The following is a 70,937-nucleotide window of genomic DNA, read 5'->3' on the forward strand; positions in this document are numbered from 1 at the left end:
GTTCAAAACAACTATATTTGGAGAGGTCTACTGACGCAAAAAAAAAAAAAAAAAAAAATCCTGTTTCAGGATGAAACGTCTCCCTTTCCACAGCTCACTATCAATTATCTCAATCTCAGCTATTGCCCAATTCTTTGTTTTCCCCACAAGGTCGGATTTGAATGATACTGCTGCTAATTATCAAAGAAGTTATTTTTAAAACTTGTAGTTCAAAATCAGCTGTCTTTTATAGTATACTTGTGTGTTTGGTTTTTTTTTTCAAATGACAAGAGCTAAGTTTTCCCAAAACTTGCTTTTAACAGTGGAAAAAAAAAAAAAAAACGGGGGGAAAACTCTAAATGTTCAAAGAGGTTAAATAAATAAATTATGTACCTTCATTTACTAAAATATTTGCAGCCACTATGATGATGTGAAATTTTATTTACTAATACAGAAAAGTGTTCATAGGCATTATTAGATGGAAAAAAGGAAGTTTCAAAGCACTATGTACAGTGTGATTCCATTTTTGTTTGTTTTAAAAAATCTTTTATATATTTTAATATACAAATATATAAATATAAATATATATATATAAATTCTAGAATGATATGCAGCAAAATGTTGACAATAGTTATCTCTGGAATTTTAGGTCATTTTTGTATTCTTTCCTTTGTATTGGTAATCATGAGCTTTCTTTCCTTTATATTCAGGGAGAACAATAATACTATTGTCATTTTGTGGAAAACATTAAAATTAAATGAAAGCACATTTCCCTCTAAGAACACAGCTCTGAAATTACGTGAATCAAATAGAAATGAGCTAGAACTAGACCTAATAAGACTTTGCCAGTCCTGTCTGTTCCCAAGCTCTCCCTTGGCCCCCAGAGCTCTCCATGCTCACTTGTCAGCCTGTGCCCATCCCAACCCCCCATAGTCCCAAGCTCTGATGCTCAGCAACCACCAGCCTGGCCTGACCCCTCTCCCTGGGCTGGGGCTGCACGGGGCAGGAAATATGTAGCAGCCCAAGTCCCAGCTGCTGCAAAGCCTGGGGTAGTGTTGCTGTTGATAAACCACTGACCATCAAGCAGGGGTGAGCCTTGGGCATCTGTGTAAGCTCTGGGTACAGGAGTCCCTCCCTCCTGCCCTCCTTCCTTCCTTCTTCCCTCCCTCCTGCCCTCCTCCCTTCCTTCTTCCCTCCCTCTCTCTTCCTTCCTCTCTCCCTCTTCAGTTCCTTTATCCTTCCCTTCCTCTCATCCTCCTTCCTTTTCTCTTTCCCTCCATTCCTTCCTCCTTCCTTCTCTCATTTCTCTACATCTCCAAGCACCTGCCAAGCACAAGGGACACAATGATGAATCACCCTCTGTCCCCCCTCAAGAGACCTACAGTCTGTAGAAGGAAGTAGCCAAGTCCCAGAGTTCACTGCTGTGAACTCAGAGTCCTAGGGGATGGCTTCCTGGAGGAGGTGGTACCTGTGGTGGATCCTGATAAATGAGGAAGAGTTGGTCAGGAAAGAAAATGGGCAAGAGCTCAACCCTCATGGGCAAGAAAGTTGTAGCTTCAGGTTCCTGACTGGCCCTCCTGCTCCACAGAACCAGCCTTGCCCAGAAACCCTCTTTGGCCAGGGCAGGCTCCCTGGCCATCTCATGCCACTGCCTCCCTGGCAACCCAGCCAACCTGGCCCTACAATGGCAGCAGCCCTGACTACAGGGCTTGGCTTAGCTTCACTCCATAAATGCAACTGAATCAGCACTTGTCTTTGTGGCCAGGACTTCCTGGAAGAAGTTGGCCCAACTGCTCCTGACGGGTCATGCCCAGGTTCTGAAGTTCTCACCATCAGTTTGGCAGTTCTTTTCTTATTTTAAGCCCAGATCCTTTCTGCTGCATTTAATCCAGTGTTCTTTTTATTATAAGCAAAGATTTAAAAACTGGTCTCTCAGCTCTAGATCCAGACCTTCTAGAAAGATGTGATTAGGTTTGTCTCTCCATCATTGTTAAGCACTTGGAGCCACTTTAAGCAAAAGTGTGGGAGAGCAGGAATGTGTTTGGGGATCTTTCTCACTACTTTCACCTCTGCCAAGGACCCCTCCTGGGTGTCCTGATCCACTTGCCATGTTTGGACCATAATTTGATAAAAGACCCATTCAGGGGTGATTAGTCCATGTGGATAAAGCCACTACCCTCTCCAAATTTTCCTAGTTTTAAAAGGTGTTCCAAGCGAACATAGACCTTGAAGAGATCAGTGTCAGTATGAGTCACCGTGGAAGCTCAGACATGGAAGCTGGAGACCAGGATGAGAGGTTTGGAACAAGGGCAAAGAGAGAGACCCACTGAAACTATTTAAAGAAAGGAGAACAAGTAAACATGCATGGCTGTATGATTTAAATTTTTTTTGCCAATAAATTATATTCAAAAAACGAGAGAGAGATGGATTGGAGGGAAACTGCTGGAGTCAATGAGAAAGGAGCATCCACCATGGAGGCTAATTCAGAAAAGATGGAATAAGGTTGGAAGGGGCTTTCATCAGACGGGGCAGGATGGAGCAGAATCTACAGCTGCTGCCTGCGGAGACCTTCCACCAGGGCCAGCAGGGAAAGAGGGACCCTGGGCTGAAGGAGCAGGGCCCACGGAGTGTGGTCTAAGGTAGGGGGATAAGAAGGATGTTGGGGTCAGTGTAGCTACAGATGTCTCTATTTCTCTCCTTCCTTTATTCTGTTATCACTGACGGTCCATCTCAAAGTCCTTAGAGCACATCCTGAATGCTCTCCAGTTTCAGAGCCCAGCCTACCTTCCCTTAAAGGGAATTGGAGGAAAAAATGTACCCAGATCGTCAAACCACCCTAATCCCAGGCACAGCCTCACTCCACCAGGTCCCTGATCCCCAAGGCCAGAAATCCACTGGGGAAGATAGACAAGTAAATGTAACCTTGCAAGACTTACATGATGGTGTAATAAGACCAATCCTAAGTTCATTCATTCGTTCAGTGCTTACTGTGTGCTGCCATGTGTCAGGCTCTCTTCTAATCTCTGAGGATAGAGTTGAGCAAAACAGACAAAAATTCCTGAAATTTTGGAGCTAACATTTTATTCTTTTATATTGAAGAATAATTTACATATAGTGGAATGCATTAATCACAGGTGTAAAGATTGATAAATTTTTATAAATATATACGTCTGGGTATCCGCCATCCCCAGTCAATAACTGCCACCCCCTCCCCAAGGTAACCACTATTCCTGACTTCTTTCACCATCAGTTAATTTTGCCTGTCCTTGAACTTTATAGAAATGGAGTCTTTTGTGCCTGGCTTCTTTCGTTTATGTTTGTGAGAGACATCTGTATGGTTGCATGTATACGTAGTTAGTTCTTTTTTAATTTCTATGTAGTATTCCATTGTGCGAATAATCCACAATTTATTTATCCATTCTCTAAGTGATGGACATTTGAGTTATTTACAGTTTGAGGTTTTTATGAGCAAAGCTGCTATGACATACTGTATAATACATATCTTTTGGTGGACACACTCATTCATTTTTCTTTAGTATATCCCGTGGCATACCTAGAATATTGGACCCTTGGAATGGATATTTTTAATGCTTCCAGTTCTCTATACAACAAAATTATTTTTAGCAATAATAATGAAATTGATAATAATAATAATGATGACAAGAAAAACAACACAGAAAATGACATTTTAATTTTATTGCACTTCATGTATATGTCATCACACCAGTTAAAAAATTAAGAATAAAATAAATATTACCATAACCCCCCAAAAAGGATTAATATTTTTAAAGTATGTTAACTTTTTTTTAAAGGAGACAAAAAACATATACCAGTTTATACTGTTTTACTGTATTAAATTTTAAACACAGAAATGCCAATAGGGAATTCACTGGCAGTCCAGTGGTTAAGACTTGGCACTTTCATTCACAGGGCCTGGGTTTGATCCCTGGTTGGGGAACTAAGATCCCACAAGCTGCTCGGCCCGGCCAAAAGAAAAAAAAAAAAACCAATAATCACATAAAATGATAGAATTAAATTAACTTAGGTTCTGCTTCTTTGTCTTTAAAATCATTGTGCTACCATTATTTATTTCAAATATATGGTTAGGTGCAGGAATATGTAATACCACGGGGACTGGAGAGAGGAACTGTGACTTGAAAAAGCTTGAATGATTCTGAATCTTTAGGAAATTACTCTCAAACTAAATACAGGTACAATGGAACATTATACAGCCATAAAAAGGAATGAAGTTCTCATAAATGTGACAACATGGATGAACCTTGAAAACATTATGCTAAGTGAAATAAGCCAGACATAAAAGGACAAATACTATATGATTCCACTTACATAAGGTACCTAGAATAGGCAAATTCATAGAGACAGAAAGTATATTAGAGGTTACCAAGAGATAGGGGAAGGTTGTAACGGAGAATTAATGTTTAATAGAGTTTCAGTTTGGGAAGATGAAAAAGTTCTGCAGATGGGTGGTGGTGATGGTTGCACAAAATCGTGTATGTAATTAATGTCACTGGATTGTACATTTAAACATGGTTAAAATGGCAAATTTTAGGGACTTCCCTGGTGGCACAGTGGTTAAGGCTCCGCACTCCCAATGTAGGGGGCCCGGGTTCGATCCCTGGTCAGGGAACTAGATCCCACATGCATACTGCAACTAAGAGTTCACATGCCACAACTTAGAAGCCCATGTGCTGCAACTAAGGAGCCGGCAAGCCACAACTAAGGAGCCTGCCTGCCGCAAATAAGACCCAGTGCAACCAAATAAATAAATAAATAATTTTTTTAAAAAATGGTAAATTTTAGAGTATTTATATTTTACCACAATAAAAACCTCGCTAAATAAAAAAATACACAGAATTCATGTGTGTTGAGGGCCAAGTGTATATCTGGACATTCTCAAAATTAACTTCCATGTACAATGCAATGCTTATTAAAGGATAAACTATAGGGACTTCCCTGTTGGCGCAGTTGTTAAGAATCCACCTGCCACTGCAGGGGACACGGGTTCAATCCCTGGTCCGGGAAGATCCCACATGCCACAGAGCAACTAAGACCATGCGCCACAACTACTGAGCCTGTGCTCTAGAGCCCGTGAGCCACAGCTACTGAAGCCCACATGCCTAGAGCCCGTGCTCCGCAACAAGAGAAGCCACCGCAATGAGAAGCCCACGCACCCCAACGAAGAGTAGCCCCCGCTCACTGCAACTAGAGAAAGCCTGGGCTCAGCAACGAAGACCCAACACAGTCAAAAAGAAGAAAGGATAAGTACTATAAATGTGCTAATTTGAAGCATATATGTGTATATATATATGTGTGTGTGTGTATATATATATATGTGTGTGTGTGTGTATATATATATATATATATATATATATATATATATATATATATACACACACATATATATTTAACTCAGTGGTAATTGCAGCAATTGTTTAGAACTTAGACCAAGAAAAGATGTTCTAGGGGGAAGGATATTCTATAACTGACACTGTTTAGAATTTCTGGTCCTGGTGCATGGTGACAATAAAGCAGATTGACTTTTAGTCGTTTTTATCACTGTCCTAAATTTTCTACAACATCATACCCCTTATTGCCTGCACGCTGATTGAACTGCAGCTACTATCTCACCTTGGATATATGGCTAGGAGTGGAATTTCTGGGACATAGGGTAGGGGTATATATGGTTTTTACCAATTTATTCTCCCACTAGCAATGTATGAGAGCTCCAGCTGCTCCATATCCTTGACAACTCTTTGCGCTGCTGGTCTTTTTAATTTTAACCATTCTGATGAGAGTATCACAGAATCTAATTGAGGTTTTATTTCGCATTTCCCTAATGACTAATGGTGTTGAGTGTCTTTTCATATGTTTACTGGCCCTTTCAATAGCCTCTTTTTCAAGTCTTTTGCCCAAATTTTTGTTGGTTTGGCTGTCCTTTTCTTATTGATTTGAAGAGATCTTTATATATTCAGGACATGAGTCCTTTGTCAGAGATATGTATTGTGAAAATCTTCTCTTGCCCTCTCACTCTCTTAATGACATCTTTTCATAAACAGAGGTTTTTATTTTAATGAAGTTCAATTTACCAATTAGAAAAAATTCTAGTAAGTGCCTTTTATGTCCTACTTAAAAGATCTTTGCCTGATCGTGAAGATCTCCTCCCATGTTTTCTTCCAGGGGATTTATTAGTTTAGTTTCACATTTAGGTTATGATCCACGTTGAGTTAATGTGTATGGTGTGAGGAAGGGGTCGCAGCTAATTTTTTTCCCTTATGAGTATGCAGAGAAAAAAGCATTGGTTCCTCCCCAGAATTGCATAGGTGCCTTTATTGTAAATCAAGTTACCATATGTATGGATCTATCATGAACAACTTCAGAGGTATTAACTTCCAGATCCTCAACTTCTCTCTGTCCTCTTTTTCTAAAATGGATCTATTTGCTTCTGCAGTCAAACATCAAGCCAGTTGTCCTTTCCCACTTCACTTACCTTTCCAGGTAAGGCTTACCTTTCACTTAATCTCGGTTGGACAATGGTCCATCATTTAGACAAGTGCAGACCACTATGGACCCAAACAAAGGAGCAATTAGAGAGTGCACACTTCTGAGGGAGAGATCCCCCTCAACAAAGCACAGAGAGCATTGGCTATAAATATTGAAGGGGCAGCATCTTATTCCATCTAAGGGACAAATTCTAGGTGACAAGGCTCTGTGCACTATTTAGCTTAGAACTAGAATATGAAAGTGAGATGGTTGTCACGAGGCTATGTATTAACACATTTATTTGAATTGAGAAATGAATCCAGATTTTCTTTTGACAGATAATAAGTCTGATTGGGCTGACTGGCTTGACAATGAATTCTGGCTTTGCCAATTAGCTTATATGGCAGACATCTCCCATAAATTAAATAAACCAAATCTGCAACCCTGAGGTTCTGGAGACAATATATACAACATGCAGGAAATTATATTTTTACAGCTATTAAAATTGTGATAAAAAATTAAGATGTCAACTTAAAAATATGAAAGTATGTAGTTTTCCAAAATTGTTTTAGGGGATACACAGCATGAAAATTTAAAGAACACTGATCTAGGGCAGTGGTTCTCAACTCTGGTTGCAATTGGAATCACTTGGGGAGTTTAAAAGAAGATGGTGACTGGGCTTCACTCCAGGCCCATTAAATCAAAGGAGCTGGGAGTGAGTGCTTTTCAAAAGCTCCCAGATTCAGCCAGGCTAAGAACCACTTGCTCCTTCCTCCACCCTGCCTTGTCTCTGTAAACACAAAATCTAAACCTCTCTCCCTTCCTCACCCCCAGCACCCAAGGCTGTCTCCCTAACCCACACCCATATCTAACTCCAAGCCTAGACATTACCTCTTGGACATTCACAGGCCCTTCAAACACAACATGTCTCAAGCCAGCCTTGGCAACAGTTTTGATCATGCATCAGTAGAAAATGTGGGAGGGGTGTGCCTCAAAATACATATATTAAAAAATAAACCAGGAGGGTTCCCTGGTGTCTTAGTGGTTAAGATTCCTGGCTTTCACTGCTGTGGCCCAGGTTCAATCCCTGGTTTGGGGAACTGAGATCCCACAAGCCTTGCAGCACAGCCAAAAACAACAACAACAACAAAACAACAACAAAAACCATATATGTATCACTATGTTAATATGTCTATAAAATAGAAAATAAAAAAGCATGAGACTAGAAATTAATATAAATACAAGTTCTAACATTTTCTCTCCACATCCTATGGATGACCTCTGCTTTTGCACATGCTGGTCCTTCTTCCGGGAATTCCCTTCCCCCTTTGTCCTTCACGACGATCTTCCACTTATGCTTCAAGACCCAGTCCTCTGAGACTCCTCCACAGGTAGACCTTTCCTACCTCCGTGGTGCCCCCAGGGGACTCTGTACAGGCCTCTACCTTTACAACTGCTGTGCTACATTAATCATTGATGTTTGGATGTCTCTTTAGTCCCTACGGGCCCAGGAACACGTTGAGGGCAGCACCTAGCATAGGACCTGGCTCATGGTTGGTTTGCAATAAATGTTGAATGATGGAGGGAGTGAAGAGGAAATAGCCAAAATATCTAACGGCCGGTATAGCAGTTGCGGGTGGCGGATGGGAGGTGGGGAGGAGGTTCCTGGAGGTTCTTCATTAGGAGAGTGTTAACCCTTTTTTTTTTTTTTTAATTTTTAATTTTATTCAACATTGGTATAGAAGTGCTAACATTTCCATAAAATAATTTCTGTGATACAGAAAGGAATATACTTTGCAAGAAATGTAGTTCATCTTAAGTTTCCAAATACTTTTAAAGGCTAATGCAGCAGCTGGCAAAATAACACACAGTACACAGTGGCTGGCTTGGGGGAAGCCAGGGCGTCCAGGTCAGCTGGGGTGGAGGGGCACTCTAGTTTGGCCATACCACTGCTTACTGACTGTACTTTATTTGTTAATGGTGAATTACTAGAGACCTGACTGTCCAACGTCTCAGGGACTTTTTAAGTCTGAAGGACAGCATTTCCATCTGGGCTGCAGAGAGGACTCTGCCCTGTGCGGGTGTGGAGGGGACGATCCCTGTGCAAGAGCCCTCCCTTTGTCACTCACTGTCTGGAATTCAGGCCTGGCCAGGAACCTTGAGGCCACAGCAGTGATCCATTGGGATTCCTCAAGGCAATTGTGTTTGTCTCCGCATTACAAGTGGGGACACTGAGGCACTGGAAGGGGTGACCTTCCTAGGCCCTGCAAGTGATGATCAGGGCCTGGCCTGTCTCTGGTCACTCTCAGCTGGCCCAGGGGGCTGCCACTCACTGGACTCTCCAAGGAGAGCAGTCAAGGCAGAAATGGAGGCGAGGACAGCGTGGGAGGAGAAGCCGGGTGCAGCCGCAGACATAGTGCAGAGTTCACGCCAGGGTTTGTCTGCCTGCCCACCTCAGGAGGGAGCAGGCACAGCCCTCCAGCCAGGAGAAGAGCTAGGCCAAGAGCTGCCCTTCAGCTTAGGGCAGGATGCAGATGCTTTACCCCAGTGGCTCTCAGCTGCAGGGATCTTGCCCCCAGACAAACGTCTGCCAATGTCTGGAGACATTTTTAGTTGTTTCAACAAGGGGTGGAGGGTCCTACTGGCTACTGGCATCCAGTGGGTAGAGGCCAGGGATGCTGCTACACATCCTGCAGTGCTCAGGACAGACACACAACAGAGATTTATCTGGCCCCAAATGTCACTAGTGCTAAAGCCGAGAAACCCTGCCCACACTTTCCTCCCTCCACATCTTCACTCAAGCAGTTCCTTCAAGCAACAAACTAAATCAGTTTGGGGGGACTTCCCTGGCGCTCCAGTTGTTAAGACTCCATACTTCTACTGCAGGAGGCATGGGTTCGATCCCTGGTTGGGGAACTAAGATCCCACATGCTGCACGGTGCAGCAAAAAACAAAAACAAAAACAAAACTAAGTCAGTTTGTCAAACCTCTTCATGACTGAGATCACGTCACCTCCTTTTCCAGATCTGCCATCCTCTAGCTGTGTGACTTTAGACAAGTGATGTGACCTCTCTGAGCCAGAGTTTCCACCTTGTTAAAAAAAAAAAATCCCTCCTGCATGGTCAGCCATTGTGAAGAGGAGACACAGTGTTGTCCAGAGAAGGCCCAGCTCTGTGCTTGGCTCCTAGAAACGCCCAGTTCACAGAGGCTGCTGCTGTTGCTAATCTCTGCTTCTGTCTTCCCTGAGACCCCTGCATTTTGGTTTGTGTGTTTTTGGACTCCTGTACCCAGAACATACTCTGCAGTGGCATGAGCTGACCCCTCCATGAACTGTGCACACTGAAAGAGCAGGGGCTTGATGTCTTGGTGCCTAGTACAGGGCCTGACGTGGGGTAGGTCCTGAGTAAGTGCTGAGTCCCTGGTACATGCTGATCCCTGTGCTGTACGGAACACAGGGAGCCCAGTGGGTCATGCAAAGTTTGAACCATAATTGGGCAGAGTGTGTGGGTAGGACTCTCCTTGAGCTTATAACTCTGTGGTTTCTGCCCCAGGCCTTGGGGAAGCTGATTTTTCCTAGCAGATATCGGAGGCTCCCAGTGACAGCTCCACAAGGGATTTTCTCCAAACTTTTTGTTTACGAATTTTCAAACCTACAGAAGAGTTGCAAGAATGGTGCAATGAACATGCAGGTACCCCTCACCTGGATTCACCACTTTTGCTTCATCACACACACACACACATTTTTTTCAGAACCATTTGAGAGTTGACATCATGACATTTCACCTCAAAATGCTTCACCAGGCATACTCTCAGAACAAGGACACTGTCCTATACAACCACACTACAATGATCATACTCAAAACACTTGACGCCGATAAATCCCTTATCTAACTGTGGTTCTTGTTTAGATTTCCCCAGTTGTCCCAATAGTGGTTTTTTACAGGGTTCTTTTTGTTTGTTTTGATCCGGGAGCCAATCAAGGATCAATCAAAGCACCATATGCAGCTGTCACGTCTTTTTAACCTAGTTCTCTTTTTTTTTTGTTGGTCATCTGGGACACCTACATTTTTTTTAAGGAATGCAGGCCAGTTGTTTTGCAGAATGTCCCTCAGTTTGGGATTGTCTGCTGCTTCCACATGATTAAATTCAGCGTGTATGTTTTTGGTAGGAATAGCACAGATAGAATGTTGTGACCCTCTCAGAGCAGCCCACCAGGGAGCACACGATGTCCCATGTCCCACTATCTGTGACCTCATTTTTGATCCCACAAGTTGTCATAGGGGAGAGAATTTTGCAGAAGCCTGCATCCTCTCCCCTTGCCCCGCAGGCCAGCCACATTGGAGACTGCCCCATGAGCGTGGGGAGGTGGCACTCTCTGTGGCTCTGAGGAGATGAAGGGAACGGGGTGTGGCCAGAACTGCTTCCCAGGGCAGTTCAGAATCACCTTTGCCCCCAAACCACAACCCCCCTCCTGCCTGCCCACGTGGCTGCCATGCCCTGCCTCTCTTTGGCTGGGAGGACACCATCCTGTCCCGGCAATCCCCACTCATCCTCCCTACTTGTCACGTTTTAGGAGGAAGTGGCTGGCTGCTGTGGTAAACCCCTGCCTGGCCCAACAAACCTGAGCAGCCGGTTTCTTGAACCCTCGTCTCAGAGGAGAAGCCTAGAATCCCAGCCTGCTGGTGGCAAAAGGAAATATTGGGCCAGGACAAGGAGGTGGCCTGGAGTCAACTGGTGGGGCGTGGGTGAGTCAAGGGAAGCCAGAGGGCAGAGGGGAAAGGTCTACCTCTTAACTGCTCTACAAATCCCAGATCAGTTCACCTCTTCCATGAAGCCCACCTTGATCACCTTGGTGCCCACCAAGCTCTTCTCAACTGCATAGGAAAGTGCTTAATTCTGCTTTAACCACTGGGGCAAATTACTTGTGCCTCCTCTTGTCCTAAACTAGGGGGGTGGGGCGGGGGGGGTCCATCTTTGTGCAGCTATTTGGGCCTAATCCTGCATTGTGTATGCAGTAGGTGCTCAGTACATGTTTTGATTAGCTAAATAAAATGAGAGTTCATCTATTCATGCATTCATTCACTCGAAAAATCATTAATGAGCAGCTACCTTGAGCTAGAATCTCTTCTAGGGGCCCTTGCCCTTGGGGACTGAATGTAGGGGGACAGACCACAGACAGATAAATAAGCAGATGATGTGAGGCCAGCGCTACAAAGAAAGAGTGAGTGAATGACTGACTGAATGAATGAATGAATTGTAGATTGTCGAGGAGAGGAGAAAGTGGATGAATGGCCTGGGGAGGGAGCTCCCATCCTCCTGCCATCACCCTGGGAGGACAGGTGCTCTGCAGAGAGTCTGGCCCTTGCCTGAGATGGGGCAGCCTGCTGGCCTGGCCTTATGTTAGCTGGAGAGAAGGTATTCTGGGAGGAGGTATTTTCCCTAGGCTTTTGGAGCAGCGGCCATTTCCCACCAGGGGCACCAGAAATGAAACTGCTAGCCACTCAAGGGAAAAACAGAGCTCAGTTCACCACTAAGACCAAGGGCAGCCAGTGAAGAGGACAGCTGCCCTGGGACATTCAGTAAAGTGCAATAACATCAAAATGCTACTGAGGAGGTCATGTTCCCCAAGTTCAGGGGCGAGCTGGGACTAAAGGCAGCAGAAGAATCTTCTTCCTTCCTTCCTTCATTCCTTCCTTCCTTCCTTCCTCCCTCCCTCCCTCCCACTCCCTCCCTCCCTTCCTTTCTTTCTTTCTTTTTAACTGATGAATTCATAAAAGTGCTAACAAAAGATCAAGATGAAAAAAAAATTAATTACATGGGACTGAGTGAACTGATGAGGATGATTATAATTTTTGTGACTTTCTGTTTGAATAAAAAAAAAAAATCCCACATGGACTCAGAGGCAAAAAATATACAAATCAATTTTCACTGCAAAGTAAAGGAGCTGTTACAGTGGAGGATTACTGGACTGAATGTCAATATTATGACATAGTATGAGTGTGTTTCGTGTTTGGTAATTGCAACCATTGTTGCTTTTGTTGTGGTCATCCATTTACAATGCTTGGTGTCAGTTTATTTATCTCTTGTAAAAATAAAATACAGTGTGTGTGTGTGAAAAAAAAGAAAGGGAAAGCAATATTAAAAAAAAAAGAAAAATTAGAAAATCAAATTTATTTTGACAAAATACGGACTAAGCAAAGATTTAACTTAAGTTCCAAGGTTAAATTCTATCTTGACTCATATCAAGATCACTTACAGTAACCAATAGATAATTCCTGATCATAGCTAAATGAACTTGTGAAAAGCTCTTAAACTGTTCCTACAGTCTTTTTTATATATATTTTCCTTAATGGCCTTTTCTTTGGGAATAATGTTAATTTACAGAAAATTTGCAAAGATAGTACAGAGAGTTCCCCTGTACCCCTCACCCAGTCCCTCCTAACTTGCATAACCAGGGTACGCTTGTCGCAACTAAGAAACCAACGTAGGTACAACACTAGTAACTAAACTTCAGACTTTATTTGGGTTTCTCCAGTTTTCCCATTAACATCCTCTTTCTGTTCCAGGATACAATCCTGGGTACCACATCACAGTGATTTGTCATGTCTCTTCAGGCTTCCCTGGTCTATGACAGTTTCTTGAACTTTCCTAGTTTTTCATGTACCCTGTGTGAATTTTGTAATCAGGAAAAGAAAGGCACGACGATGAAGAAGATGAAGATGAAGATGATGATGATGATGATTTATGTCCGGGAATGCCTTCGTTTTTATCTCGGTGGGAGGCAAATGATCGGCTTTTTCTTTCTCTGTTCACCGGAACAGAAGAGGAAAGGCAGTGCTGCCCGGTATCTATGGGATCCACAGAGGCTGGGCGCCTTAATCCCTGCCCTCTGCCCTCTCGGTCCCTGCTCCCGCCACCGTCACTGCCACCCCAGCGCGGGGGCCCTTCGGCGGAGGGCGAGCCGCGGGCCGCGGGTCCCCTCGCCGGTTGGGCGAGCGCGCGGGCGGCACCCGGATCAGCTGTTCCGCAACCGGACGCGGCCGCCCCGCCCCTGCCCAAGTCTTAAAAGCCTCTCCCGCCTCCGAGCGTCCGAACTGCCTGCTGCCCGTCCCGGCCAGGCGCCCCCTGCAGCATGGCCTGGAACACCAATCTCCGCTGGCGGCTGCCGGTCATCTGCCTGCTCCTGCAGGTGGCCCTGGTGGTCCTCTTCGGCGTGTTCGTGCGCTACGACCTGGATGCCGACCCCCACTGGATCGAGAAGAAGATGTCCGGGAACGTTTCCAGCGACTTGGACAACGAATTCTACTATCGCTACCCGAGTAAGTCCCACCACCTTGCAGGCCCACCTGCGGCATATCCGAGCTGTCTCCACCGGGCTGAGGGCCCTGCCTGGCCTCACCTCCGCAGCCTCCTGCTCAGGAACATCGGGCAGGCGGGAGCCGGAGGAGGAAATGCTGCCCACAGCCCCCTGGCCCGCCCCTCTTAGGCTCCCCACCAGGGGGACTTCCCAGTGTCTGAAGATCAAGCTTGGGAAGTGGCCCGATGTGCACAAATTCCTTTCACCCCCTGAAAGCTCACCGGGGAGAGCTCACTCCTTCCAGGTGCCGCCAGAGACCTCCAACCTCCCTGTCAGAGAGCCGTTCTTGATGTCTTCCAAAGACCTGAGTCTCATCTTGGTCACCAACCAGTGGGTGACCCTGGTTCCCTGTCCAGCTGTGCCCATGGTCTCCACGTTAAGGGGGTACTTCCAGTGTCGAGGGCTGCAGGGGTGGCTCATTGGCCTACCAGCCCTGCTGCTGGGAGAGGTGTGGGGGACCACGGCACCTACCATCTTTTGGCTTGGAGAGGGAGAAAGAGCACCCCTGAATTCTCTCGCATCTGTGGTGCTGTGGTTAAGAGCATGGCCTTGGAATCACCAGACCTCACCTCTATCATGGCTCTGCCATTAACCAGGTGGGTGGCCTTAGGCAAATGTCATCAATGCAGAAACTCAATTTCCTCCTCTGTCCAGTGAGGATAATAATAGATTCTACCTCCCAGGAGTGGGTTGAGACCTTGCACATAAAGTTCTGGCGTGGTTCTGGACATGGAATCCTCGCTTCGTAATGGAACAATTACTAGAAGAGCACTAAACACAAAGGCCCTAGGATTCAGGAGTTAGAAGAACTGGCCCAAGGTCACTCGGGTCGGCCCAACTTCCAGACTCCCAGCCCAGGACTCTTTTCATGCCCTTGTCCTTTCTAGTTTTCCACACCATCTACCAGAAGCCAAAGACAATCTTTCTAACTGTTGGTGCTCACATAGTCATGGACTGTTGGTTTTGGAACAGTCACCTATACAAACTGGTCTTCCCTCCATGGCTGTACACCCTCAGTAATGGGATTCTACCCATTGTACTCAGATCCAGTTAAATAAGTACACACATTCAGGATGGCAGCCTGCATGAAAAGAAGTAGAGGTGGAGGAGGCTGTAGGCCCCGTGGGAGCCAGCCACATTAAGTGCCTCCCAAAAAGCCAGCAAAATCACAGGCTTCGTTAACAGAAATATGGTGCCTAAAAGAAGGGAGGTGAGAGACGAGGGTGCCCAGCGTTGGTGACAACACAGCCTCTACTGGGCTCCACTCAGGGCCATGTTTTAAGCGATCTTGACAGCTGTAGCCTTGGAATTTAGACTCCAAATCCACCTTTCACATTGCCCACTTTTATGCTTCTTGGTGGGGGACTGACCCAGCAAATGGTGAGGCAGGCAAGCTTGAGCCCCTCCTTTGCCTGTTTCACTGCTTCCCTCCAGCTCTTGCTTCTCTGTTGGCCACAGAGCCAGCCCCTTGGTAAAGCATCAGGGTCAAGGCCTCCCATGGACGTTTATAGGTCCTCCATGTGTCTGCGCAGTGGAAGGTCTCAAGACCCTCTAATAGGAGCTACAGAACCATGCCAGTAGGGGGTACAATCCTCACATCTCCCCAACTCCTATCCCCACTCTCTCCACACCCACCCACTTCCTTGCATGCTCTACCTTTATTCACTCAGTGATCGCTTATCTATAGGGTGGCCGTATAATTTATCAACCAAATGACACTTTGGAGAGTGAAGAGGTAGGAAATTTGTGCTAGTAGTAATTTGCCAGGACACAGGCATAAACCATGACTGTCTCAGCAAACCAGGGCTTATGGCCACTCTGGTCAGAGAGGTACACCCCGACACCCCAGGCCTCAGTGAGGGGGTCAAGTGCTCTGTGCAGAAGAGATCTGTGACAGCTTCCTGGAGAGCAGTGGGATGGTGAGGAGGGGAAAGCAGGGCAGTTAAGGGGTCCATGGAAAGGGCATACGGGGATGTGGGCTGAGTGGCTCAAGTTTGTGAAAAGACTGGGAGGGAGGTCGCTAAGCAGGATGAGATAGCCCCAGCCATCAATGAGGGCCTTGAGTTTCTCCTGCCATGGCCTCTGTGAGGGCCGGGGCGCTCTTTGTCATCTGAGCAGGAAGTGATAGAGAGGAGAGGAGTATAGGGAGAGAATCTCGGCCTCAGGATTCCTTGGCAAGGGCAGGAAGTAGTGGCAGCAACTCAAACGGAATATGCAGTCTCTCCATACGTCATCACCACCACTGGATGAGGAAGGCAATGTTATGACTCCCATTTTACAGGTGAGGAGACTAAGGCCAGAGAGGGGAAGTATCTTGCAAAAGTCACTCAACTAGGAAACTAGTGAGCCAGAGTAGGAGCTCCGGGGACCTGAGCCCACCCTCCTGGACTGCTCTCCTTCGCCTAGTCTCACCTTTCCCGTCTCTTCCTGCTCCACTTGCTCACAGTGGCCGGTGGCCATGGTTAGGAGTTGGAGCCCAGGTAGTGCCCCATGCCTGGATTCCTGGGCCTCAAGGCAATTCCCAGGGGCAGGGAGTGAGGGCAGCCCTTGTGGTACTTTCAGGATTCTTGGCTCCAGGCTGTCAACACCTGTGTGGGCCTCATTCCTGCCCAAGGGATTAGTGGAGTCCACTGGGCATCTCGGTTTCCAGAGGAGTACCGCTCCAGCTGGCTCAGGCTGGGGCCCGGGAGTGCCTGAGGACAACTCCCCAAATGTGGGCCCCTGGCGGCAGGCACAGGACCAGCTGAGGACCTGCCCTGGCAGTGGCCTCAAAGGCCCTGCTGCAGGCACCGGCTGCTGAACACGAACTTTCTCCTGGGCTGGTGCTCTGGGGCCTGAGGGTCTCCAGGCAGTGTCTGGGGGAGGTTGGCCTGAGGAGGAGCCATCAGAGCCTCAGCTCTTGAAGCCTCCTGGGAGAACTAAGGAAGAAGGGAGATCACCCAAGGTAGAGGATGCCACAGTTTCAAACCTGAAGGACTGTTTCATGAAACCGAGGCAACAAGGCTTGACCTGTGCTCCTGGGAACCTGAACCTCAGATTCAACTCCATTTAATAAAAGACCAATGTTCCCACAAGCAGAGGGCAGTGTAACCTGGTGGTTGACTTTGGAATTAAACAGATCTGGGTCCATCACTAAATGGAGTAAGCCATCTCCTTAACCATGCTGAGCCTCAATATGCTCATCTGTGAAGTGGGAATGTTATTTAATGCATAGGCTCTCCTGGAAGATTGAAGATGACGGGTGGCTGGGAGGGTACGTCTCATGGCATGAAACCAGAGGACAGTAAATGGGTATCGAGCTTACTCAGAAGGGAGTGAGTGCTCTGTTGCTGAAGGTGTTTAAGTGCAGGCTCAGCATCCCTTTAGAGATGTGGCCGAGGAGTGTCTCTTCGAATATTAGTTTGAACAATTATAGCATTTAAATTCCTTTGTGCTCTCCCCACTTACAAGTGCTTTTTGCATGCTCTGTCAGGCAGGGAGTGTATTTGTTTCTGTTTTATGGTGCCAGTGATGGAGGTTAGAGACTTGCCCAGCTGGTGAGTGGCACAGGCAGGGGCGAGGCCAAGCCCTCCCACTGCACAGCCAACCAGCTTCCCCCAGTCTCTGCCGCATTGCTACTCCCCGACCACCTCCCCAGGAGATTTTGCAGTGATGGGGTGGTTCTGTGGTTGGCTCTGAGGCATGGGAGAGGTGGGCACAGAGCCTTGGGGAATTGAGGGACTGGCCAGTAGGCTTCAAAGGCAACAGGTTAGGCTGGGCTGGCCTACAGAGCATGGGAAAGGCTGGTACCCAGGCTGCTGCAGGGCACCACTCCTTCTGTGCTGAGGCAACAGAGGAAGGAGAGCTGCCATAGCCTGTCAGCATGGGAAGCTTTGTCCTCAGGCTTCAGAGATTTTTGAGATTTGGCCAGCTTCAGACCAGCTTCATTAGGGACCCATCCTGGGAGGGAAGAGTGAGCAAGGAAGCGGGTGCAGAACAGCTGTGTACTGGTGCCCCCTTGTGGCAGCTCTCAGAGCTGGACGCCAGGTGCCAGGCTCGCCCTATCAGGGACCTCCCAGTGGAGAGCAGGTTCTGGGCTGGGCTGCTTGAGTCACTCCAGGCTGGGGAAGGAGGGGGAAGAGGGGAGGTGTCTTATCAACTTACACTGTCCTCCAGCAAGTCGCCAACCCAATGCAAAGCACCTGGTCAGTCTTGAAAGAGAAAAAGAGAAGTATTACAGTAGCTAATACGATTGCACAACGGCTAAAGGGCCAGACCTATGCCCAGGGCTTTGGTTGGATGACCAATTAAATGTGTACCACACACCTCTGAGCTCTGTTACTATCCCCCATTTTACAGAAAAAGAAACTGCAGATCAGAGAGGTATGTCCCTGCTGAAGTTCATGCACTCGGACCTTCACACTATTATTTTTCTTTTTTAAGATTTTTTTTTTTTGATGTGGACCATTTTAAAAGTCTTTATTGAATTTGTTACAATATTGCTTCCATTTTATGTTTTGGTTTTTTGGCCACAAGGCATGTGGGATCTTAGCTCCCCAACCAGGGATCGAACCCACACCCCCTGCCTTGGAAGGTGAAGTCTTAACCACTGGACCGCCAGGGAAGTCCCCAGACCATTATTATTAAAAGCATTTTCAGTAGCACCAAACTTTATGAAATATAAGTTAATAAAGTGGTACTTCTAATGAGGACTTTGGGAGATAAAGAGAGATGAGCAAGAGAACGAATAGGGAAGGTGCCCAAGGAGAGAGAAGCTGGCATCTGTGTGCCTGAGGTGGGGGGAGGAGAAAGAGACACCTGCAGAGAGGGTCAGAGAGAGAGGTCAGGACAGCCAGGGAGTCACAGAGAAGGACAGAGAACTGGCCACGTGGGGCAGTTAGGGAGAAGCCCTGGGAAGCTGAGGCCTGTCTTCTCCGGCTCCACAGGGAGAACGAAGGCAGCCCTGAAACTGCACATCACCCCCAGGAAGGCCGCCTCCAGTGCTCTTCAGCCCTGCCCCTGCCCGCATGCTTCCTCTGCCACCAAACAGCTGACACCCCGCTCCTTGAATGGCCCCCACCTTCTGTGATGCTACCTTTTTCCAGGGGTTCCCCCCACCTCCTTGCCAGCAGCTTCCCTGTCTGGTCTGCTGGCTTCAAGGCAAGCTAGCAGATCCTCGGCTTCTGGCTCCCGCTCACCATTCCCACGTTCCAGCTGCCAGCTCTGTCTGCAGGTCTGCCTGATCTCAGACCCCAGCTCCAAGCCCCATGGCCAGGATCCATTCCTCCCACACTACCCTGCCCAACACTCACCACCACCCGCCACCCCCAGGGTCATCTCAAACTCCCACAACCAGCACTAGTCCCAGCACCTCCCTCCCACCCCGGCAACCTCCTCCTCCTTCCCTGTGTTTACCCACAGCTCTGCCCTCCTGCCATGTCCCCTCCCTGCTTTTGTAATTGTGGTCTGAACGTGTCTTCTCCCTCTCTTTCCAGTCTGTCACCCATCAGTTCTTCCCAAGAGTAACCATAACACCGTGTATGGTGCTTCACATACATTAGCTCAGTTTCCTCCACAACAGTTAGAAACGTGATAAACCATGAAACATGATAATACATGAAATCAGCTGCACACATTGTGAACCTAAGCTGAGCTGCTGTTTGTTTGTGTAGGTCTGCGCAAGAAGCGCAAAGCTCAGAGCACCATACTGGGGCGACACCCACAGCTCTCTTGCATCAAATGCTATGCCCTCAACCCTTACCCAGCAATGTGCCAGGGCCTCGTCTCTCAGCCTCGTCCAGGTGGCTGCTAGCCAAGGGGTCTATGGCTGTGGTCTGGGCCTCAGGGAAGCTTGAAGGGGAGACAGATGAGGGCAAATGGGGGCTGGCAAGCATAAGCATTGCCAGGCTGCTGTGGGCACCAGGGCCTATCCGCCCAGTGGGTAGGAGACTTTGGACGGTAGAAGGCCTGCAGCCTCCCCTGATGGTGAAATCCCACCTGGACCCTAGGCTGGCATATCTGGGTGCTGCTGAGATCATGACAGTAACCATTCATTCATTCATTCATTCCTGGATATTTACGGGGCATCTACCTGGGCACTCTCATAGACAATGGAGACTACCAGAGTGAACAAAACAGGCTTGGCCTTGCCTTCTTGGAGCTTTATAGTCTGGTGGGCTAGACAAACAAACCTAACTACAAATTGTAATAAGAACTAGAAAAGAAAGAAGAGGGTGCTGTGAAGGAAAGAACCAAGTTTAAACTCAGGGATCAGGAAGGCCTCTGTGATGAGGTGACATTTTGCCAAGATCTGCAGGAAGAGAAGTTGCTGGCCATTCTGTGGGAGCAGCATCCCAGGTGGAGGGACCACCACGGGCAAAGACCGGAGTGGGACCGAGCACAAGGGAGGCCAGTGACGCCGGGGCACAGGAGGGAGGGGAGGACTGAGGAAAGGAAGAAGGAGGAGGCAGGCGGGTGGGCCAGGTCTGGTGGGCCCTGCAGTTCACTTTTATTCAAAAAATGTTTTAATTTGGAAATCATTCCAAATTTACAAAAAGTTGCTAAGACAAAAATAGTACAAAGAACACTGTATACTCCTTAACTCCGATTAAGCTATCTGCTCTTCTCTCTCTCTCCCTCTCTCTTTTCCCACATAAACACAAGCACATACACACACTTACTTTTTCCCTGAACTATTTGAGAGTCAGTTATACACATCATGGTCTTGTAGCCTTAATTACTCCACAATGCTTCCTAAGAATAGAGGTATTCTCTTCCATAACCACAGTAATCAATTTCATAAATTTACATTGCACAGTACTTTAATATACTGTCCCTATATAATTTTGTCAGCTGGCGCAGTAACAACCTTTGTAGCACTCCCCTGCACCCGCGCCCACCCCCCACCCCAGCCAAGTCCAGGATCCAGTCTAGTGTTAGGTGTTGAATTTATTTGACCTGTCTCTTTAGCCTCTTTTTTTTTTTTTTTAACATCTTTATTGGAGTATAATTGCTTTACAATGTTGTGTTAGTTTCTGCTGTATAACAAAGTGAATCAGCTATATGTATACATATATCCCCATATCCCCTCCCTCTTGCGTCTCCCTCCCACTCTCCCTATCCCACCGCTCTAGGTGGTCTCAAAACCCCGAGCTGATCTCCCTGTGCTATGCAGCTGCTTCCCACTAGCTAGCTATTTTACATTTGGTAGTGTATATATGGCAATGCTACTCTCTCACTTCGTCCCAGCTTACCCTTCCCTCTCCCTCTTTAGCCTCTTTAATCTGGACCATTCCTGTGCAGGTAAAGCACCTAGCACAGGGTCTGTCCCATAATAGATGCTCAAAATGGGCAGCCTTTCTTTATCTTTTACGATATTGATTTTTTTCAGGAACACAGCCTCACCCCTTTCTAATAGCATGTTCCTCATTTTTTGTCTGATGTTTCCTCATGGGTAGATTGGGATTATGCATTCTCAGCCAGAGCACCGCATAGTTGATGTGTCCTTTTCAGAGTATCTTCCTGAAGGTGCACATTGTCCATCTGTCCCTCACTGGTGATGTTCATTTTGATCACCCAGTCAAGATGTTGCCCAATTTCTCTGCCATATAATTGCTGAGTGCTTTCCCCACTCCCTTGCAACTCATAAGCAGTCTATAGGGAGACTCTTTTAAGACAAGGCAAATGTCCAGCTCTTCATAAAAATTTGTCCCTGGATTTCAGCATCCACTGATGGAATCTTTGCTGTGAAAATTATGATTTTCCAACTTCAGCGCTCATTCCACATTTAACTGTCAGGCTGTCAGCATTCTGTTGTAAGCAAGAGCCCTCCCTGCTATCTCATTTATTTATTTACCTATTCTGAGTTCCTATTTTTTTATGGTTTTAATTTGTTATGGTAACCTAATTATTTCGGTGCTCAAATTGTCCCAGAATTGGCCAGTGAGAGCCCTTCCCTCTGGCCCCTGTGTCCTGTGACACCTGTGGTAGTTCCTTTTAGTGCCTTATACTTTCATAGCTGTCTTTGCTTCTCAAAGCTCTTTGCCTTCTGTTATTTCCTGGGAATCTAGAACCATGCAATGTTAGCCCTAGGAGGACACTTGAGATCATTCTAATCCATCCCTTTAGTTTTATCATTGAGAAAAGTGAGGCTCTGAGAGGGGAAGTGGCTTGTCTTTTCTTCCTTTCTCCCTTCCTTTCTTTCTCCCTTTCTTTCTTTCTCCCTTCCTTTATTCCTTCCTTCCTTCCTTCCTTCCATCCTTCCTTTCTTTCTTTTTTGCCGCACTATGCGGGATCTTAGTTCCCTGACCAGGGATCGAACCCATGCCCCCTGCAGTGGAAGCGCAAAGTCTTAACCACTGGACTGCCAGGGGAGTCCTGGAAGTAGCTTGTCGAGGCCACACTGTGAATTGGTCGAAGGGTTGGGTCAGAACTGAGAATTAGACTATACCTAAGTAACAATAAATAATAATCAAGTAGCAATAAATAATGACATGCCCATTTGGAGCATCTATTATGGGATAGACACTGTGCTAGGTACTTTACGTACATGTCTGCATTTAATCTCTGCAACATCTGTGAGTAAGCATTGCAGAAGGTGCTGAGAACCAAGTATGTTAAGTGACTTTCCAGAGACATCTAATTCAGGTCTCAGTGATGCTGGAAGGTGTGCTTGCTGGGAGTGGGGGTGGGATGTGGCGATGTTTCTGGGGGTGATCAACCGATGTGCATGGCCAGTCAAGGGACTCCTAGGCTAGATGAGACTAACTTCTCCATAGTAAAAGAATGGAGTTGAGGAGGCAAGGCCCTAGACCCTGGGTGTAATCCACAGCCTGGCCCCAGTTTCAAATGCCTAGCTGCCCACGCCCACCCTTGGTGAGAGTGGTGAGGGGGACCTGTCATCTTCTGAGGCAGTGCTCAGGCATTTCTTGGCCTTAAAGCCCAGTGGTCTAAGTGCTCTAAAGTGGGGGGCCCACCTCCGTTCCCCCAGCCCAGTCCACTCCAGAAGGTCTTCTTTTTTTTTAATTGAAGTATAGTCGATTTACAATGTTATGTTAGTTTCTGGTGTACAGCAAAGTGATTCAGTTATACATATATATAAATATATTTTTTCTTTTTTTTTAATAAATTTTTTAAAATTAATTAATTAATTTACTTATGGCTGCGTTGGGTCTTCGTTGCTGCGCTCAGGCTTTCTCTAGTTGTGTAGAGCAGGGGCTACTCTTCGTTGCGGTGCGCGGGCTTCTCATTGTGGGGGTGCAGAGCATGGGCTCTAGGCACTGCAGGCTTCAGTAGTTGCACCACGTGGGCTCAATAGTTGTGGCTCACAGGCTCAGTACTTGTGGCTCACAGGCTTAGTTGCCACAAGCATGTGGGATCTTCCTGGATCAGGGACTGAACCCATGTCCCCTGCATTAGGCAGGCGGATTCTTAACCACTGCACCACCAGAGAAGTCCATTCTTTTTCATATTCTTTTCTTTACGGTTTATTACAGGCTATTGAATATAGTTCCCTTTGCTATACAGTAGGACCTTGTTTATCTGTTTTATACATAGTAGTTTGTATCTTATGACTTGATGGGGGTAGTAGTGGCTCCTCTACTTGCGGTAGAGCCATTCATTACCGTGCCTAGCCTCAGGATCCAGATGCGGGCATGGCGGGACCCAGCTTGGGGGGCGGCCTGGCCCGGCCAGTGGCAGGGAAGACACAGGCTCTGTGTCGGGCGGAGCTGGCCCAGACCCAGGGCTATGGTGGGTCTTCGCCAGGCCGCCAAGACCCTCGGCTGCGCTTTCCCCGCAGGCTTCCAGGACGTGCACGTGATGATCTTCGTGGGCTTCGGCTTCCTCATGACTTTCCTGCAGCGCTACGGCTACAGTGCCGTGGGCTTCAACTTCCTGCTGGCGGCCTTCGGCATCCAGTGGGCGCTGCTCATGCAGGGTTGGTTCCACTCCTTTGACGGACGCTACATTCTCTTGGGCGTGGAGAAGTAAGCGCGGCGCGGCCGGGGGGGTGGGGGTGGGGCGAGCACAGTGGGCGGGGCCCCGGGTGAGGGGAGGGTCCAGGGGCGGAGCCCGGGGCTTGGGGCTGTGAGCTGGGTCCTCACCGTCGAACCAGGGTACCCGGGCCCTGCGACATACACCACACTCACTCACTCACTCACTCACTTCCTGATCAGCGAGTCCCCAGGGTGGGAGTTCTAATGGTGTCCAAGTGCTGTTGGAGGGTTTCCCTCCTCCTATGACACAGGCTTCAGGGACACAAGGCCAGGCTTCTTCTCTCCAGGGGCCAGAGCCAGACCCTCCCCTTTGACACATCAAACATCAGAATTGCCCTGAGAGACCTCAGCCCATGGAACCCATGGAGGGGGCGGTGTTGCGGGTGGCAGAGGAGGGGAAGGAGTGTGGGCCTGCCTGAACCAGCCTCCTAAGATTCATTGTGGACGGAATGGAGTGCTTCTCCCTGCCTTGCCCTCTCCCTGACTAGCCCGTATCCCCACCCACGGAACAGGCATAGGAAAGAGCTGTGAGGCAGGTGTGGAGACCTAGGACTGAAGCCCCTCCCTGCCTCAGCCTCCAGGGGGCACCTCATCCCCATCTCTTCTCACCTCTATCCTCATCACTTTTCTCTGTGATAATCTCTTGGTCTGGTGAATACCACCACCCCCTCGCATCAGGTAACTCAGCCCCTCCCTCTGTCTGAGGAGACCTCCTAGGAGCCTCAGTGTGTCCGTCCCCCCAACACCACCACCAGGTTATACAATAAATTTGCCAACTTGCTAAAAAACCAAGTTGCCAAGCAGTCAACTCACTGAATGGCTCATTTATCAAACTCTCTAGGCCATGGCAACTTATGGAACCTATAGCAATTTGTGTTGCATGGGACAAAATCAGAAAACCAAGTCCACAGAAAGGGTTTAGAGGCAAATTGGTATAAACCACGTTTAAAGTGCAAATCCCTGCTGTCACATATAGGGCACCAACCAGGTATCATAAGCCAGGTGCCTGAAATTTTAAACATATGCCAAATATTTGCAAAATATTAATTCACTAAGCCAGTTAGTGACTCCATGACTTAAGAGAAACAGGAAAAATAGTCGACTAGATAGAAAATGTTTCAGAACCAAGAAGTCTTTTTGTATATAAAATCCGTGACATGCATATCAATCTACTGTTTAAGATACACAAGAAATTCTCATTCCCAAAGCCATAGACCCAAAGTATAAAAATATCTGTAATATATTTAATTGGCCACCACAGCAAAATAGCTATGGCTAAATGCAAAACAAAAGTATACAGCTTTTTAAAATGTTCAAAGGGAATTATTGTAAACTTTTGTGAGTTAAGTTTTTTGAACCAGTTATTTAACAAGTTAGTCACTTGACACCTTGAGTTTTGGCAAATTCGTTTTCAGGGAAATGATTTTCACCAACTGAGCCAGAGCTGATCTCTGGTGCCCAGGGCTGAGATGAGCATGTCGCCCTCAGACCTGACACGTGGACCCTTCTGGCTTCTGTCCTGTCCCTGCTGCAGAGTCCTCCAGATCCTACCTGCCACTCCAGCGTAGTTCCCCTCTGCAGGCCCTGCCCGAGAGGTGAAATCCAGATCGCCATCTTCCGGAAGCTGATGGCCCAGGTGTGGGCTTTTGTACTCTCCCTCTCACTCCTTCCTAGTGGTCACCTCTGTCAGATGGTCTTCTGGCTGCAGTTATGGGAATTGGGGCAAATAACTCGGCCTCTCTAAGCCTCCATTTCCCATCATTGGTTCGGGTGTGGTACAGGAGGGCCTGAGCAGTACTGAGCAGGCATTTTAGTGCCTGGCACTTAGCAACTGTCATCCTTCATGCAGCCAGGCCCTGGGGACTCAGCAGTGAACAAGGCTCATAGTGAAGCATACATTCCAGTGAACATCCTTTGTCTGGGGAGGGACCCTGAGGGAACAGTGCCCTGCCCCCACTCCACGCACTGACCCTACAATCAGCTGGCTTCTTACTTCTCACCTCCTGATTCACACACACACACACACACACACACACACACACACACACACCTGAACGTGGGGGAGGGGCACTCCCCTGGATGTGACTGCCTTAAGGAAGTAGTAGCCCCTGCTGTCCTTACACGAACCCCAATTAACAACGCTCATGACTCGGAGAGCCACGCTGAGAGTCTGCCTTGGAATCCAGGACAGCGTTGCTGCTGGCAGGGCCTATGGAGGCCTGGGTTAGGCAAAGCGGACACACGGATGGAAACAGGATCTCCTCTGACCACATGATGTCCGCCTCTGCTGGCTGGCTGGGCTTTCAGGGTCCAGACTTAAGGAGCGCCTATGTGCTCCTCTGCCTCCATTCTCTCTGTTGGTCTTTCTGCCCCCTCCGTCCACCCAGCCTCCGGCTCCCTACTGCCTGCAGGAAGGCCCCTCTCTCTTCCCTGGACACATATCCTCTCTCCCAAGCAAGGTGAAGAGGAGGTCGCGATAACTCAAACCCAAGCAAGGCCCTGGTAGCCAGCAGGAGAGGTGTGTGCAGAGTGAGAGATAAAGATTTGGAGGCAGAGACCACATCTGGTTAGAGGAATCGGGGAAGGCTTCCTGAAGAGGAGGCAGGTGAGAAGAGGTTCTGGAAGGGCAGATTGAAGATGGAGGGCAGGGCAAGGCCCCAAATATGGGCCACATTCAGCAACAGCAGCCAGACCACTTGGGTGCCTGAAGCGCAAGCTGCCTGCAAGGAGCGGTGGGGGCCTGAAATGGGGCCACAAAGGAAGGGTGTGGCATCTAGTATGTGCCACTGCTGTGCTGGATACTTCACATGCTATTTCTTTCAATTCTTAGAGTAGCTCTAAGATGCTATGTGCCCATTACCACAGATGATGAAACTGAGGCTCAGAAAGTTTAGACCGCAAGCCCAAACCCACAAGTGACCAAAGTCTAGGTTCAACCCCAGGGCTTGGAGTGCCACTTCTTGCTGTGGCCTCAGCCCCTCCCCTGACCTATCTCCCCACAGCCTCATCAATGCGGACTTCTGCGTGGGATCTGTCTGTGTCGCCTTTGGGGCAGTTCTGGGCAAAGTCAGCCCTGTCCAGCTCCTCATCATGACTCTCTTCCAAGTGACCCTCTTCTCAGTGAATGAGTTCATTCTCCTCAGCCTGCTAGAGGTGAGCAGGGCTCAGAACAGGGATGGGGGTGGAAGGGACACTTGGGGGAGGGGAAGGAGGGGGACAGAGAAAGAGAGGGCTGGGGAGACATGACAACTGGATTCAATTCAAGCTTGGCAAGTCACTTAACCTTCTGAATCTCAGTTTCCTCATCTGTAAAGCGGGAGTAATGACATTTATTGGGCAGGAATGATAGTCTACCTGGTACATCAGTCCACCAGCTAGGCAGAGCAGTGGTTCCTCACATGTTGATTTTCTCTCTTCTTTCTCTTTCCTGTATATCAGATGGAAAGAATGGGATGTTCCTGCACATCCTCTTCCACACACATATTCCCAGATTGCTCTGCCAAGAAAAAGACGCAGTATATTGAAGGGGCACATCAGTAAGAAAAGTTCTCAGGGGAGTGGCCAAGGTGGATATGTATAGCTTCACAGGTTGCACAACTCCAGAGGTGCCATTCACATGGACTTCTATGGCAGGAATGGTGCCCCCTGGGGTTGACCAATTCACTGGCCCAGGTAAGGGGCACCTTAGGCTGCTGACTCTTGCTCAGACACCTCTTTGGTATATTTGCAGGTGTAGGGATTATTCAGGGACCCCATCCATTTCTTAGCCCCCAGCTCCTCTATATTTGGACTCTGCCTGAAAACCCCCAGGATTTTTTGGGTTTTTTTGTTTTGTTTTTTTTTAATACAAAAGTTTATTTCTCAGAAGCAGGGAGATCAGGGCTTGTATAGTGGTTCCTCAGTATCATCTGGGATCCAGGACCCTAATCTTTTTTGTTCCACTATTGTGAGCACATGATTTTCATTCTTTTTCTTTTCTTTTTTTTTTGGCCGTGCTGTGCACACAGGATTTTAGTTCCCCAACCAGGGATCGAACCCGCGCCCCCTGCAGTGGAAGCGTGGAGTCTTAACTGCTGGGCCACCAGGGAAGTTCCACTCCCAGGGTTTTTGTTTTCAGGCCACCCTACATTCAATCATTCATTTTGTCATTTTTTTTCAGCCACCAGACTAGTCCAAGCCACCATAACCCTTCCTCTTGACTCATCTCCCTGTCTTCATCCTTTTTTTTTTGTTTTTTTTCTTGGCCGCGCCAGGCGGCATGTGGGACCTTAGTTCCCCTACCAGGGATTGAATGAACCCGCGCCCCCTGCAGTGGAAGTGCAGAGTTTTAACCACTGGACAGCCAGGGAAGTAAGTCCCTCCCTGTCTTCATCCTTGCCCCACCCACCACCTCAGGCTAATCTCCACCAGCAGCCATGGTGACCTGTTAATAATGCATATAAGACCATTCCCCAGATTAAAACCCTGGTTTTTAAAATTTCACTTCAAATAAAATCCAAACTTGTTATAAGGCCCTACACGTTCTGGTCCCAGCCTTTTCTCCAAGCTTATCATCTACTCTCTCCTCATCTTTCTGTGCTCTGGCCATACCCTGCTGTCTGCTCTTCAAACACACCAAGCTTGGTCCCACCTCAGGGCCTTTGTACTTGCTGTTCCCTTTACCTGGAATGCTCATCCCCCCCAGTCCTTTTTTTGTGGTCTAAACTGGAATCTCACCTATTCAGAGAGGCCCTCCCAGATTCTCCTACCCAGTGTTGCCCTCTACCTTACCTCTTCCCAGTCACTCTCTCTCATTGCCTTAATTTATCTTCTTCATAGCATGTATCCTTACCTGATAAGCATGGGAAACCTTATCTTATCTGGACCGTCTCTATTCCTGGCACCTGGCCCAATGCCTAATAAGTTCTCAAGAAATATTTGTCAAGGGAATGAATTTTGGAGTCTAACTGCATGTCAGGCAATGCTCCAGGCACTGGGATACAGAGGTGAGCAGGACTCTTGTTTCGATCCCAAGGAGCTCACAGTCTAGTGAGGGGGCCAGGAAGCAAATAGACAGTGACCGTACAGTGAGACAAGGATTGAGCTCCAGGGCTAGGTGGCCTGGAGGGAGGGGAGGAAGACCTGAACCAGCACATGGCAGGTCAGGGAGGCTTCCTGGAGGAAGAGATATCAAAGCTAGAAGTCAAGTAGGAGATAACCAGGCAAAGGAATGAGCAAGGGCATTTGAGGCAAAGGAAACGGGGTAGGGAGAGGAACATGGCTCTTCAGACTTTCAGAGGCTGTGTTAAAGAGTCTCAACTTTATTTTTTTGTTTGTTTGTTTTTGCCTGCACCATGCAGCATGTGGGATCTTAGTTCCCCAACCAGGTATCGAACCCAAGTCCCCTGCATTGGAAGCGTGGAGTCTTAAACACTGGACCACCAGGGAAGGCCCAAAGAGTCTCCACTTTATCATGAGGGCAGTCGGGAGCTATGGAAGGTTTCAGGCAGGAGAGTGGCATGGTCAGACACATGTAATGGAAATGTCATTTTGGCTGTGGTGAAGAGAACAGTTGGAGGCAAAGGGTCCAGTTAAGAGGCTGTTTTAGTCACCCTGGTGAGAGATAATGGGACTGGGACTGGGTTAGTACAAAGAGGAGAAAGTGGATGATACAAGAGTTATAAAGAAGGTGAACAAATAGGCCTCGGAGACTGGTTGGGGTGGGTAGAGAGAAAGAAGTGAGGCTAGGTGAGGGGGTACACAGTGGGGTCAACAGATGAGATCTGAAATTGGCTGAGAAGTAGTATCTTGGGTGTGAATTTAGAGGCAGAGAAGGCTCCTTTGGCCCTCAAAACCCCTCCCTGATCTGCTGCAGAAATTCTTTCAATGCATGACAGTCTTTTGGCCTCTCTTTGAGCCAAGTTTAAACACAATAATGACTGCTGACAGTTAAGGAGCACTTGCCCTTGCCTGGGCCCTGCTCTGAATGCTTCACATGGGTTATCTCATTTAATTCTCATCTCTGAGATAGACACAATTATTACCCGCATGTTACAGATGAGAAGACTGAGACTCAGAGAGGGTAAGGGGCTCCCCCAAGGTCACATAGCTAGTAGAGGCACCCACCAGGCTGGGAGTCAGGAAACTCAGCTCTGTCAACTATTCAACAGCTAGCTCTGTGACCTTGGACACAAGGTTGGGTTTCCCATCTAAAGCAAAGAAGCGAGTCTGTGATTCTGATTGGGATTTCCTGAGTGGGGAGGAAGAGGAAGACGAAGAGAGAGGAGGTTGGGGGCAGGGAGGAAGACTAAATCAGTCAGTCGTCCACCCCTGTGGAGTGCCACATGCTTGCCAAGTGCTTTACACAAGTTGTCTAGTTTCATCCTCAAGACAGCCCTGCTAAGTCCCTACGACCTGCCCCACTTTGTAAAGGAGGAACTTGAGATTTAAGGTCCAGAGGTGCAGTGGGCTGAGTTGGGTAGGGCAGGAGGCCCAGGAATGGACAGATGGGGAGGGCACCAAATCTGCCTGCTCTGACTCTGGGGGACAGGGGAGAGGAGAGGGGATGGGGTGGACGGTGGGAGGTTGGCTGGGAGGTTGGAGGGCAAGGAGCATGATAGGGTGCAGGGGAGACGGGTAGTGGCAGTCCGGATAGGGTGGTGTTGGGCCAGGAGTGGTGTGTAGGAGGAAATGTGGAGAGGGGAGACCCTAGAGGGCAGCGGAGAGGTCCCAGGAATTAAGATAAGCTGGAAACTAGTGGGTGACAGACTAGATAGGGCGCTGCCCTGGGTCCTAGTTTGGCTTTACCTCTTCCAGCTGTGTGACTGAGCAAGTCCCTCTCCAGGCCTGGGTTCCCCGTCTGGCCATAAACCTCATCTGTTGGGTGAGGATGCCCTGGCATTTTGCTGACAGGCTTACAGCCTGAGTTCATGGGTTCCCCCCTCTTTATTTTTTTATTGAAGTGTAGTTGTACAGGGGATCCCCACTTTCTCCCCTTCCCAGTTGATGGGTCTATAAGGGGCCCTGGGCTCCCTCCTGTAGCCTGTGGAGTCAAAAGACAGCTGAACTTCTGTCTGTGGGTAGGGGGAGGTGGGAGAGTGCTCCGAGGAGGGAGAGAGAGGAGGTGTCAGAGTCTTACAGGCCCCTTGTACCCCAGGTGAAGGATGCAGGGGGCTCCATGACCATCCACACATTCGGCGCCTACTTTGGGCTCACAGTGACCTGGATCCTCTACCGACCCAACCTGTATCAGAGCAAGGACAGGCAAAGTTCTGTGTACCACTCGGACCTCTTTGCCATGATCGGTGAGAGCTTCCATAATGATTGAGGGCCACCACGATGACCGAGGGCTGCCATGTTGGGTGAGGACCACTGTGACGGGTGGGGAGCACCATGATGGGTGCAGGTCACCATGAGGAGTCCAGGCTGCCATGTTCACACCTGATCCCCACGTGGTCTGTCAGGTGGCTGCCAGTTCCCTTTGGAGGAAGAGCAGAGAGAGGTTGCCTACAGATACTTCCAGGATCCCAGATACTTGTCCCTTTCCCCCATGGGGCTGGAAGAAGTTGGTCAGTCATCCTGTGTGTTCCCTAGGATGTCCCAGGGCAGACACAGTGGTAACCAGGAACGGTTCACTCCGTCCCTGGGCTAGGCAAGGTGTACATTCCTATTTCCTGTGTCCATTCATTCCAGAGAATACATATCAGCCACCCTCTCTGGTCTCTTAAAACCCAGCCCTGCCTTCAAGGAGCTCCTCACACTGTAGTGGAGAGATGGCCATGCCACCAGATAATCTCCCTACAGTAGAGAAAAAGATTTCTCCCTCAAGGTGCTGTGGAAGCCGGGTGGGAGGCATTTCGCCCAGTTATGGGGTCAAGGTAGACTCTCTGGAGCAGAGTGGAGGGCTCAGTGGGAGTTAGGTAGTAAGTAAGGCAGGGAGGGCCTTCTAAGAAGATCCCAGCATGAATAAAGCTGCCGGGGTGGGAAATAGCTGGGGCGTGTGAGTCATTTGACATCTCTGTAGCTAAAGGACAGGATGTCGGCCTGAGCTCCGTTGGGCCCATCTAACACCTCTTCTCCCGGGCCCACCGGCCCTGTCTGGTCTGGTCAGGCACCCTCTTCCTGTGGATGTACTGGCCCAGCTTCAACTCAGCTGTGTCCAATCACGGAGACGCCCAGCACCGAGCTGCCATCAACACCTACTGCTCCTTGGCAGCCTGTGTGCTCAGTGCGGTGGCCCTGTCCAGCATCCTGCATAAGAAGGGCAAGCTGGATATGGTGAGTGGGGGCCGGGGGTGGGGGGGAGCAGTGGGGAGCCTTGGGGGGAGCTGCGGCCACGACTGCCTGTGCCCAGTGGGAACTGATCACCATGCCCTGCCGACAACGCTGTGAAGCAGGCAGCATAAGGATTATCGCACCCATCTTGCAGATGAAGAAACGGAGGCTCTGGGAGAAATGATTTGTCCAGATGACATAGCTGGCTTTAGGCAGAGCCCAGAACCACAATCTTGGAGGTTCTATTATGCCTGCTGCTCTGCATGAGCTGACTCCTCTCGTTCTCCCCCCCGCAGCCTGGGTGCTGACAGCTCTTCTGGACTGAGCACCTCCCCTCTGCCAACTTCTGATCCTCCAGACACTGGCCCTCAGCCTTCCTAGCACTGCTTTCACCTGCCCTATCCCACCCACTCAAAGGGGGAATCCCTTCGATGCACTTGGGAGGTTTGTGGGAATGTGGTGTTGCCCAGTGTCCTTCATATCACGCCACTGGGACATGTGTTTCTGTCATTAGCGGGAGGGGCCAAACCCCATGGGTGTTGGTAGATTTTTCTGTAAAAAGACGACCACCTCTCTATTTGCTATTCTGACACTAGCTTCTAGACATGGGCACATGTGTGTTGAGACACTGCCAGGAGTGCCCGTTATTCCGGGACACAGCCTCGAGCCCCTGGATGCACTGGCCAATCATTGCACAGAGAGGTGGGGACTCAGGCAGCAGCGGGAAGAGAATCAGACACGCTGACGTGGGCACATGCAGGGAGGGACATGGAATAGGGTCAAGGTCAGGGGCTCTGGCTCCATGAAGACCTGGATCAAGACACCTTTCTGCCCCTTGCTAGCTGTGTGGTCTTCAGCAAGTCCATTAACCTCCCTGTGCCTCAATTTCCTCATCTGCAAATGTCAAAAGATAACTGTACTTACCTCCTGGGCTTGTCGTGGAGAGGAAACAACATCCCCGCAAGCCAGCGACACAGTCCATGGCACAGGTAGGCGCTCAGAGAGTCAGCCGGTGCTGATGTAGGCTCGCAGAGTCTGACATGGGTGCGTGTGAATGAATACGCCCCAGAGGTGCCTGACATTGGCACACGAGCACGTAGAGAACATCAGACATGCAAACCTGGGCACACAGGGATGTGTGGCAGCCAGATACAAAGGGAACATGCAGATGTGCTGATGGAACTCATTGGCATGGACACAAGAACACTGATTTGTGCACACGGAAAAAGCCCAGAGCGCTGGTGTGGGTGGCACATGTGCAGAGAACACAGGGGTGGCTGTCCGAAGCCTGGGCCCAGGCTGGAGCCCTCCGCAGTCTCCTGGCTTGCTGAGATGCACTCTGAGCCATCCCTGGCTCCCAGGTGGCACCCACGCATAGGAGGTCAACTTGGGCTCTGGGTCAGCTCCTCCAGGACGCTACTGTGGGAGAGGACTGAGTTCCTGCCTGCTCTGCCTGCCCTGCTCAGGTGCACATCCAGAACGCCACGCTCGCGGGAGGGGTGGCCGTGGGCACCGCCGCCGAGATGATGCTCATGCCTTACGGCTCCCTCATCGTCGGCTTCATCTGCGGCATCATCTCCACCCTGGGTTTTGTGTACCTGACGGTGAGGGCCCCAGGCCAGGGGCTGGGGGCTGGAGAATGCTGGGGTCTCTGTGTTCCTGACAGTGGGGGGCGGTCCCTAGGGAGGGGGTGACGGGCTGGGGAATCCGGGGTCTCTCTGTATTTGGAGCCTCCAGAATCCTGGCCTCCCCACATCGTGCCACAGCCCCCTGCCTGAGCAGCACCTATCTCCCCTTTCCAGCCATTCCTGGAGTCCCGGCTGCGGATCCAGGACACATGTGGCATTCACAACCTGCATGGCATTCCCGGCATCATAGGCGGCATTGTGGGTGCTGTGACGGCAGCCTCTGCCAACACTGAGCTGTATGGGCAGGAAGGGTAAGAATGGAGGAGGTAGAGGGAGGTTGAGCTCCCTCCTTCCTTCTCCATTCCTCCTTCCTACTGTTCCTCTCGGGTCCAAGACTGTGTCTCTATCCCCTTTCTTGCCCAGTCTGGACCACTATTTCATGGGCCTTCTCTCCTCAACCTCTGTCCTTCCATAAGAATCTTAGAGACCATCTGATCTTTCCAGTGCCCCCATTTTGCAGACGGGAAGACTGAGGCCCAGGGGTTATTGAGCCTTGGTGTCCACTCGTGTGTGGGGTGGCAGCAGGCGGTGACTTGGCCTCTCCGTGGGGCCCTGACCTGCCCCGTTTCCACCCCAGGCTTGCCTTTGCCTTTGGAAGTTCCACACCGAGCTGGAACGCAAGCACACAGGGCAAGTTCCAGGCTGCTGGTCTCTTTGTGTCGCTGGCCATGGCCCTGGTGGGCGGCATCATCGTAGGTGAGTGGGGCTGGCTGGGCCAGAGAAGGTGGAGCCTGTGGTTGGGGGACCTAAGAGTGCATGCCAGAGGTCAGCTGGGGCTCCCAGAAACCCTTTGTCTCTGCACTTATAGCGGTGAGACTGAGGGGATTTTTCCAGTCAAGGGAAAGGGCTGGGTAGGTAGAGAAGTTATCCCTGACCTCCAACTTCCTTTAGGGGTCATTTTGAAATTGCCATTCTGGGGACAAGCCGCTGATGAGAACTGCTTTGAGGATGCAATCTACTGGGAGGTGAGTTTTACTGACTTGTCCCCCCACACAAGGGTGGCTGCATTCCCCTCTCCCTGGACCACATCAGCTGGGCTGGGGCCTGGGAAGCAGGAAGCTGAGGGTTGGGGGACAGAGCCTGTGTCATCCTGCTCCTTTATCCAGGAGGCTGTGTCTCCTGGGGGTTGAAGGCTTCATTCTAGAGCATTCTAGAGTGATTCCCAAAGCATAGTCCCCTGTGCTCCCCAGAGCAGCAGCATCACCTGGGAACTCGTGAGAAATATAAATTCTCAAGTCCCACCCAGAGCTCCTGATTTCACAACTCAAGAGGTGGGGCCCAGCACTCTGTTTACAAGCCCTCCACGTGATTCTGATGAAAAACTCATCTGTGAACCACTGCCCAAGACCAGTGGGTTTGGGTCCTTACCTGCACATTGGAATCACCTGGAGAGCTTTAAAAGCTTTCCAAGCTCAGGTCTCAGCCTCCAGAGACTTGGAATTAATTGGTCTTGTGAAGGGCCTGGGCATTAGAATTTTCCAGTATTTAAAACCTCCCGGGTGAATCTAATATACAGCCTGCGTTTAGAATCACAGTGCAGTGCTTAGCTTCTGTATCCATAAGAAACACCTGGAGACCTTGTAAAAACTCAGTTTCCCAGACGCTAGCCCAGAAATTCCATTTCAGTAGGGCCTGGGACTCTGCATGGGAACAAGCTCCCAGGTGGTCTTGTACTAACACTTCTTCCAGCACCCAGAGAAGTGTCAGTACAAAAATCCAACTTGAGAAACATTGTTCTAGAAGCTAAAAGTAGTAGAATGTCACAGAACTCAGTTTCTTTAAAAACATGCCACAGTTTGGGCTTTCTGTGACTTCAGGATGGCCTTCCTCCCCACGAATCATTATTAGAGGTATTTACCTGCATTAGGTGATGGAGGATGACACGGAGGGCCCTTCTTGCCTCCTGCACTTCCCCCTCCTGACAAGGGCAAGGACCTAGCCTGTGTCTGTGGTCCCTGAGACAAGGGTCTGCCCATCATTGTCCTTCATTTGGCTTTGTATTATTTTATTACTGAAGTATGGTTGAATTACAATATTATATTAGTTTCAGGTGTACAGCATAGTGATTCAATATTCTAATAGATTATACTCTATTTAAAGTTATTATAAAATAATAGCTATATTTCCCTGTGCTGTATACTATATCCTTGTAGCTTATTTTATACATGGTGGTTTGTACCTCTTAATCCCCTACCCCATCTGGCCCCTCCTCCCTTCCCTCTCCCCAGTGATAACCACTAGTTTGTTCTCTATATCTGTGAGTCTGTTTCTGTTCTGTTATATTCATTCGTTCATTTTATTTTTTAGATTCCACATATAAGTGATAATGTACAGTATTTGTTTTTCCCTGATTTATTTCACTAAGCATAACACCCTCCAGGTCCATCTATGTTGTTACAAATGGCAGAATTTCATCCTTTTTTATGGCTGAGTAATATTCCATTCTTTATATATACCACGTCTTCTTTATCTGCTTATCTGTTGTTGAACACTTAGGTTGCTTCCATATCTTGGCTATTGTAAATAATGCTGCTATGCACATTGGGGTGCATGTATCTTTTCAAATTAGTGTTTCCATTTTCTTCAGATGTATATCCAGGAGTGGAATTGCTGGATCATATAGCAGTTCTATTTTTAGTTTTTTGAGGAACTTCATTACTGTTCTCCATAGTGGCTGCACCAATTTTCATTCCCACCAACAGTGTCCAAGGGTTCCCTTTTCTCACATCCTCACCAGCATTTGTTATTTGTAGACTTTTTGATGATAGCCATTCTGACAGGTGTGAGGTGATAGCTCATTGTGGTTTTGATTTGCATCTCTTATGATTAGTTGGCTCTGTATTTTTAAAATCATACCAGAAGTTTTCAGGGTAATCCAATTTTATGTACATAACTAATAAGCCTTTTAAATTCACTCTCTTTAAATTATTTTTAAAATTATAACATGAATAGAAGCTCATTAAAGAAAATCTGGAAATAGAGAAAAATAGAAAGAAATCCCATCACCCTCATTCTAGCACTATTAATAGTCTTGATATAGTTCCTTCCAGCCCTTTTTTTAAAATAGGCATTGATTTTTCATACATAGCTGAGATGATATTATACTTGATTTGTTATCCTGCTCTTTTTCTTTATCTCTCTATCGTAAGAAGTGTTTTGTGTTATTACATTCTGAATAAACTTTATTTTTTTTAGCAGTGTAATTATTTTCATTCTATATTTGAAGTCAGAACTTAAACTGTTTCAGACACCACACAGATTTAATGCTGATGAAATAAACTAAAAAACATTATCAATTCCCAAATGTAGAAGTTCTCTCTTGTTTTTGTTTTTTCTTTTCTTTTCTTGTTTTTTTTTTTTTTTTTTGCCATGGCACAGCTTGTGGGATCCTAGTTTCCCAACCAGGGATTGAACTGGGGCAGCCGCAGCAGTGGAAGCTCCAAGTCCTAACCACTGGACCACCAGGGAATTCCCTCTTGGTTCTGTTTTGATCTTTATAATTTATTCTAAGTTCACACCTTCTCCGTGCTATATACTCTTCAGCAGTGCTCAGTAATTCCGTGTCGATGGAAGTAAGCCACCATCAAGCCATTCCCATGGCCCCTGGCCTCTGGGTAGTCTACCTGGGAGATAAGGTGGCTTCCCAGAGGACAGAAGTGAGACAGATATTCCCCAGGACAACAGATGAGGGAGTCTTTAGGATCAAATCTGAGCCTTGAGGCCAAGGTTGGGCTGATCTGCCCCACCCCTACTGCACCTACCAATCCACTTCTGGCTTCCCCTGCATCTCCCCCTACCTCACTTTTGGACCTGCCTGCGGTTCAGGGAGCTTGCCATGCTGCCTCTCACCTGGCACACTACTACTACCTAGCACCCTGGACAGTGGCTAAGTGAACCAGGAGCAGGATACCTGTGTGAAAGACTGCCCTGCTTTGCGGCATGCAAACTGCACAGTGATCACAAGGTGGCGCCCGCCACACATCATTTGCTGCTCCTCACTTGCCCAGGCTGTTCTAGTTCCACCAGGTACACCTGCCTGGCCTGGGGCAGGGCACTCGGAGCTGCCTCCTCTCTCTGCAGATGCCCAAGGACCAGAAGAGTATTGTCTTCCGTTCTGAGGACCCCGCCCTCAAGGCCTCAGAACCTTAAACTCCCAGGGCAAGTGAGAAGCAGGTGAGTATGGGCTTGGCTTGTCAGTGGGGACCCAACTCCGGGAATCAGATGCCACCAGCAAAGGGGCAAAAAGAAAGCATCAGGAAATGAGGATGTGAGCTCCCACACCCCCCTACCCACCCACCCACAGCGGCATGCTGGGGTTGGTGGGGAGGCACTCAGAGTCAGACTATGCACCTACTGGACAGACACGGTAATTTGTGGAAAGCACCCTGGAATGGAAGGTGACCGTATATATATATATGTTCATACTTGGCTTTGCTGCTTACTGGCTGAGTGACTTTGAGGATCTCTTCACCCCAGAGACTGAGCCTCACTTTCCTCATTTATAAAAGTGGAGATGACAGGTCTGGCTCTATTCAGTAGATCAACTCAGGCGAGACCCTTCCTTCCTTATCTCTCTCTGCTTCCTTTTTTTCCATCAACTAACATTTCCTTGCTCCCTCTGTGGAATGCACCAAGCCCTTTCTCATGCCTTTTGCATCTGACCCTTCAGAGATCTCTACAGACAGGTGCAGTTACTTCCCTCTTTTTAATAGATGAGGAAATTAAGGCTCAGAGAGGTTCAGGATCTTCAGAGCCACACAGCGCAAGTGGAGGAACTGGGGTCTCTCCAGGTCACTATCATTGCTCTTATCGTAGTTATCTGACCTCTTCGAAGACCAGAGTTTGGAAAGAGCTGTGTCTGGGACACAGGCTGAGTGATGTGGCAGGAGAGGATGCTGGGGTTTAAGGAAAGAGAAAAGATAGGCTGTCACCAGTTGCTTCTAATGCTGCCCATCTCGTTCAGAAAAGGAAAAGGTGCCCGAGGGGCTATTGCAGAACATGACAGTGGCCCACTGCTGTTGGCTCTCTCCCTGCAGGCTCCACAGACTGTTCCAGCGTTCCCCAAGGAGCCAGTGCTGATCAAGCTGGGAACAAAAGAGCAAGGCAAGCGGCACTCCACCTGCTGGCCTGGTCCAGGGTGCCTCCATATCTCCCTCCACCTTCATCCCAGGGGACCTGCCTGAGAATGGAGGAGGAGCTATAGACAAAGTGGGCATCCAAGCCAGGTTCTGGCTGCAGGAAGCCTGCCACCAGGGGTCTTGGTGGCCACATCCTGAGAAAAGCAGGCAGGAGTGGGGCTGGGGGCTGGAGGTGGACCCGAGGCCTCCTAGGAGACAACGTAGCTGCCAACCACCGACTGCTGGGCTCTTCCACTCCCTTCCTGCCCCTCAGCCAGTATCTCCCATGCCCCCTGAATCCTCCAGACCTCTCTGTGCCATGCAGATGGTAGCCTCCGTGAATAAAACGTTCTTGGTGTTCTTTGTAGAATGGGTATTAATGCTCCAACAGGGCCAGTTTGAGGGAGAAAAAGACCCAAGAAACCTCCTGCCTCAGTCCTGACCTCCCACCCCAAGCTGCCACTCACACTGCAAGGAAAATCATCCCAGGCTGAAGAGGAAGAATTCAGGGTGCTGGAGTCTGCCCAGCCTGGAGCCCGCCCCCCCCCCCACCCCAGCAGGGCTCAGCTTTTGGACTGGGATCTTTCCCCAGGGCCCCTCCTTACTTCACATCAGCCACCCCAGAAACGCCCATTTTGTGAAACTACCATGCCCACTGTGCCCTCCATGTGACCCGGCTCCCTTTCAAGGGCACTCAGGCAGGTGAGAGAGTAGGGAGATAGGGCTTTTGTGGCCAATCCCCCTCCCCCAACCCTTCCCGCCTTCCTCCCTGCCATGCCAGTCCTGCTTTCCCTCCATATTAGGAGAATGTTGCAGTAATTCAGATCTTCCATCACTTATTAAGGCCTGCCACCACACAGGGTTCCTGCCCTCAGGGGGCTCACAGTGTAGCTGGGGGATTAAACTGACATCCAGAATCCACCCTGAACTCTGGCAGGCATTCAGTGCCCAGGTGGCTTACCAGAGTGGGCCACCTGTGCAGGGTTTTGGAGGCTGAATAGGAGTTTACCAGAAGGATGGCAAAGGGACAGCATGGGCAGAGACCCAGGGATGGGAATCAGCATGGCAAGGTTTGGTATGGCTAAAAAGGAGGTGAGGCAAAAGTGTGCCAGCTGGAGAATAAGAAGCAGAATCCAGATCCTTTGTGGAGCAAAGACTCCAGGAAGAAGGGGTGAGGGGAGAGGGAGGAGAAGGTCTCTCCTGCCTCCAAATCCGCCCTCCCCGTCCCCCTCGCAATTCACACGTACATACACACTCAGGCCTTCATTCCCCTTGCCAGAGGAGCGGGGAGGAGGCGGAGGGGAGGAGGAGCTGAAATGCAACCTATTCATGTTCCCGCGATGTAACACCCCTCATTTTCCATGCTGGGTAAAGACAAAAAACCCTTTACAACCTGTTTCTGGAACTTGTCAGCAGCTGCCAAGAGGAGCGTGTTAATTAAACGTCGGCAAAGATGGAAGCCGGAGGCCCCGGCTCTAATTGGACAGTTTGCTTCACCGGATTGAAAAACATTGTGACAAAGAAGGAGGTGCGCGGCGGCTCGGCAGGGGTGCGGCGTGGCGGGGAGGGGAGCGGCGGCTTTGGTTTCAGCTGATCCTCACCCCAGCCTCCCTCCCGCTGCAGAGCTGGCCCAGCCCAGCCCAGCCTGGCACGCCCACGGAGAGCCTGGGAGGGGCGGCGGCGCGGGAGAGGTACGGGTGGAGGAGATCCCGAAGCCTGACGGCCTTGAGGTCCCGCTGGCAGTCCCGCCCAGTAGTAGGCCCAGACAAGGACCAGGTTTTGGGGGCTCTGGGGGGGCCCCGTTCCCCTGATGACACGACCCGGGTTCTGGGGGCTGTGCAGGAAGGGCACGAAGGCAAGGGTCCGGCAGTCGCCTCAGGGTAATGTCGAGGTTGCCCTGGGAGCCCAAGCCCAGGCCTCAGCAGGGAGAGACCTGGGTCTGGACCCCTGTTGCCCAAACTAGCTCTGGGTCATGTGATTGGGGATGAGGTCTTTAAAATGTTGGCTACTGGGAGGCTTATCCTGGAAGACACAGCTGTGACGACGGTTTTCACAGGGCCCTGCAGAGCCCAGATTCCAGCAGGGCTGCAGGGGCACACCCAGAGACTGCCCCCACATCTGTTGTTTGGTGGCTGTACCCCAAGTCCCCTCCTGTTTTGACTCACAAATGATGACAGCAGCCATGTATTGAGTGCTGACTATGTGCTGGGCACTGTGCTGACCTTACAGGCCCTGTCATTTAACCTCCCAGCAACTCCCAGCATCTCACAGGTGGGGATACTGAGGTCCAGAGAGGATAAGTAACCCGTCCATGGTCACAGTGTTATGTGCTAAAGTGACACTGGAGCCCAGGTCCCTCTGATTTCAATGTCCCAACCTGGACGCTATGTTTCCCACTCTCTGGTTCTTGGCCCAGCCAGGAGATGAGGGTCTTCAGGACGGTGTGAGAAAAGAGTGTGGGGTTCCTAAGTGGAGAACCCCTTCTCAGGGCCTCCAGGTTGAATGGCCTGAAAGATGGGGTGCAGCAGCCTGGGGCTCATCCCTGAGGGCCCTACGCATGTCACCCACCCATACGTACATGCCCGTCTTGCATCTCTTGGGGTAGGGGTGGTTAGTTAACAATCCCAGAGCCTCCTTTTCTGTCCCCTTCTGCCTTGGGCCAGTTTGTCCCCCGCCCCACCCTCATCCTGCGCTGCGGTCCAGGAGGGCTCCGATTGCGGTGGGAGGCCAGGCTGGGGCCTGTGAGGGCCAGGAGCAAGTATGGGAAAAGGGGCCATTGTGGCTCAGCTCCGGGGATTAAGAGCTAGAAAGTGGATGTGGAGAGCTGAGGCCGTTGACGGTAGCCCTGTGAGCTGAGTTCCCAGGGGAGGCGGCCGAAGCAGCCTGTGCCTGAGCTGTGTCCAGGCTGCCTGCTGGGCCTAATCCCCGGGGAGCTGCAGCCCGAGAAGCCCCGGAAATACAGCTGCTGTGGAGAGAGGGCTGCCCTTGGTGGGGTCGGGTAACCTGGTCCTGGATGCTCGGAGTGGCCGCTCTGAGGAGGGATGGGTGGTGGGGAGGCATGCCCATGGGGTGTGAGTGTACGCATGTGCCCCTGGCCTGGGCAGTGTGTCTGAGTGGGACACTCTAAAGATAGGTGACCCAAGATATAAAGAACAAGCTAGTGGTTACCAGTTGGGGTGGGGGGAGGGCAATTTGGGGTGGGCGAGAGGGAAGTACAAACTGTTGGGTGTAAGATAGACTCAAGGATGTATTGTACGACGTGGAGAGTATAGCCAATGTTTTGTAATAACTGTAAATGGAAAGTAACTTTTAAAATTGTATTAAGAAATTTTTTTTAAAAAGATAGGTGACCCAGTGTGTTAGGGGCAGTGTCAGTCCCCTGGTGTGTCAGGTTTAGGGCCTGTCTTGAGGGGAATGGGGCCTGAAGGCAGCGACTAGGCCAGCTCAGAGATACTCAGAGGTCCCTGACTAAAGAGATGAGACATGGTGAGGAAAGAGGCAGCGCCTCCACCGGCAGGCCTGAGTGGGTGCTAAGTGTGTGTGTGTGTGTGTGTGTGTGTGTGTGTACTCGGGTGTGCACCATCGAGCAGGATGCTTGAGAACGGCCCTTCAGAGGCGGCTGGAGGGGCTCTGCAAGTTGTAATCAGATTAAGGGGGCCAATCACTTAGGGCTCTTGAAAAGGCCACAAGGTTTCTAATCAGCCCTGAGCACCAGGCCCACAAAGCCCAGGAGGAGCTCGGCAGGAGCCGCCCGCGGGCTGCTGTGGGAGCCGGGCGGCTTTCTTCCCTCTCTGTCTCTCCTAATTATGTCAATTTGCTAGCCAAATTGTTTGCTCGAGTGGACAGGGCGCCTTGTGGCCCATTCATGTGGTAATGTGGGAACTGGCAGGCCTCCTGGCTGGGAAAATAGGAGGTACCGGGACCCTTTTCGAGGGAGCAGACAGGCTGGGAGTGTGGGGCACCCAGGCCTTGGGAACTCTCCCCTAACTAGTGTGGGGCTTTTTCCCATGAATTCCAGAAACTTCCAGCCTGAGTTGTGCCCTGGGATGTCCTTTTTGGCCAGTCAAGATGAAGGATGGGGAAGGAGGCAAGGACCCCATAGAGGACAGAAGAATTGGCCTCCAGTTCCCTTCAGGGTGAAGGTGGGCAGCTTTCTGTCTTTATGCCTGATCCTTTGAGGGCCAGGCTGAGACTTGAGTGGTTTGGGAGCTGGATAGGATCTGGGAGGTGCCAGAGAGACGGAATCCTGAAAGGTTGAGTCGCAGCAAGCAGACTTGGGGATGTGCAGAGACTCAGAAAAAGTTCTTGTCAATTTACTGAGCCTTTATGCAGGCGCCAGCCACTGTGTCACTACTTTGTACACAGCAGCTCATTGAGCCTGAGAGCAATCCAGGGAGGTAGGCCCTGGGCTTCCCATTTCACAAAGAAACTGAGGCTCAGATAAGTTAAATGACTTGCCCAAGGTCACACAGCCAGTAGGTGAAGAGCAGAAATTTTTTTTTAATTAATTTATTTTTTAATTTATTTCTGGCTGCGTTGGGTCTTCGTTGGTACGCGCGGGCTTTCTCTAGTGGCAGTGAGCAGGGGCTACTCTTCGTCATGGTGCATGGGTTTCTCATTGCAGTGGCTTCTCGTTGTGGAGCACGGGATCTAGGTGCGTGGGCTTCAGTAGTTGTGGCACATGGGCTCAATAGTTGTGGCGCACGGGCTCTAGAGCGCAGGCTCAGTAGTTGTGGTGCATGGGCTTAGTTGCTCCGTGGCATGTGGGATCTTCCCGGATCTGGGTTTGAACCCGTGTCCCCTGCATTGGCAGGCGGATTCTTAACCACTGTGCCACCAGGGAAGCCCCAAGAGCAGAAATTTGAACCCAGGTCTATCTGATCCCTCTGTCCCTTCTGCCCCGGCCCCACCACAGGCGTTCATTCCTTCCTTCAAGCAGCAAACAAGAACTGACAGTCAGCCGGGTTCTGTTTGAGGCATGGAGGATGCAGAGAACTAAGACGACCCAGGAAGTGAAACCGTGCACCTCAGATTGGGACTTGAACCCACGCGGCTGGGACTCGAACCTGGCCAAAACCTACAGTCTTCCAACTGAGATCACACACCTGGTTTCAGGATTTAATGAAGCTTAGATTCTTGATGTCTCATCGCAGAAGAAATTCAGTGAGAGACGAAGTGATAGGTAAGAAGTGGATTTATTTAGAGAGAAACACACTCCACAGGCAGAGTGTGGGCCATCTCAGAGGGTGAGAAAGACACCAGGGTTTGGGGTTGTCAGTTTTTATAGGGGTGGGTAATTTCATAGGCTAATGAGTGCGACGAGGATTCCAGCTATTTCAGGAAGGGGGTGGATTTCCAAGAATCGGGCCACGGCCCACTTTTTGATCCTTATGGTCAGTCTTGGAAATGTCATGGCGCCTGTGGGTGTGTCATTTAGCTTGCTGATGTGTTTCAGTGAGTGTATACTGAGGCTCAAGGTCTACTGGAAGTCGACTTGTCTGCCATCTTGGACCCACTTGGTTCTAATCAGTGTATGTCATGTCCTTGGGCTATGTCATTCCTTCAAATGTTGTGCCCTGCCTCCTTCCCTCCTGTTTCAGAAGGGCATGGTCATGGGGCCCTTAGCACGGGCACACTGGTGTGAGCTGCGGTCACTCTCTACAGTCAGCACAGAGCTACGGCCACAAAGATGATCAGACATTGGATGCATTGCTTGGGAGCCATGGTGGACATTAAGAATAGTGACTGTCAACAGTCCAGATACAGGTAGTTTCCCTGTCCGGGGCCTGCACTGGCTGCATTCCCCTGCCCTCTGGGCTACCCTCCCTTCCTCAGGCCCCCCCTTCAGCATGTGAGGACCCCTCCCATCTCCCTTGGGTGTGGCCACCTAACACCTCTGCATCTCAGATGATGGGGCCATGCCCACTCTGGCCACTCCCCGCTGGACCCACCTGGCTTGTTGGTGTCCCTCTGAAAGTGAGGAGCCCCCTCCCCCCACAGATGCTCCCAGGGCTGCTGCCCACCCCTACCCCCCACCCCCTACCCGCCAGGTGCCTCCTCACTGTTCCATTCAGGGCTGTTAGGATCTGCCCTACCCGGAGCTGTCAGGAGGCTGGGGTGCAGGGTGGCACTGGGGGTTGGGGCAGGGAGAGAGATCCAAGGGAGGGTCTGCAGGTACAGCTCGGCACCCCTCACTCCCCAACTGGGAGGAAAGGCCAGACTCCATGTTTATCCCTGAATGAGATGATGGCCAGAAATCTTCTTAGATCAAATCCAATTCACTGGGCAGTTGCCATTTGACCTGTACTAGGCCAGGTGCTGGAAGACAGGGGTGCAGGGAAGCCCCAGGCACTCCGACTGCAGGTTCCATAGCCCTGTTCAGGAGGCAAGTCTAAAAGCAATGATACAGTAACTGGTCAGGCCAGGAGAGGACTAAAGACCAAAAACAACAACACAAAGCACCTACTCTGTGCCAGGCACAGTTCTAGGTACTTTACATATATTAATTCATTTAATCTTTTTTTTTTAAAGATTTATTTATTTTATTTTTATTTTTGGCTGTGTTAGGTCTTAGTTGCAGCATGCAGGATCTTTTGTTGTGGTGCGCAGGCTCCAGAGCATATGGGCTCTATAGTTTGCAGCATGCAGGCTCTCTCGTTGAGGCGCGCAAGCTCAGTAGTTGTGGCGCATGGGCTTAGTTGCCCTGCGGCATGGATCTTAGTTCCCTGACCAGGGATCAAACCTGCGTCCCCTGCATTGGAAGGCGGATTCTTTACCACTGGACCACCAGAGAAGTCCCAATTCATGTAATCTTCATGACAATTCTACGAAGGGAGTACGGTTATTATCCTCATTTTACCTCATGAAGAAACTGAAGCACAGAGAGGTTGAGTAACTTGCCCAAAGTCACACAGCTAATTATGTAGCAAACCTGGCATTCAAACTATGGCCCCAGAGGTCCAGCTTTTTTTTTTTTTTTTTTAATTTTTTATTTATTTATTTATTTTTATTTTTGGCTGTGTTGGGTCTTCGTTTCTGTGTGAGGGCTTTCTCTAGTTGCGGCGAGCGGGGGCCACTCTTCATCGCGGTGTGCGGGCCTTTCACTGTCGCGGCCTCTCTTGTTGCGGGGCACAGTCTCCAGACGCGCAGGCTCAGTAGTTGTGGCTCACGGGCCTAGTTGCTCCGCGGCATGTGGGATCCTCCCAGACCAGGGCTCGAACCCGTGTCTCCTGCATTGGCAGACAGATTCTCAACCACTGCGCCACCAGGGAAGCCCGAGGTCCAGCTTTTAATCACACACTTTTAGTCACAGCTAGGCTGTTCCCACTCTTAGGTCACTGGAAGAGACAAAGGAAGGGAGGGTTTGAGGATCCTGGGTGGGGGAGGGTTATGTGGAGAGGGCTGCTTCAAGCAGATCAGTGATATCTGTCAAGGGCCATAGCCAGCTCCAAGTGACCCTGTGAGGGAGGGAGGAGAGGAGACCATGGAACAATGACCCATCCTCACTCCCCTCCCTCCTGACAAAACATGCATGGAACCCATGGGTTTGCAGAGACAAACAGGAGAATATTTAACCCAGCTTTCCAGAGGCCATGATGTCTAATCTGTGTCCTGAAGGACAAATAGGAATTATTCAAGCAAAGGGTTGGGGGTGGAGAAACCAGCTTCTGGGAGGTGACAGAACATCTGGCTCAGGAGTGGTCAGGCATGCAGCCAGAGGGGAAGGCAGGGGTCTACCCAAGGGCAAGTTTGGATATTATACTAAGGGTACTGAGAACAAGTCATTGAAGAGTTTTAAGCACCAGGAGTGACAGGATCAGAAACAGCATTCTCCACTCCCCCTTGCTGTTCGGGATGCCAGCCTCAGGGAATTCATTGAGTTCTAGGAATTAGTCATACAGTTCTGCCTCAGGGCCTTTGCATAGGCCATGCCCTTTGCCTAGAGTGTTCTACACACCCTGCCCCATTGCATTGGCTCCCTGTACACTGCATTTTCTACTCATCCTTAAATTTCAGGAAATATTTCTCAGAGGAACTTTTCCTGAGCCCTAGACCAGGACAGGACCCCTTGTTATATGCCTTTACTATACCCTGAACTTTTCTCCATAGCATTTACGGAGTCTGTGATGATGTATTTCGTTGTGTGATTAGTTAACTGTCAGTTCCCCCAGTAGATGTAAGTCCTATGAGGACAGGAATCCATCTTCCTAGGGCTGAGCCTGGCACATTGCAGGGGATTGATCAGTACCTGTTGAGTGAATGAATGAGTGAATGAATGAATTTTGGCTACACTGGGAGAATGAGGTGGAGAATAGCAAGCAAAGAACAACTATATATGTAATAAACTATTCAATAAACATATACATGTATGTATATATACTATATGGAGACAAACTCTTGAGGTGGCCCCCATGACACCCACTTCTTGGTATTCACGCCCATGCAGAATCCCATCTCCTTGAGACTGGGCAGGACCTGTGACTTACGTCTAAACAACAAGATACAGCAAAGGTGATGGGATGTATGTGATTACATGTATATGATGATGTGATTACATCACATAAGACTGTAGTACCCGGGAACTTCCCTGGCGGTCCAGTGGTTAAGACTCTGAGCTTCCACTGCAGGGGGCACCGGTCCGATCCTTGGTCAGGGAACTAAGATCCCACGTGCTGCATGGTGTGGCCAAAAAAAAAAAAGAAAAGATTGTAACACCCATCTTACTAGAGTCTCTCACTCCCTTGTTGGTTTTGATAAAGCAGGTGGCCATGTTGCAGCCCACCTGAAAATGGCCTCTAGAAACTGAGGACAGGTGACAGCCAGCAAGAAAATGAACCCTCAATCCTGTACATGCAAGGAACTGAATTTGGCCAAGTGCTGCATGTACTTGGAAGTGGACCATTCCCCAGCTGAGCCTCCAGATGAGGCCTCAGTACTGGCCTGCACCTTGATTGCAGGCTTGCAGAGGACCCAGCTAAGCCATGGCAGGATTCCTGACCCACAAAAACTGTGAGATAACATGTGTTGTCTCACACTGCTGCATTTGTGGTAATATTGTTATACAACAATAGATTAGGGACTTCCATCGTGGCGCAGTGGATAAGAATCCGCCTGCCAATGCAGGGGACACGGGTTCAAGCCCTGGTCCGGGAAGATCCCACATGCCGCAGAGCAATGAAGCCCGTGCGCCACAACTACTGAGCCTGCGCCCTAGAGCCCACGAGCCACAACTACTGAAGCCCGTGCGCCTAGAGCCCGTGCTCTGCAACAAGAGAAGCCACCACAATGAGAAGCCCATGCACTACAACGAAGAGTAGCCCCCGCTCTCCACAACTAGAGAAAGCCCACGCGCAGCACCAAAGACCCAACACAGCCAAAAATAAATAAATAAATAAATAAATTTATTTATTAAAAAAAAAAAAGACCCAAAGCAGCCAAAATTAAATCTTAAAAAGAACACAATAGATTAAAATATATATATATACACAATATATACACATATATGACATAAAGGATATATGTAAACACCCACACAATACACATGTTAGGCCAAGCATGGTATGCCATCCCCCAACCACAATTTTTGGCCAGGTAAGGGCACATGGCACAGGCTAAGCCAGTCAGACTCCTTCCCTGGGATTTTATATATGGAGGCAGGGAAAAGAGGAGCCTTCTCTTTCCTCTAGGCTTGCTCAGATGGTAGGATGTAAGCCTTATGGTTGACAAAATCCATGCTCTCCTCCCACTGCATAGAGGAAGTGCTCCACAGCAGGACAGAATGCAGCTAGCTCACAAAGAGGAGACCTGAGCCACATTGAAAAAGAGACCAATTGACATCATTTGAGTAACAGGACTCTGCCACACCTGAAGCCAGCCCATTCCTAGATTTCCCAGTTGCATGAACCATTAAATTCCTTCTTTTGCTTCTCTTGGCTCCCCTTGTCCACTCTGAGCTCCTGGAGGTCAGGGAATCTGCCAGCTTCCTCACAGTATTTCCTATTATGGCCCAGCCCAGAAAGCTTTTCCAGAATAAGTGCAGTAAAAGGTGGCTGGATGGAAGAGGGCTATGTGTCAAGTGCCCAAGAAAGCACTCATTTATATGATCTTATTCAATCTCTGCATAAACCCTGCATAATCATTACTGTATCAGTTACGCAGTTTGGGCTGTGAGTAAAAGAAGACCTCAACAAAAAATGGCTTAAGCCATATGAGGACTTATTAATTCACATAACAAGAGTTCCAGGGATACACCAGGCTGCGGGCATGCTTTCCTGTGATTCTCATGGCTCCTCCCTCCTTGCTATTGGCTCCAACGTCAGGCCAGTATAAAGGTGGCTGCAGCATCACATGCAGACCCAGCAATGTCCAGGGCAGGAAGAGCAACCATCTACCTTTTCCTTACCTGTCTTTTTTCCCTTCAGTCATCTTTTTTAGTGAAATTAGACACACACAGAATTTGATTAAGTTTAGTTTTTGTGTTTTGGGAGGGAAAATTGATGTTATTCTTTATCTTTTGCAGCTCACGCACACCTTGTCCTTTGATCAGTTTCAGTGTATTCTCTAGTAGAGAGAGTCTCTAATTCAGGGTTTCTCAAAGTGTGGTCTGGACCAGCAGTATCACCATCACCTGGGAAACTGTTTGAAATGCAAAATTCTTGAGCCTTCCCTCCCCCAGCCTACAGAAACTCTGAGAGCAGGGCCTGACAGTCTTCAGGTGATCCTGATGCATGCTCAAGTTTGAAACATACTCTCTAATTTATTTAACTATTCCCCTGGGGGTGGACATTCAGGTTGTTTCCGATTTCTTGTTATTAAAACTCATGCTATGATACATCCCTTTATATGTGTTTTTGTGTCCTGTGAGAACACTTCTTCTCTCTCAAAATTTTCTTGGTTAATTTTTCACATTCGCTCTTCCAGATGAACTTTAGAATGTTTCTAAATTCCAATCTCAGTGGTATTGCATTGTATTTATACTTTAATTTAGGAAGGATTGACATCTTGACAGTATTGAGTTTTCCCATCAAATATTGAAATTCTACAGGATTTTAAGTATAATTCACATAATTATATGTAATTTAGGCATGCTTTGTTATGATCCCAAATATAACAACTGCAGGACATATTATTATAATGGTCTCCTTTCCCTGAATTTTATGAAACTAAGAATATAATCGTAATGGGTCAAGCGTATGATCATCCTATTCTTCTTGGGATAATCTCATTTCTTATGTTGGCCTCTCAGTTGTGATTCAGTTAAGCCTATGTCTCTTTTGGGGAGCAAAGAAACCTTTCTTAGAAATCACCCCGCAACAGACTTCTCCCCATGTTTCACTGGCTACAGCAATTTTAAAACATGCCCCCCCCCCAATTCTTCCATATTCTTCTCATCAAGAGGTGAGGTCTGTGCCCTCCTGTTGAATCTGAGCTTGGTGACTGCTTGCCCAATAGAACAGGACAAAATGACACTGTGCCAGCTTCCAGGCCCAGACCTTAAGAAATGACAGCTTCTCTTTCCTGCCTCTTGGGACCCTTGTTCTGGGAACCCAGCATCCATGTCTGAAGAAGTCCAAGCAAGGAGGAATGGAGGCCCTTGGCCCACAGGCTAGGCTGAGTGACCAGCCCACAGGCTAGGCTGATTGACCAGCCCACAGCCAGCCCCAACTTCCGGCCGTGTGATTGATCCTCTAGCTCCACTCAAACTGCCCAGTTGTTACCACGTGAAACCTAGATGAGCCATCCCACTGATTCCTGCCCCAATCACAGATGTATTGAGCAAAAGAAATGATTGTTGGGACTTCCCTGGTGGCACAGAGGTTAAGAATCCGCTTGCCAATGCAGGGGACACGGGTTTGAGCCCTGGTCCAGGAAGATCCCACAGGCTGCGGAGCAACTAAGCCTGTGCGCCACAACTACTGAGCCTGCGCTCTAGGGCCTGCGAGCCACAACTACTGAGCCCACTCGCCTAGATCCCGTGCTCTGCAGCAAGAGAAGCCACTGCAATGAGAAGCCCACGCACTGCAACAAAGAGTAGCCCCTGCTCGCCGCAACTAGAGAAAGCCCACACAGCAACAAAGACCCAACATAGCCAAAAATAAATTAAAAAGGAAATGATTGTTGTTGTTTGAAGTGTCAAGGTGGTTTGTTAGGCAGTTGTGCCAATGGTGCAATATGTTTCAACGCCTAAACCAATCACTGACAAGGGGACAAGGACTTAAATCTTCTGGAACCCTCCCCTGGAGGCTGGGACTGGGGCTGGAGCTCGGTTCCCCTTCCCTGAGCCAGGGACAAAATTAGAGTCGTGCAAGGACAAAGAAATGCCTGCTGGTGGGTGACCAACAGCATCTGCTGTGGATGTTATGTCCAGTGAGATGAGGTAACTGGCCTGAGGTCCCACAGCTAGTATGTGTCAGGGCCAGGCTTTGAACCCAGGCTGTCTCCCAGACATCAGGAGCAAGGCTGAAACTATTAGTGCCCATAACCTCTCCTACTCCCCCTCTGAGAATTTCCTCCAGTGTCCTCTGCTCTACAAAGCCTTCCTGGATGCCATTTCCCCATGGACACACCTCCCATATAACACACATCACAGTATATTCTCATCATGTGCCTATACGGTTACCCCCAATAGGATACACTATCCCACAAGGTGGGACCTTTGTTTCCGTCTCCCCCAGGGCATAATGGGGGGCTTGGCAGAGAGGAGGGAATAGGCACAGTGGAGTCTTATCTTTTGTGGGGTTAGAGTCATTACTTAAAGTCAACATCCAGTATAGTCAAAATTACCCCTAGTGGGGGACTTCACTGGTGGTCCCGTGGTTAAGAATCCACCTTCCAGGACTTCCCTGATGGCGCAGTGGTTTAGAATCTGCCTGCTAATACAGGGGACACGGGTTTGAGCCCTGGTCTGGGAAGATCCCATCCCACATGCTGCGGAGCAACTAAGCCCGTGAGCCTCAACTACTGAAGTCTGTGCGCCTAGAGCCCGTGATCTACAAGAGAGGCCACTGCAATGAGAAGCCCGTGCACAGCAACGAAGAGTAGCCCCCGCTCGCCACAACTAGAGAAAGCCCACATGAAGCAACGAAGACCCAACACAGCCAAAAAAATAAATAACTTAAAAAAAAAAAAAAGAGTTCACCTTCCAATGCAGGGGACACGGGTCCTATCCCTGGTCAAGGAACTAAGATCCTACATGCTTTGGGGCAACTAAGCCGGGACAACTAAGCCCACGCTCTGCAACTAAGCCCGTGCGCCACAACTAGAGAGCCCGTGCACCACAACCACTGAGCCCACACACCACAGCTAGAGAGAAGCCCACATGCTGCAACTAAGACCTGAAGCAGCCATAAATAAATAAATAAATAAAATATTTGAAAAAAAATATTACCCCTAGGGGACCTTTAAAATTTGCCCAGCAAGTCAGTATACATGGTTTTGTGTATACAACTCTGAACAGTAATATACATGTATAAATGGATGTACTAATATGTAGGATACAAGAAAGAGTACATTTTCAAATGTATTCAGTATTTTTAATTAAAAATATTTTGTGTCTATACACATAATTAAATGCACATGAGATAAACATCACTGTAAATGCTTGATAGAAGAAATCAGTCATTAAAGACACAAAGGGATGGGTCTGGCCCATCTGCTCATCTTTCCCCTCAAACCTCTCCCCTGTTGGCCCAGCACTGTTTGTCTTTCTCTTGTGCCTGAAATTTCCCCACTTGAGTCACTGAGCACCAAGGCACAGAGGTCAAGTGTCCCAAAGACCACGGTTATGAGCAGCACACCAGTACCCGATATGTGTTCTAACCTTTCTGGTTGACTATTACCAAGGATTGTAATGAAAGGTCACCTAGCTGACCCCTCGGACACACCAGGAGCCACACCTGAAAGATGGGTTGTGTGTGCGCATGCATGTGTGTGCTCGCGCATGCACGTGTGTACTTGCGCATGCTTGTGCACTTACATACATGGGTACTTGTGAAAAGCTGCTTCATTAAAGACCTGGCCCTTCTGTATGTTCCTAAGAGATGCCACCAAGGGGTCCTGCAGGCAGAGCTGGCACGAATGCCAACCCCAGTAGCCCCAGTCCCATTGGCCAAGGGGAGGGAAGGCTAAGGGAACCACTTGTGAATCTGGCTTAGAGGGCTCCGGATTTGAATCCTGTCCCCTAGAATGTGCTTGGGGATGTTGCAGGGGAGGAGAATTGTTACTCTTCACTTGATCTCTTCCTGTGTTGTCACGGCAAGCGTTTTTTCTTTATCATCTTAAAAGCTTAATAACATTTTTAAAAGGATTTTTTTTAAGAATTTGGAATTTTTGGTCTCATCCTTTGACAGGTGGGTGGGGCTCCCCATCTGCAGCACCTCCCTGGAGTCCAGTGAGAGCTGCCCTTCTGCCTTTCAGAGCCCTTGGAACATGTCGGCCCTGGACTGGAGCCTGTCACTGACCAGCGTAGAGGTAGTGCCGGCTTCCCCTGAGCTTCAAATGCAGGTGCGCACAGCCCCAGGGTTCAGAGCAAAGAGGGAATCGTCTCGGAGGGCTCTGATTCTTGCCCCTCAGAGCCTCTGGGAACTGTGGAGACTGTCCTGACAAGGGAAGCCTAGGGAAGGGGACCTGGGGGCACCTAGGGGTGTGTGTCCCCCACCTTCTCTCTTCTCCTGCCCTTCTCTCCTCCTCTCTTCTGCGGTCTCTTTCCATGTCTGTCTGTAGGTCTCTCTCTGACTCTCTCCACCTGTGTCAGGCTTGTCCCCTGTGTCTCTCCCCACCTCTCTCCTTCTGTCTCCACCACCATCCCCTGTCTCTCTTGTGTCTCTCTCTGACTTCCTTGCTGTTTCTCTCTGTGTATCCGCCTGATTCTCCCTCTCTTTCTTTCTCTTCTCCTCTCTATCTCTTTCCCTCTCTGCTGCCTCGCCTCCCTGCTCTTCTCTCTCTGTGGCTGTCTCTCTCTCTCTGTCTCTCTCCCTCTCGATCTCCTCCCCCTCCCCATTGTCCCCTCTGGAGGATGATCTGTGTTGTGGGATCATGACAAGCCCAAAGGGAAGGTCAGGGCACCCTGCAGAGACCAGCACAGACTGCCATTAACCTGTCACTTCTGCCTCCAGTGGGGAAAACAGCGGGGCTCAGGAAAAGCAGGGAACTGCAGTCATTGGAGATGGGACATCTCAGCTGGGGCTGACAACTGAAAGCAGAAGCCCCCCAGTCAGAGGGCTGCAGACGTGCACCAGGGCACTGAGGACAAGTAGAGTGGGTTTCTGGACACCAGTCCACATTACAGACTGCTTTTGACTTCTGGGCCGGGGGGACCTGTGCATTCGGAGAATCTGCACTGGTGGCCACATTCAAGCCTCCTTTGCCTGCAGTCTTGGGAACTGAGGATGGGGGATCTCAGTGAGGTCAGAAGCAAAGGTCTCAAACTCAGCAGCCTGAGGGCCATGTATCCCATCACCACCCTGCCCCCCAGTGTCTCTAAAATATGAATCCACATTTTTAAATTGGCAAATTTCACATTTTTTTAACATCTTTATTGGAGTATAATTGCTTTACAATGGTATGTTAGTTTCTGCTGTATAACAAAGTGAATCAGGTATACATATACATACATCCTCATATCTCCTCCCTCTTGTGTCTCCCTCCCACCCTCCCTATCCTACCCCTCTAGGTGGTCACAAAGCACCAAGCTGATCTCCCTGTGCTATGCGGCTGCTTCCCACTAGCTATCTATTTTACATTTGGTAGCACTTTTTTTTTTTTAATCTAAGTTTCTTTTCTTTTTTTTTTTTTTGGCTGTGTTGGGTCTTTGCTGCTGTGCGTGGGCTTTTCTCTAGTTGCGGCGAGTGGAGGCTACTCTTCATTGCGGTGTGCGGGCTTCTCATTGTGTTGGCTTCTCTTGTTGCGGAGCACAGGCTCTAGGCGTGCAGGCTTCAGTAGTTGCAGCATGTGGGCTCAGTAGTTGCGGCAAGTGGACCCTAGTGCGTGTGGGCTTCAGTAGTTGTGACTCGCAGGCTCTAGAGTGCAGGCTCAGTAGTTGTGGCGCACGGGCTTAGTTGCTCCGCAGCATGTGGGATCTTCCTAGACCAGGGCTCGAACCCTTGTCCCCTGCATTGGCAGGTGGATTCTTAACCACTGTGCCACCAGGGAAGTCCCAAAATCTAAGTTTCCTCTTGAGGACCTGGCACCACTGGGCTATGGCTGAGCAGCAGTGTCCCTGGCAGACCATTGCACACTCCTCTGTCCTGCTGGCCCCTTCTCCTTGAACCTGGATACCTCCCTCCTCAGTTACCTGCCTGCCTCTGTAAGCTCAGGAATGTGTTGCCTGTGACAGCAGAGAGTTCTCTGGGCAAGAGTAGGGGCCCAAGTGCTACCACCAACTTATCGTGTGACACTGGGCAAAGCATGCTAGCTCTGGGCCTCAGCTTTTCCATCTGTAAAATGGGAGATTGGATGAGCCCAGCAGTAAGACTCACCTTTTGGAGCATCTGATGAAAGCTATGGACCCTCTGCCTAGAGAAAAGGACCTGTGCATAGATTTGCATACCATTTGAGAGGTTCACATGCCCCTCCCCCTGGGGGGCAGGGATGCCAGGCTAAGAACCCCTGCTGAGCACCAACCTCCCTACCCCCTTTGCCTCAGCTGCCTGAGTCTGGGTCCAAGAAGACCCACTCTCTCAGACCTGACTGGCCAGGGCCACCCCTCCTCTGGGTGAGTGGGGACTCTCTGGATCCCCAGTGGCTGTCCTAGCCAGGCTGGCAGCCGCCCATCGATATGCAGGAGGGGTCCGGGCTGGCACTGGATTAGCATAACGCACTCTGGGAGGTAAAGGCCCACCAGGCGGCCTCTGTGTGCAGCGCTTGCCTTTGTCCTGGCCCCAGGACCAGGTTAGGATGGCCCAGGCGGCTCATACACTTTTGACTGCCAGATGAAAGGGGGCGACATAAAAAGGCTGCCTGGGCTGAGCATGGGGGCGCTTTGTGTCTCTCCAGACGGAGTTACAGACGTCTGTGAAACGTCAATTACAGCTGAATAAAGACGTCTGCTCGGTCCAGACATGCCTCCTTTCAGCTGGGGAGGTGTTTCCAGGCCAGGCCTCGGATGCTTTGGCAACCTAATTTGGCGATTGTGACTCTATAAGCGGCCCTGGCATTCATCACGCCCAGGGAGGATGGGAACAGGCTGGGCTGGCCTGACCCCGCTCTGGGAAGTGTCCTGGAATGCGGGGTGGGGTAGGGGTGGGAAGAGAAAGGAACAACTCACCTCCCTTCCTTTCTCCCTAGGCCAGGCCAGGGAGAGGGGCATTCTGGGAACTACACAGTCCCTCTGTATCAGCCAGGTCCCCTTCCCGGGCCTTTGTCGATGCCAACGTGGCCCAGTGTCTCTGGCATCTACTGGGTGGGATTAGTGTTCACTGATCCTTTCTCCAGATGGGCTAGTGTGAAGCACTGTTGAGGGGACAGCATTAGGAGAGCCTAAGGTTCAAGTGCCAGGGTGACCAGAGATGATGAACACTGATGTCACTGAGCCACCGGGCCAACCCGGGGATCACCACCCTCTTACTGTGTGAGATGAATAAGCCTGCATTTGTTTAAGCCCCTGTCCTGTCCATCAGGCTGTCAGTTACTTGCAGCAGAAACAATCCTACCTGACACAGTAGGACAGCCCAGGGCTCATATTCCTGGTCTTGCACTTTCAGAGTGACAGAAGGGGTTGTGCCACTCAGAACTTCCTTGAGGGGAGGTGACATAGCCATGGTGGGGTGTGAAGACCTGGGACAGAGCAATGATTCTGGGTATAGTGAACCGGGCTGTCCCTTCCCAGATGGTGGTGGCCCGTGAAGTGCCCTCGCCCAAGGAGACCTCATCTCTGGGGGTCTTGGGCAGCAAAGGCATTTCCTGAGGACCCCCATGCTTCCTGGGACACCTGTCCTGACACTTGCCCAGCAGGACTAGACAACTGACCCTTTGGCCACCATGTGTCATGTCCTGAGTGAAAGCCGGTGAGCTGCCTCTTATAGGAGTACAGAGCAGAAACGGACATAATAATGATTCTACTGCTTACTGAGCACCTCTTGTGCACCTCTTGTTTTTCTCATGCACAAACACCTCAAAAAGCCCCTCAAAGCTGAGAGGTGGCCCCCTCGGCGCTGTGGGGACGAGCACAGCTGCTGGGCCACCCTGACGGGTGTGATCCTGGCTCTGCCACTTAACCAGCTGTGGGACCTTAGCAAGCCAGTCGACTTCTCTGTGTCTCAGTTTGCAGACCTGCCAATGTTGATGACACATCCTAGAAAAGCACTTGGCACACCAGGAGCAAGCAGCAGGGCTGGGGTTCGTATCAGTGTGGTCTGACCCCTGAGCTCAAAGGCTCACTACTTCTCACAGTCCCAAGGGATATGGAGCCTCATTCCCCACCTGGGTCTAGGCCGTGGGAGGTGATGGCCCGGGATGGATGAGCCCAGTTCTCTCGGTTCTTCCAGCCCTCCCTCTGAGTTCCCACTCGCCACTCCTCAGTGCCTTGGTCCTGACTGTGGCTGAGGGGGCTTCCCTGACCTGCATATTGGCCCAAGCAAGGCCTATGTGCCCAGGTGTGCCTGTGTGCCTGCAAGCACATGTTGTTTGGCTGTGTGTGTGCGGTTGTAGTGTGCCTGTGCCATGGTCACATACAGCTGGAGCAGAGGCCTTGAACCGCTCTGATGTTCCTAAGTGCAAGACAAAGGTGGGCCCATACCTGGATTATGGGGTGAGTCCCAACATGAGAACAGCTGAGTAAGAGGCCAAGGAAGCTGGGGCTATCCCTGAGGAAGGAAAGGGAGCTGCAGGTCTGCACCACCTCCACCCCTGGATGCCCCTGCAGACAGGCCACAAGTGGTGTCACCTGACCTACACCTCCCACAAGAGCAGGCACCTAAGAGAACCCACAGGGGTAGTGACATTTGTATAAGCCTGTACCACACCACCAAGAGCATTTCAGATCATTCGTATTTAACTTTTTGGAAAAGCTGATATTTTTCACCTAGTACAAAACTAAAAAGGTTTGCTGTGAGAAGTCTCCTTCATGTCCTGTCTCCCATCTGCCCTGTTCTCATGACTCACTAAAAAGGTAATAACTGTTATTCATTTTTTTGTATCCTTCCAGAGTTTCTTTATACATAAAAAAGCCCATACAAACTTGTATTCTGATTTTTCCCTCATTTTACACAGCTTCATAGGATGACATTAATCAGTCCTCTCTTGAGGCTCATTTGCCTTGTTTCAACCTTTTGCTTTTACAAATGTCACTGCAGCAAATAACCTTGCTCATAAGTCAGTTCTCACAAGTGTGAGCGTATCTATAGGACAAATTCCCAGAAGGGAGACCGCTGGGCCAAAGCTTATATGCCTTTGTCATTTTGCTATATCTTGTCCTTCATGGGGTGGGTGCCACCCCCTACCCACGGTATGTGGCTGATAGGATCTTAGTGAGGATGGATCACTGAGTAATTAGACTCACCCATCGTGGCTTGGCCAGCAGGGCACTGGCCTGTCACCCTTCTCAGCCGGTGCTCTCATGCAGGGATAGTGCGTGACCACACATGGCAGCCCTGCTCACGCTTGTATCTGCTGTTTTTCTCCCCTGCCTCTTCCTCTGAAACCATTACAAAGAGGGGGACGCCCCCACCAACCACCACACACACATACACAAGTCGGTTCTGGAAAAGGCAGCAGCAGAGCCCTACAAGAAGAAGTACATCTGCCCATGTTTACTCATTGAACAAATCCATGAGCATCTACCGTGGGCCTGGCATCCTCCTAAGTGCTGTATGTGTGATATGCGATCTTGGCCACTTCCCTTAACCTCTGGGCCCCAGCAATCTCTTGAGTAAGATGACAGGTATGGACATGGGGGTTCCAAGTCTCCTAGCGCTAATGAGGTACCATCCCCAAATCATGTGGTCAGTCCATGTATGTATCAAAGGGAGGAAAGGCTTGGAAAACACTTCTTGGGCTGATAAATGTTGGTGCTTTGTAGAAATGCAAAGCATCTTCTGGGCCACCTTCACATCTCTCTCAGGTGGCTATTGTGAACATTGAATGAGATCTTGTTACTAAACAGCTGGACACATTAGAAGTGCTCAACAGGGACTTCCCTGGTGGTCCTGTGGCTAAGCCTCCGTGCTCCCAATGCAGGGGGCCTAGGTTCGATCCCCGGTCAGGGAACCAGACCCCACGTGCCACAATTAAGAGTTCGCATGCCGCAACTAAAGATTCTGCATGCCACAACTAAAAAAAGAAAAAAAAAAAAGATCTCGCACGTGGCAATGAAGATCCCGCGTGCCACAACTAAGACCCAGCACAGCCAAATAAATAAATATTAAAAAAAATAAATGCTCAGCAAACGTTATCTGCTTTCCTGTGAGTTTCCAAGAGCGCTTGCGCTGCCACCCAGGGTCAGGCTTGGAGGCAGGCCCTCCTGGAGGCCCCAGCCAGGCCACTGGCAAGTGCGGCACTCAGAGCAGGGCCCCGCGTGCTCTCCAAGGCGTCTGGACAGGCCAGGAGGCAGACGGGACGAGTGACAGCTGGGAAGGTTTAATTGCTCCTCAGTGGCTTGGGAGCACCTCCCTCCCTTGCCAATGATCTGCATTTCAATGTGAGAAGAGTGGAAAGTAGGATGCTGCTCAAAGGGGTTACAATGATTAATCATTTAAAAAGCAAGATCTTAATTACAGGCCGCAATTTTTGCTATTTAAGGAGTCCATTAGTTGCCAGAAAGAAGAAGAAAAAATTATCACAGGTTATTCTCCTCCGAAAGTAGAGAGGGGGGAGGGGCGGTGGGGGAGAATCAGCTGCCTCTCCAAGATGGGGTGGGGGGCAGGGTCCCAGCCCAGGAAGAGGCCTGGCCGGGAGCAGGATGGGCCCTGTGTGGTGTGGGAGCGAAGTGAGAAAGACGCTTCCTGGAGGCCTGGCGGAGGGTGCAGGGGGTGGTTCGAGAGCTGGAACCTCCTGTCCTTCTCTCTCCAGCTCAGGCCCGGCTGGAATCCCACCTGTGGGTGCCCCTGGAGGCCTCCTCTTGGGCATGGCAGCTGGTGGTCAGCCCCTCCCCCCACCTCAATGACCCCCCTGACCCCACCCTGCTCAGGATGTGAGGTTAATTGCCAGGCCTTCCCCTCTGACCCCTCTGTGGGTTTTAGTCCTGTCTGTTCTCCCAGCCCCCAGGGTGTATAAAGGAGACTGGGGGGGTGGGGTGGGTGTTGGGAGTGAGATAAAAAACAACCCAGCCTCTTTAGCAGATTAATTTACTGAGCCTCAGGGGGCTGAAAGATCAAGAGACCAAGCCTCCACCAGTACTCCCCACCCCTCCCCTGTGGCCTCAGAGGCTCTCGTGGCAAGGGATGTGGACATCTTCCCTGCCCTGTTCACCTTGAAGCCAGGACACCATCCCACCTCTAAGGAGGGCAGTGCTGCCTGACCCTGAGTTCTGGATCTGCAGATCCAAGCCTCCTCTTGAGCCGTGACTGGCAGCTCCTGAATCCCAGAAAACAGCCCCAGAAACAAAGGGGCTCCACCAGTGCAGGACCAGTCACAGGAATGCAAGAAACCCAAATCAATATGATCGTGTGCATGATGGTACAAGTGCCATCAAAATTAATAACTCAGATGAGTCAAGAATAAGTGTGAGCTGGAACCAGGCCCCAAACTAGCCTTATTCCTATGATACCATAGGTTTAAAATAAGCTTGGAAACAAGTCACAGAGTTTACCAGCCTACCTAGAGGAAAGGTTTATTCCCTGCAAAGCCTCCTTGATATTGAGAGTTAAATAAATGAAATCACTTCTATAAACTGTCCCTCCTGCCAGACTGATTAAGTGCCTCTGTGTGTGTGTGTGTGTGTGTGTGTGTGTGTGTGTGTGTGAGTCCATCAGCCTCACTGTTCTAACATTTAGGCCCCCAGAGGGCAGGCCGCTAAATCGGATTGAATGATAATCCCAGGGATTTCTGGGGGAAGGTTGGGGCACAGACTCACAATATGGGTTTGAATTCAAAATACCCAAACTGGTTTCATGGTGACTCTACCCTGGCCCCTGCCTCCTCCATCCTCAGACCCCACCACCACCCAGGAGAGGGAGAGTGTCTGTCCCTTTAACTGTCAGGTTCCCCACCTCCCGGGGGTAGGCACACAGACCCTCACCCATCTTCTCCAACCATCCCTCTACTCCAATGCTGATTAATTTCAGGGTTGGCACCCAAAACCGGCTGGACCACATTATTTCTGATGTTGGCTCTTTTCACCGGTCACTGCCTTGAAGCCACAGTAATCAGCAGCTTTTAGCTTGTCACTCTCCTGACACTCTTTACTTAGACCAGGAAATGGCAAATGTGATGGAAATAGAACTTTATTATCTGTTTCATTCTTTCCAAGAGAGGAGGATTGGAGGATGGAGAGGAGGGCCTGGCATCCGGAAGCCACGTCTGCTGGTGGTGCTCAGACCATGGGGCAGATGGATGGTGGATCTTAGCCCAGGGCCCGGGGCCTACCAGCAGCACCTCCACACACATCACCTACCCAGGTTCCTCATGGGCAACTGGGGAAGCAGATTCATGCCTGCCTCAGAGACCTGCTGAATATCCATGCCTGGAAAAGTGCTCTAACCCCAGGGAGTCCTGGAGGGTTTCAGACGCCAGGCTGCCTCTCTCCTGATAGGGCCTGCACCCCACCTCAGCTGCCAGCCCAGACAAGTCTTGTGTGAAAATTAGGAAAAGGCACCCCCTCTGGGCAGCGCTTGCAGGGCATACAGCTTGGGGATTGAGTGCAGGCTGGATTTTAAACCCACTTCCCCACTTGGTCTTCATGACACGCCCTGAAACAGTTTATCTTACACCCGGGGAAACTGATGCTCCTGCTCTAGCACACACAGCTGCAGGGGGCCTCCCAGGGCCTAGAACCTGTTGTCCCACATCTCCTGGTAGGCTGCCAACCCACTCCCACAGAGACGTAGAGGAGCATCAGGATCCAGCAAGGAGAGGAAACTGATGACCCCCAGACAGCCCAAGCACCCCGGTCCCCAGCAGTCTGGGGAGCTCCAGACCCTGGACAAGAGGGCGGCAGGAGCCAAAGAGAGGCCAGTAGCTTCTATTAATACCAAACACTGCTTTCTGTTTGTGTGAAGCTTTCCCATTTTCAGAGCACGTTCACAACCGGGATCTTGTCTGAGCCCCTCAAACCAGCATGCCGGGGAGCCAGGGCAGGACCACAATGTCCATGTTACAGGAGCAGCCCAGAAGCTCAGGGAATGAGACCCTCACATCTCTTGACAAGGCTGAGGCTAGGACCCAGCGCTAGTTTCAGAAGATCCTGGAGCCCGTTGGGCTGGGACTTAGTCCCTGATGGGATCGGGGACCTGGTGCCACACTCTGGTGAGAGAAGCATCTCAGATCCCCGCTGCCTCTCCACGCAGACCCAGTTCATTTACCTCACATTTTCTCAGAGGTGGAGCGTGTGATAGAAGACTTAGCAGGAAAGTGCCTAACCTCCCTGGGTCTCGGTTTCTTCACCTGTGGAATGGGCTTAATAATAGCATTTATTATTAATTATTAGTAATAGAACCCAAAGGGTCATGGTGAAGAGTCGCTGAAGTGTTGTGTGTAATGCATTTTCCACTTTATCTTGCACACAGGATACACTCATTACACTCATTAGATAGTAGCAATTTGTATTATGGGCCTAGACCCGGGGATGCAGCTGGGAGGGGACACATGGGCTCCGCCCCCACCCCCGAAGCCTTGTGTCCCCTGGGGGAGAGACAGCACATCATGTGAGGGTGCAGTGAGGCAAGGCCCGTGTAAGGGGAAGCCCGATGGAGGGGCAGCTAACTCAGCCACTGGGGGCTCTAAGCCTTGGTGCATGCCCAGGAGCAGTCCAGGCAAAGAAGGAAGAACCAAGTTCTGGCCAGAAGAAACAGCAGATGCCGAGGTGGGTCTGCTCAGAGCACTGCAGCAGCTCAGTGCAGCTAGAGCAGGGGACGCGTGGAAGGATGGAGAGGCCGGCTCCTAAAAGGCCTGTGTGAGCCTTGCTGGGGAGTTTGGACTTCTGGGGTCGATGGGGATAGGGGTACAGCTGAGCTCAGAGAATGGGAGGGTAGAAGGAGAGAGAGGAAATGAGGTGGAGAGAGGTGACGGTTAGAAGAGAAGACAGGGGATGGAGAGGGGCCAGGTTACCAGGGGCACCCAGCTCTGGGGTGCAGAAAGTCTGGGTGTGTTAGGGGAATGGGTCTTCTTTTCTAATTCAAATGGAGATACCATGAAGGTTAGCTCTGGTGCTTCAGGGAACCCCCATGAGCATTTTGGACCCAAGCCCTCGTCCCAGGAAGAAGTTACCCCCAGTCTCCCGATAGCATCCTCTAGACTCTGAGCTCTCTTGGGCTGGAGACCCTATATGGGACAAGGAAGGGGTTCCTTGGTGGCCCTCCCTGAATCCTTTCCACCAACAGTCAAGAGCCCTGACTGCCTATAGTCTAATGTTTGAGCCCACAAAAGTCCCTTCCCTTATCTGGGCCTCAGTTTCCTCATCTGTCAAATGGACCAGTTTTCTTCCTCCTCTCAGGCCCTGATGTTTACACCCATTTAGTCTGGGATGCTCAGCAGGCCAGCAACAGGGGCTCCCTGCTGCCTGGATCCCTTAATTCCCCACCCCCAGGCATCCTGTGACCTGTGAATGCAGGGGACACCATGTGAAGGGCAAGAACCTGGTTGCTGGACCAAGCACCCCCCGCTTCCCCCGCAAACCTGCTGCTTTGCCCCAGACTGGCTCAGCTGGGGTCAGGCCCTCTAGGGCTGGCAAGAGGCCCGAGCTTAGTGCCTTCGCTCGGCAGGGGTTAGGTCCTTGTCCTCCCACATCTGACAGGCCCCCTTCTGCTCCAAGGGGCAGCCAGAGTTTGGGGATGTCTCTGGCTGCCTGCCTCCCTCCTTCCCGCCTCTTTCCCACAGCTGTGGCTGCGCTCTCTCCTCTGCCCTGGGCTTCTGCCAATGCCGAATTCATGTGACATCTCAGAGGGAGGGCTCCTGGGTGGGCAGACAGATGCAAGGGGAGATGCTCTGAGCCCCCTACCCCTGTTCTCCCAGGATGCTCCTCTGCCCTCATTTGCAGTCTCTGAGCAAGCAGGACAGAGTCCCTGGGTGGAACTGATGGCAGCATCTCCGGCAGGAGCAAGGTGTGTGATGGGCCTGCAGGACTGGGCTGGCAGAAGACAGTCTAGTATAACACAGAGGCCTCTGCTTGGCCTCAAGCAATCTCTGAGAGAGTCAGTGACCAATGGGTCCTAAGCAGGAGAGAGCTGGAGCAGGTGATCCTAGCAGACCTCATGAACTGTCAGAGTCTGAGCAGACGTGGCTTGAATCTCTGCTCTTCCACTTCCTAGCTGTGTGACCTTGGACAAGTAATTGGACTTTTCAGTGTTTCAGCTCCCTAGTGCAAAATAAAAGGAAATAGTGATATCTATTCTAAAGGGTTGCTATCATGCAATAGGTACAAATGCCTAGCACAAGACCTAACATTTAGTAGGTGCTCACTAAACGGTGCTATGATTCTTTTTATTCCCATGGACAAGTGGCCACATAGTACTTTAGTGCACTGGGCTTTGTGACCTTGGGCAAACTGCATCCCGTCTCTGGGCCATCTGTGAAATGAGGGGCTTGGAGGAGAAGAAACCCAAGGCCTCCTTCTGGTGTGAGCTATATGGTTTGTGGGCACTCTGGGTTGATGAGGGGAAGGCTGTGCTGACTATATCATTTATGAGCTTCAAATCCTGGGGCCCTGGAGACGTTTGGAGGTAGGAGGAGAGAGTGGAGGAGGGAGAGAAGGAGGAGAAGAAAAGTGTAGGAGAGAGGGGTTGAGGAAGAGGGAAAGGAAAGAGGAAGAAAGAGATGAGAAGCAGGGAGAAGGAAAGAAAGATGGGAGAGTAGAAGGGAGGGCAGAGGAAGGAGGGGGGAGGGGGAGGAGAGAGGGAGGGAGGGAGGAGAAGAAGAGGGGGAGCAATGAGAAGGAAGTTTCAGCTGGGCTGCTCCCGTCTGTGCAGAGGAGGCCAGGAATGAACTAGCTACCCGGATGCCTGAAGGACTTCTGGCTTGTGGGAGGTGGGGCATGGTGGGCTCTTCCTAGAGAGCTGATTTCCAGAGTCTGGCCCCTGGGGCTGCCCTTCTGGATTCCAGGGACAGACCACTAGACCTTGAGTCACTGCCTCCCCTGACCTAGAGGAAAACAGGTCGGGTGAGAGCCATTGGCCTATAGACGAGCCACTATTTCCCCTGCGAGCACGCCCAGGGTGTGCTCATGCGCCCGGGGCAGTACCCCTGCTCTTCTTTGGAGGCGAGGGGCAGACAGAGAGGCAAGAGATCAAATCAGGGTATAAGGCTTTTCTGGCTCTTTCCTGGAAGGACCAGAACCTTCCCACTAGGTAAAGGTGGCCACTCCCAGGGGATCGCTGAGGCTGGGTAGTCTGGACAGACGAGGCCAAAGCAGCCAGCCCCAGAGCAGGCTCTTTGGCCATGGCCATGTAGTTTGCCCCCTGCTTGGCATTCCCGCTCTCTCTCTTGAATTGTAGTAAAAAGCATGGCCTTAAGGATCAGAGACCCATGGCCTTAAATTTCACTTTTGAGCTGTGAGCCCTTGAGAAAGTCACTTCCTTCTCTCAGGCTTAGTTGTCTATAGGAAGGGGTACTACTGGGAGCACTGAGCACCATTATGTGAGGCCAGGGCTCGGCATACCAGTGCTTAAAGGAGGAGGGGAGGCGGAGGTCAAGATGTCCTGCCTTCCTCTTCCTTTCTTTACTCTGTTCTTCCTCTGGCACAGGGCAGCCATGCATGTGCTCATGGTGGGTGCAAGTCCCCACAGACAGGCCTCCGGCCCGCTTCCCCACCCTACCCCACTTTCCAGCTGCCTCTTGGGGAGGCCCACACCCAGTGCATCCTCGGCTGCCTGCAAGTCAGCAAACCTTCCAAAAACACTTTGCAGCAGGTGAATGGAGCAAGCCGCATCTTCCTGGAGTCTCCCCCAGCGTTTAGCGCAGGAACTGCTTGCTGTGTGTGTCCTGATGTGAGCATAGGAGGGACAGGGAGATGGTGGCCAGTGTGAATAGCCGGGCCCCGGGGGCAGGGGAGCCAATGCAGGCTAGATGAATGAACAGGTCTGGGACCCAGAAGTAGAAGGCCTGAGTCTCCGGCTGACTCACGGGAGCCTGGGAAACCCTGTCTCTGCTGGGCCACAGGCAGGGGTGGGAAGTCAGGGCCCGCAGGGTCTTTGTACCCATACAATCGCAGCCACTCTTCTGGATAAAGGGGCAAACAAAGGGGCCTTCGGAAGTGGCCACGCTGCTCAGCACCCGGGGAGGCCCCAGGAAGCCAGCTCTCACTTGCCGCCCACCCAGGCGGCCTCCCCCCACTCCACCGCCCCATCACGGGGGCCTGCTGGGTCCCAGTCACCCACAGCCTGGGCAGCTGTGCTGAGACTTAATAAAAGCTGAGGGAATCCCCCCCACTACACACACACACACACACACACACTGGCCAAGGGGCCCGGAAAGTACGAGAAGAGTACCCACCAGGAGCGAGGGGGGGAGCTAAAATGCTGCCTTCTTACTTTCCAGGACAGCAACAGGAACTGGTGACTGATGAGAGTGGGCTTCAGAAAGGCCTTCAGCTTCTGATGAGAGATGGACCCCCTGAGAGGCTGCTGGTTTGCAAACCAGGGGCAGCTCCTCTTCTGAGCCATCCCCCCACTGGCGAATCACATCACAAGAGCCATGTCCTTAGCCAACTGAGTTATCAGATAGGAATCTCACCCTGGGGACCTGGGACTATGGGAAGCACTCCGGAAGTGTCCAGATACGGGAGTCAGCATGTCTGGACTCTGCAGCTCTGGCTCTGTGATCTCAACGGGCTTTATAACCCACTGAACCACAGTTTTTCCATCTCTAAACAGTGATTGTACAGAAATTACGCTTGTAGGGTGGGGTGTGCATTATATGAGGTGATGGGTATCAGGCCCCGATGCATGGGATATGCTCTATAAATGGCAACTATATTTCTTAGGCCCTGTTTGAATGCGGAATGATCATTAATTCTAAATAAGTTGTATCCAAAAGTAGGGCTCAGACTAAGGCTTCCAGCGATCTTAGTAACAACCGTTGTATGTTGGGGCGAAAGTGGTGCGCAATAAGGGCTCCTTCTATAGTATCCATCTGGCCTTTTTTAAAGTAACTTTTTTTATTTTGGAATAACTTTAGACTTACAGAAAAATTGCAGGTAGTACAGAGTTCCATATACCCTTCATCCAGATTCCCCAAACATTAACGTCTTATACAACCATGGTACATTTGTCAAAACTAGGAAGTTAACATTTCTACAATACGATGATTTAAACTCCAGACTTATTTGGATTTCACCAGTTTTTCCACTAATGTCCTTTGTTCCAGGGTCCAGTCCACATTGCCTTTAGCCACCTACTTTTGTTTGTTGGTTGGTTGGTTGGTTGGTTGGTTGGTTTTGCCTCGCTGCGCAGCTTGTGGGATCTTAGTTCCCAGACCAGGAATCAAACCTGCACCCCCTGCATTGGAAGCGTGGAGACTTAACCAGTGGACCGCCAGGGAAGTCCCACCACCTGTTTTTTAGTGGATGAAAGGACGGAAGCGTCATTCTTCATCAGCTTTGCTTACTCCCCGAAGGCAGAGCTTCCAGTAAAGCTGTCTCCACCGTGGGCACGGGATCCACACAAGCTGTCCAGTTGATGCTTCAGCATCTCCCTGATCTGCAAGCAGGCTTCCTAAACTCAGGAGTGCAGGTAGAGCTGCCCTTCTCAAAGCTCTGGATTCATGAAGGATTTCGGTAGCTTCTTGCTAGCTTGGGAGTCTGTAGGGAGAATTTCAGAGCTGTGCCAGACCACACAGATGGGAACTGGGACCCCAGGAGCATCTGAGAGGCCCCGTGTCCCGGCTGCTTGGTGCCCACACACACCCTCAGCCCCAAGTCAGGCCATCTTATAGCTCAGAGGGTGGTTCTGAATCCAGAACTCTTTCTCCCCACACTTGAGCACTTGAATGAGAACCAGAAGGAGTCCCAGCCCATGCCCCAAGCCCTCTTCCCTCAGAACTGGGTCTTGGTGCCTGACGGTGGGCACCCCTGGGTTCCAGCATACCCTGGGATCAGGGAGTCCACTGGGCCCCCAAGAGCAGGGGAGGAAAGCCCCATTGGCTCCGGTGAGGAAGGGACAATGCCCCTTTTTTTCTGGTAGCTGGCAGAGCCTGCCAGGCCCTGAGCTTCTGAATGCCCATTGGAGCCAGACACTGGACTCTGTTTCCCAGGCAGCCCCGTGCCAGGCCTGCCATGACCCAGAGAGAAGGAGCCTTTCTTCCCTGCTGGCCAAAGCCAAGGCTCCCAAAAGAGCATCAGCGGCAAGGGGGGCTGACCTTTGTTCAGGAAGCTGAGGCTTCCCGCTACCCCCCGCTTGGGAACCTCAGAGTTGGAAAGGGAAGTGTGCCCCCCACCCTTTGTGAGTCGGGTCCGCTCCCTCCTGACTCTGAAGCTACAGGATTCCCAGCCTGCCTGGCTCACTGCCTCCGGCCCCCATCCACCCCCTACCTATTCATCAACTGCTCTGAAGACCTTTCACAAGGCTCATCCTGTTAGCCTTGAAAGGGGCTTGCATTGAAGCCTGCTTAGGGCTGTGTTTGGAAGGAGGGAGAGATTCCAACTGGAGTTACTGTGCCTACTTTGAAGGTAGTGGAACCCAGGCCCAGAGAGGTGACTGATGGGCCCAGGGGAGGGGCATGCATCGGGTCTCCAGACCCAGGATTGGAGTCCCATGTGGCTCCCGGGCCACTTGCCCTAAGGACTCATGCCCCTAGCTCTGTGAAAGGAGTGGACCGAGGTGACCTCAAGAGGGCTTGCCCACTGCCGGGGTTGTTTGCTGTCCACTCCTTACTGCCCAATTTGGGGGTCCGTGGATGAGCAAGTGCAGGGCTAGCTGGGACTTTGGAAGGACTGGGAGTCACTAGGAAGACCGTCTCAGGCAAAATGTCAGAGACTTTTTGGTGTGGCTTTTGGGAAAGCCAGGCTATGGGGTGCCCTCTCCCACCAGTGCAGCTCTGGGGGAACCCTAAGCCAGAAAATTGGGGGCAGCAGCAGCCCTCCCTATGAGCCCATCCACTGTGGCACCCCACACACAGGCCAAAGAGGAGGAGCAGAGATGGAGACAGTCACCATGTGCCTACCATACACACCGTACACACACACAGAAACATGTGCACAGAGACACCAAAACCCCACCACCAACAGAACCATGGAGACACAAAGACGAGAACCCACAAACAAGCACACAGCAGATAACAGTTGTTGGGTCCTCATCATAGGCACTGTGATGGGTGCCTGATCATCTCATTGTAGACAGGCACACAAATATACACACAAAGAGACATAAACAAAGAGAGACACACACACACACATTAGAAACCCAAAGACAAACACTTCACAGACTCAGACACAAAAGAGGGACAAACACACCTTGGACCCACGAAAATAAACACACCAAAGTTGTCCCAAGGGATCCAGCCTGGGGGCAGGCAAGTATCTTGTCTTTAGAGAACTTGAAAACCGTAGTAAAACACACCTTCAGTCTGCTTTTTCCCCCCCTTGCACTGGCAATTCTTTTAACCACATCAGTGATAAGATATTCCTCCCCCCCTCCCCAAATTATTTTGTTAATTCTAACCTGTTGGGTTTTTTTCAGATGATTTTTATTGTGGTAAAATATACATAACATAAAATTAATCATTTTTTCTATTTTTTATTGTGACTATTTTAACCATTTTTAAGCGTACAGTTCCATGGCGTTAAGTGCATTCACAATGTTGTATAACCATCACCACTATTTCCAGAAGTTTTTCATCATCCCAATCAGAAACCTTGCACCCATTAAACAATAACTTCCAATCCCCCTTCCCCAGCCCCTGGTAACCTCTTTCTACTTTCCGTTTCTATGAATTACCTATTCTAGGTTTCTCATATAAGTGGAATCATATAACATGTGTCCTTTTGTGTCTTAACCTGTTGGCTTTAATAATAAATATGTAGGCTTCAAGTCAGCACATTTTTTATTACTTATCCTTTAATTAACCCTGTGTTCTACATGGAAGTTAATCCCAATAACTCCCAGCTCCATGCAGTTGGCCCCTTATCCAGTTCTGGTGTTTGGAATCAACTGAGTGTTTTCAGGTGCAGTTTGTGTCGCCTAGCCCTAGCTCTGTGATGGTGAAATTGTAGAAACAGGACTTGAATTGCTTAGTTTTATTTGTATTCAACATTTAAAACAGTGAATTAGAGCGTGAGTTGTGAGGCCATAATAGTTTTGTTAGGAAAGTGTACATTTTAGATTATACAGGAAATATTTTACTGAATTTGAACAGTTTGTTTAGAATTCAAGTTACTTCTTTTTAACTTGTTAGGCTTTTATTTTGATTTAATTCTAATGTATTCATTACTGAGATAGACCAATATGTAGATCTATATTCCCCCCTTTTAAAATAATGTAATTTAAAAGTATGTATCCATTTTCCCCCTTTTTGTACTATAATGATTATTGTATTTTTAATTTTATTTGTTTTTGAAATGGCATAAGTTTATATACAAAATTCAGTAAAAGAAAATTTTGGCTGCCTGCCATTTATTTATTGTTATTCATTTCATGATTGTTACTGCTAAAATTTGGTCTTATAGAAGAGGAGTGGTGTTAAGTATCGGCTCAGGGTACATGCTAGCTACGCCCTGAAACGCACAAGTGCATCACACACACACACACACACACACACACACACACACACCTCCCTCCCTCCCTCCTTCTCTCTCTCTCTCTCTCTCTCTCTCTCTCTCTCTTTCTCTCTCTCCTAAGTGCCCAAAGCCAATGATCATGGGGTAGGCAAATCTCCTTAGCCGACGGCAGTCCCGGTGATGGAAAGGCGGGTCACCCGCCCACTGGGCTCTGCCTAGCTTGGGCGCCGTTGGGCAAGGTGGGGTCTAGGGTGGATGGGCGGGAGACCGTCT

The 70,937-nt window shown here is 50.0% G+C and overlaps 1 protein-coding gene and 1 long non-coding RNA gene across 2 annotated transcripts; both read left to right on the forward strand.

Annotated features, from left to right (window-relative positions):
* The first annotated feature begins 13,567 nt into the window (after positions 1 to 13,567).
* RHCG (Rh family C glycoprotein) lies at positions 13,568 to 39,239 on the forward strand. The gene is made up of 11 exons (XM_059912493.1): positions 13,568 to 13,799; positions 23,616 to 23,802; positions 26,814 to 26,964; positions 30,947 to 31,094; positions 31,901 to 32,067; positions 33,531 to 33,668; positions 33,867 to 34,003; positions 34,330 to 34,448; positions 34,644 to 34,717; positions 37,833 to 37,925; positions 38,789 to 39,239. The coding sequence occupies exons 1-10, from the start codon at positions 13,613 to 13,615 to the stop codon at positions 37,899 to 37,901; spliced, it is 1,377 nt and encodes a 458-aa protein (XP_059768476.1). The 5' UTR covers positions 13,568 to 13,612; the 3' UTR covers positions 37,902 to 37,925; positions 38,789 to 39,239.
* Positions 39,240 to 42,767: 3,528 nt separating this feature from the next.
* LOC132359133 (uncharacterized) lies at positions 42,768 to 44,894 on the forward strand. The gene is made up of 3 exons (XR_009500736.1): positions 42,768 to 43,011; positions 43,785 to 44,051; positions 44,470 to 44,894. It is a non-coding gene; the product is annotated as an uncharacterized LOC132359133 (long non-coding RNA).
* Positions 44,895 to 70,937: the final 26,043 nt, after the last annotated feature.

The sequence above is a fragment of the Balaenoptera ricei genome, chromosome 2, assembly GCF_028023285.1.
Source record: "Balaenoptera ricei isolate mBalRic1 chromosome 2, mBalRic1.hap2, whole genome shotgun sequence".
NCBI classification, from domain to species: domain Eukaryota; kingdom Metazoa; phylum Chordata; class Mammalia; order Artiodactyla; family Balaenopteridae; genus Balaenoptera; species Balaenoptera ricei.

Bases quoted from the DNA above. Each gene is read 5' to 3' on its own strand.
- RHCG (XM_059912493.1), top strand. From the start codon at position 13,613: ATGGCCTGGAACACCAATCTCCGCTGGCGGCTGCCGGTCATCTGCCTG. The intron at 34,449-34,643 runs GTGAGTGGGGCT...AACTTCCTTTAG, and splicing joins GGTGGGCGGCATCATCGTAG to GGGTCATTTTGAAATTGCCA. The intron at 34,718-37,832 runs GTGAGTTTTACT...CTCTCTCTGCAG, and splicing joins AGGATGCAATCTACTGGGAG to ATGCCCAAGGACCAGAAGAG.